Source organism: Pan troglodytes, chromosome 1 (assembly GCF_028858775.2).
Source record: "Pan troglodytes isolate AG18354 chromosome 1, NHGRI_mPanTro3-v2.0_pri, whole genome shotgun sequence".
Taxonomy (NCBI): domain Eukaryota; kingdom Metazoa; phylum Chordata; class Mammalia; order Primates; family Hominidae; genus Pan; species Pan troglodytes.
In genome coordinates, this window is record NC_072398.2 from 40,155,151 (window position 1) to 40,227,239 (window position 72,089).

The window sequence follows — 72,089 nt, forward strand, 5'->3', positions numbered from 1 at the left end:
TAGGAGAGAAAAATGTAAGGTGGATGGAAAGAAAAGAGATTTCCCACACTATGGCAGTTCTATGCTTAGCCTCAGAGAGTGATGTCTGGGTTCAGTACACACTTATGAGTTCATTTCTCTGGGCAACCTGGGAGCTCTTGCTTCAGTCTCATCTCCACTGTGGGCAAGTATTATACAACGTGTCCCTGCAACCTCACTCCCAGACCTCAGACTGCCTTGTCTATGCTTTTTTTCAGTCCAGTGTCTTGTGGGAAAAGGAATGGAGGGACCAAGCAGCCATCGCCAAGGGTCTGAGCTAAGAATGGCTGTTCTATGTGGCTGCTCCAAGCCTGCTTCCCCACCCACAATCCTATTCCAATCCTTGGTCATTTTCTTAGTGAATCTGGGTTGTCTCTGTAGCCTTCACCTCTGCTGATTCTGAAGGAGCCATGAGTGGCAGCTGGTGGGCTCTGTTTTATGGCCCAGTTGTTTACACAGGAGGCTCTCACACAACCCAAGTGTGTTGCTCTCTGGGAGCCAGAGCAGGGATCCTGCAGCAGCTGCTGATGAACTGTGATAAAGCAAAACATCAGAGCAAGGGTAAGTGTTGTATATATGATGCACTGACAAAATAGTCCTTGCTTCCTTTTCCTGCCAATTCTGTGAACTATTATGACCTACATTTTATGATTCAGGAAGAGAAGGTAAATATAGTCTAAATGACTTGTATAAGGTCATAGAGCTAGTACAAGGCAGGGTGGAATTTAACCCCAAATTCCCCTAATTCCAACTATAGGACTTTGCTGCCACAAGATATGGCCTGGGTAAGCCTGCTAAAGTAAAGATCATACCATACAGAACGCTTGTCTAAAGACAAGCTGGACAAATCATCGTACCAACTCCTCTGGACACACAAACACATACACACACACATACACCCTGTTCTGATTTTATTTCTGTCTTTTCTTCCTGAAGAAATGACCTAACCACCCAGGCTCACCTTTACATATTCATTGCCATTCTGTGGCTCTTCTGCCTTTAGGAAGTGTGGGGCACCAGGGACTCCTGTAATGACATGGACCTGACCGAGGGCTTGTGCAGCTGCCAGTTATTTCTTTGGCTATTACACTTTTCCCTGCCTTTGTTGTTTCTTTGTTTGTTTGGGGCAACAAAAACAAGACAGACAATCAGACATGGCCCAGATTCTCAAATGTGCATTCTTGTCACAGCTGGGGTCTTTTCTGCCTCCATTCTAAGTCCATCTTGCATTGAGGCAACATGTTTATGCTTAGCGTAGTGCTTGGCATGTTGTAAGAGCTTATTAAATGCTTCTATCAGAAGAGTCATTTTCAAAATGTCACTTTTACTATATTACTCTCTTGATAAACTTTTAATGGCTCCCTGTGTCCTGCTCCGAGGTCATGCACATGGTTCCCACTCTATTCCTTCACAAACCCATGCCAGATGCGACACCTTCACTGCGACCCCTCATCTTTTTCTATGAGAGTCCTCTGGCTGGAATCCCTCCTGCTCCTCCCTCAAGACTAGAAGTTAAAGTTCCAACTCCCCCTGGCAGCCTTCCCTCACCATTCCAACCCTCTGGGCTTTTCCCCTGAGCTAAACTCCTAGACATTTACTGTCTGAACAACTCCAGGTACTTAACCATATGCTATCTTATTTTGCTACTTAATATTAATAGTTTCATGAATAATGTCTTAAAAGTTGTGAAACCATCAAGAACCAGAACATAGCATAAATGCTTTCTGTAGTACTCAGACTGCTAGCCCAGTGTTAGAACTATAATAAGAATTTTTAAATATTTTAATTAATTTAAATTAAAATTCTATTCTAGTCAGAGCTTACACAGTATATCATTTATCAATCTTGAACGCATGTACCCCATTTAGAGAAAAAATATTTCTCATAAACACTCACTGTTTATTTTTATTATGTCACTTAAGCATATAAACATAAAACTAAGTATAATTTCCTAATAAAAGCTTCAGGTCCTTAAACCACTATAAATCGCAAATGAATTTATAAAATTAAATGTAAAAATAGTATAAACGCTGTAAAATTGGAATTAATCGTTTACCTTTATTGTGATGTATGGTGTTTGCCAAAGCAAACCACATCACAGATATGGAAGTGCTGTGATCCCAGTTCTTTTGAGATTCTAAGCTTGGAACGATTCATTTCTTACACCACTTTCTTCTGTTCAGTATACAACACAGCAAAACCTTCATTCCTTCAATGTGGTATTAGGTCAATGGAATCCTATTTGGCAAAACGACATCATTATAATTAAGACTGTTCTTTTCTTACCCTGAGACAGTCACGATGTGCTGCAATCACTTGGCAGTATTTGTGTGTATGTGTAGCATCCGGAAGATCCAGACATGCTCATGGTAATTTTTTAGAATTAAACCAATCTAAATTAAAATATTATTTAAGAAAACTTTTGGACCATCAAAAATCTATGCGTAGATCCCTGGAAATCTCTTGAGTAACACTGTCAACACACTAATGGGAGAATTATTTAAAGAAGAAAAAAATAGAATTGTTCTCCCACTTTTTATGAGACTGTGGGAGAAGCATCATCTTATTTTTTTCTATTATTAAATCTATGCTTTTAACATTATTACTAAAATCTGGTTTTTTCTTACAAAAGAGCAACAAACTTATTGTAAAAAGTTTATTAACTAAGGAAAGAAACTAAGGTCCCCAGAATTCCACCTTCCAGAGAAAACCATTGATGGCCCATGTAATAGTACTTCATCTCCTTCTATTGCTACTAATAAGAACATCAGCAACTGACAGATCATGATTACCATATGCCAGGAAATGTTCAAAGCATTTAATGTACATTAATTCATTTACTCTACACAACAACCTTATTGTGTAGGTACTACTAGTATTCCTATTTTACACATAATGAATTGAAAGCTAAAAATTTAAGCCTTAAGTAACTTTCAAACACACAGTCAGTAGGTTATAGAGTAGGATTCTAATTGAGGTAAAATATAGCAAAAATACATGAATAAAACAAAGGATATTGAATATGGGATCACATTGAATGCAGAGTTTGGAGTTCTGCTTATTTCTCTTAAAAATATTGTAAACGTATTTTTTGGTTTGGTAACCAATAATGTTTTTAAGTATCAGATGGGTATATTCCATTATAAAAATACATCACATTATTCAACCAATACTCCATTGACTGTCTTTTAAGTAGTTTTCAATCTTTAACTGTTATAAACAGTACAAGGATGATTATTCTTGGACCTAAATCTTTGAGAACATCCTTACTTATGTAAACATTTTTATTTCTTACCTGTTACTAAACAATCTGAGAAGAAAAGTATACAGAAATCGCAGCATGTTTAGTCTAACATTGTTGTAACTGTTGATTTTATTCACTGGATAAGTACTTAGTTTCACACAATGTTCAATTACATGTATTTGTTTAGCATTCAATCAAATTTTGAGCTTTCCTCAATGCTAATAGAGGTTTTTCAACTGTAAGTACACATGAGAATGAGCTAGTATAAAACAGTAACATTTTAAAATCTGTGTCCTAAATTTTGGAAATTAAAAGAGCCTCAATTCAGTTCTAAACCAGAAATTGTTGTTCCCCATGGGTAGATAGCACTTTATTAGGTACTCCTTTAAACCACATTTTAGCTGTTTATTTGGAGTGGGAAGGAATGGGGAATTTTTAGACTAACCACATATCTTCATGCTTATATAAACCTAACTCTAAATCTTAGTCTTTGGACATTTTAATTTATTTTATCAAAACATAGACATAATTTAAAGGTTTTTTGAGGGCTGGTGTCTTCTCACCATCCATCCTGTTCTGCTTTCCAGAGGCAACAACTTCTAACCTGTCTTTTTGGTTTTTTTTTTTTTAGGGTTTTCTTTTTATTTTCTTCTCCTCCGTTTCCTCTTTCTTTTCCCCATCCCCTCTCCTCTTCTCTCTTCTCCCGTTCCTGGTTTTAGGGTAGAGAGAATATAGCATTCTTAGAATGCCTCCTATTCTTCCATCTTACCAGTATAGTCATATCACAGTGACTAATTACCTGATTTTTTCCCTTCATTTGCTTGTTTTTCCTTGAAATTTTGACTATGTCTTTGAATAACCTCCACTAGCCTCTGAATACAATTTTCTGCCACTAAATGTATGTGATGATCTATAAGTTCCTTCACTGTTATTTGTCTCCTGGAAATATCCCTTCTGGCTCTCTCTGGACTCCTGCTGTAATCTGGATTATTTAGTCGCCAAGCCTGTTCTGCACCAGCCATCCTGGAAATTCTGTTCACTTTCTTCCTGGGACTTTCCTTCACCTCTACGCTATGCGAAAGTCTCTATTTCCTAGCTTCCATGTATCCTTCTTTCCCAGTTTCCTTTTCTGCTTTCAAAGAGCCCATCTTCTCGAATGTTCCTGAGAGAAAGGATGCATGAGAAACACATTTTTAAGACCCTGCATGTTTGCAAATGTCTTTATTCTACCTTCACACTTGATCTCTCATTTAGCTACATTGAGCGTTTTGAGTGGAGAGTCATTATCCCTCCGAATTTTGAAAGTGCTGCTCAGTATCTTCTGACTTCCGTTAAAATTCAGAAGTCTGATGTCATTCAGGTCCTGAATCCTTTGAATATAATTTTTTTCTCCATCGCTTCAAGTTTATAGGGTCTTTTTTTCGGTAATGTAAAATGTCATGATGCTACTGTGACTCTGTGATATCCTTTTTCATTCATTGGTCTTAATATATTTTTCAATATAAATAAAAACTGCTTGAATTCTGGAATCAATTATATTATTTATTTATTCCCTCTGATTTCCTTTGTTTTCTAGAGTTCCCTATTTACTTACCTCATTTAAAAAAAATTTATCACTCCCATAGACAATATTTTTATCTTTTTGTCCTACTTTCTTCTTCTTCTTTTTTTTTTTTTTTTTTTGAGATGGGGTTCTTGCTCTGTCATCAGGCTGGAGTGCAGTGGTGCGATCTTGGCTCACTGCAAATTCTGCCCACAAGTTCAAGCGATTCTCCTGCCTCAGCCTCCCAAGTAGCTGGGATTACAGGCATGAGCCACCATGCCCAGCTAATTTTTGTATTTTTAGTAGAGACGGGGTTTCACCATGTTGGCCAGGATGGTCTCGATCTTTTGACCTTGTGATCTACCCACCTCGGCCTCCCAAAGTGCTGGTATTACAGGCGTGAGCCACCGCACCCAGCCTGTCCTACTTTCTTATACGTTGTCTGAACTCTATCCTCCAATCCTTCTATTTAAGTGTTTTTATTTTAAATTAACTATTGTTTTGTTAATATCCAGGAGCCTTTCTTGTTCTAGGATTCTTCTCTGTCCTATTCTTTTTCTTTCTCTTCCTCCTCTTTCTTTTCCTCCCTCCCCACCCTCCTTCCTTCTTTTTCTTTACTATTGCATCTGTTCCAGTGTCATGGAAACAATATCTTCCTTTATCTCTCTGGGAATATTAATCATAACTTATTTTAACATTTTCTTCTGTTTCCTGATTTCTCTCTCTTTCTGCTGAGTTCCTTATTTCCTGCTTATTTGGTCATGCCTTTCATGATAGATGACACTTAGCCATCTTTTCCTACTTATGACTGAAGCATTAAAAAGCTTATTTTAAAATGATAGGTTTAAAAGTAACTGTCAAAAAACTTCATGCACACTAGTGATAGGCTCTACTATAGGGTATCTTATATTAAGGAACCTCAAATATTAGCATCTAGAGGTCTTTATTCCAAGTCTGCAGATTTACTTAAAAGAAAGGTCTTCTGATCTGTCGTGGATGAAGAAGAAATCGTTGATTGGCTGGGTAGGGTCAGGATGGGGACCTAGCATGCAAACAGCATTTCAGTGAATTTCCCTGATTTATATCCCACACCTTATTCTAGTTCATTTTATCTGTTGTTTACCATTCTGCATTTTTCTGGGTTTCTGTTGGGTGAGGTGGCTTGCCTCTCATTGGTACCCCTGTCTCCCCTGTGTAATTGAGTTTCAAATTTATTACTACTTTCATTTACTTTTCTTTTTCACATATTCTGGTTATAAATTGCAGGTGTCCTGCATTTACTGAATGCAGAATTTATGTGTCTGCTTCTTGTTTGTTTTTGTGTGTGTGTGTTGACATCTGACATCTTTATCCATTTAAATCTAAAATGTGCCCCTACTTTTTAACGTTTTTGCAAAGGGAAGAAAGAAATCTATTAAGAAGACATTTCTAAGTCAGGCTTAGTGGTCCATGATACTAGACCTTAGAAAGAATCTAGGCAGAGAATAGAGTGATTAATGACTTCATGTGATAACTTTTTTCTCTCTGTGCCTTTGCTCTGTACCCCATCATTATGTATATGACTTTTACCTGTATTTAAAATCTCTGATAAAATGCCATCTCCTCCATGAAGCCAACCCTGATAATTATAACTTATAATAATCTCTCAATTCTCTTAACTATTAATAGATGGCATTTGATCTATCATTTTCTTATGGTGGTTATTCGTTTTATATCCAGCGTTGTCATTCTGTGTGCATGTCTCCAACAGGGACATTTTCTCACTAAATTATTAGTCCCTCTCTCTTGAGGATTTGATTAACATCTTACTCATCTTTGAATAGCTCCTAACTCCTAGTATATGCTGGAAAAGAGCATGTACTCAAAAATGTTGAACAAATATGTGAACAGATATAGGCTATAACAATTCTTGCTCCTGGAAAAAATAGCCCATTTTAAGGTCCCCTATTTTACAGTATCACAAATATCCTCTGAAGTTCTGATCTGGAGTTGTTACTGCCTTAGGAATAATTACATCAAGGAGCTGGGCAGCTTCTGCAAAGGTGCTGTAGGCGAAATGTGCCTTTATTGTCTTCTTGCTTGACTCTCTTCCTCCACTATTCTCAGTGATCAAGTACCTAGAACCCCACTGGGAGGTCCAGCTGAATAATGAGAATAAGTATAATACGTAAGTTGAGCAGACCTAGGTTTGAATGTTGCCTCCATAACTTTTGGGCTGGACAATGTTGCCGAATTAGCAAATCTTTCTTCACCTAAACATCCTCTTGTGTAAAATGGAGAAAATATTCTCCACAAGGATGTCATGAAGGTAAAATAAAAAGCATATGGAACGTCCTTAGAAAAGAAAAGACACAGAATGTATTGTCTTTGTATTTCCTCTTTCTTAAAACAGTCATTGCATTTTTCCAGGAACATGGGCATTTAAAAAATACATACAGGAAAAGAGCAATGCTTACCTCAAAAGGAAACTACCCTGGTGAGAGGAGTTTAATAATTTTTCATCACGTTTGTGTCAAGGGCTTTTGGAAGCTTTGTAAAACATTCCATGTTAAAGCACCCAAAACTATGGAACCATTTTCCATGACTCCAATCCTCAAGGGAGAAAATATTTAGGGAAATATTGTTCAGAGAGTTGAAGTAAGGCAAAACAATAAAAAACAAAGCATAGAATCCGAAAAAAAAAATTGTCCTTTCTTGCTTGGAATTCTTTCAGGAATGTTTGGCATGAACAGGAAAACTGTTGCTTCCTGCCTTTGTTCCACTTTCAAAGTTTCTCCTATCATATAATATAAAAATATGTGTTTTAGGGGCATCTATTCAAAGGGCAGCTCTTCTCTGTTTGTTTTTTTGAAGTTAGTGAGTCTCCAAATGATGGAGGAGGAAAGGAAAACTTTGTATCAGTCAGAACATGGGAGTGTGGGCGTTGGAGTCCTGGAGACCTGCTATTTCAAACACTTCACAGAGTGCTGGAGTGTTTGGGAATGTAGTGTTTGACAAGATACATCTGGCTTCCAATTATCTCTGCCCGGCGGTTTCCCTCCTGTCCTCCAAAATGTTTTCATACAGTTGCCAGTCATGTGTTCTGGTATATATGTTTTTCCCTGCACAAAGGTAAAATTGATTCTTCTTTATTTATTTATTTATTTTTTTTGAGACGGAGTCTCGCTCTGTCACCCAGGCTGGATTGCAGTGGTGCGATCTTGGCTCACTGCAAGCTCCGCCTCCCGGGTTCACGCCATTCTCCTGCCTCAGCCTCCCGAGTAGCTAGGACTACAGGCATGCGCCACCACGCCTGGCTAATTTTTTGTATTTTTAGTAGAGATGGGGTTTCACTGTGTTAGCCAGGATGGTCTCGATCTCCTGACCTCGTGATCTTCCCACTTTGGCCTCCCAAAGTGCTGGGATTACAGGCGTGAGCCACCGCGCCCGGCCTGATTCTTCTCTTTTCATAAAACTCTTTGTCCGTCTCAGGAAAATCTATCTTACCAGATCTCTACCAGTTAATGCTAATTACTAATAGATTTATCCAACTTTTTGTCTCAAAGTCAAGAAAAGTACACATTTAGATGTGGCAGAAATGAAATGTTACTTCATAGCAAAGTCCATAAAAATTGAGGGAGAAGCCAGAGATTCTTCATTCTAATAATTTGCTAGGATGAAAATGTACAAAGGGAAGGATGAAATGTCTTTTGATTCCAGATGCAGCAGAAGAAAAGCAATGTTTATAAATACCTACTATGTGAAAGGTGCAGAGCGGAAACTATTTGATGTAACCTTCCCGCTAGTCTTCAGAGATAAATGTTCATACTTTCATTTCCAAAAAAAAAAAAAAAAAAAATAGGTCAGCAAGGTGGAAATTTACATAAGATGATAGAACTCATTAGGGATCAATACAGAAACTCAGACTGTTCTTTTCTGACTATACTATGTTTTCTTTTAGAGTGAGTTGGCCCAGAAGATCCACAGAGAATACCCCAAACAAATGTTTCTAGTTAGGTGTGAACCCCAGCTTCCCATTATCCCTGCAGCTGACTGGCTCCTGCTGTCCCTGAGAATGGGCTTCACCTCACCATCCTCTTTCTCCTCTTTCTCGAGAGCTGAGTTGCACCCACAGTTTACTAACACTGTGGGAGGAGTTTTTCCATTTCTTCTTTCTTTCCTCTACCTTCACATGAGAAAAACATATTTTCTCCTGGAGAGAAGAGGTAGCTTTGTCACTCTGGTCCTATTCCAGAGCCACCAGATTGCAGACATGAAAAGCGTGAGCTCCCAAAGATCCCATTTGCTGTGATGCGTCGCTCTTATCCCCGCAGCCTCAGAGTGACTGGGAGAGAAAGCCACTGCTCAGAAAGAATCCAGGCAGCCGGAGCCTGTCACTGACTTAATTTAGCAACATGCTGAGGTCTTCTCTGTCTGGGGTCACCCCCACATGGAGCCACTCCTCTTGTCCTTCTTTATAAGCAGAAATGTCAAGGATGGACAGAAGGCATTCTCCATACTGTTCTGCTGGTGGCAAGGTTAGAATTTTCTTTCTCAACTTTTAGAAAACGTCAAACCCTGATCACATCTGCCAAGCTGGCAGATGTGGTTCTTCCTGGTCCAAGCTGGGCTTCAGTAATGGATGCAGAACATCAACTTATCTTTTCTGGATACCTTGAGCCAGGCGTTGGCACAAGGCAGCATCACCAACAAATAGGCATTTTGGTGCCATTTGTGAAAATTAACTTCCCTAATTAACTTACTCATACAAATGCATTCAGGATGAAGACATTAGGATGATTACCTAGAAAATTACTACCTTAGTAGGGTCCCCTGTGCCCCCTTTTGCCTCTGAAATGTGCCAAGAACAAAATTGCTCTGACGACATTGTCAGATCTCTGAGAGCAAATAACTGATGAATGAAAGAATGATGCCATGTGTTGGCAACTCTAATCCTAATTTTAGCTCATGGACTTTGCTCAGCATGGAGTGGCCAAGAAATGATTTTCTCCATCCAGAAGGGAGCACTGGTGAGCATCAAAATTACTTCTTGGTGCGAATTCAAGCACCTTCTCAAGCACCAGGCTACACAGCAATTATGGCTTAATGAGTTTTACATCAATTAGGACAGCTAGAAGGGTACTCTGGAGGGGACCAGTAGGAGGGCTACATCTCAGAAACAAGAGGTTCTAAAATTCCATTTGTTTACCCAGCCTACAAGTGCAACTTTATTATTTTTTTTATGAGCCTGAATATGTCCATGGAGAGCCTTAGTAATATGAAACATTTTCAGCCCTAGGGAATTTTACTTCCTGTCTTTGAAATTCCCTATGCATAAGTGTTAGTCATTCTTATCAGATCAGAAATTTCTGGAAAATTTTCATTTTTCTGTGGTTTTATTTCATTTTATTATATCATAGGAGTGAGTTACTCTTGAAATAAAACGCATACATTTTCCAAATGTTGTTCTATGTTCTTTGTCTAGTCAGGCATGAAGAGAAGTCAGAAAACTCAGGGTAGGGTTCAAGGTTATGGGTACATGAGGGTAATGGTGTGTGCTTCCTTCAAAAACTGAAGGGAAATTAAAGTATTCCGAGAGTTTAAATGAATGATTTCCAACCCTGCTACATATTAGATTCATCTAGCAAGGTTTTCTTTTTTTGTTTTTTTGTTTTTTTGTTTTTCTTCCAATGCCTGAGTCCCACTTCAGACGAGTTAAGTTGGTATCTCTGGGAGATGGGGTCAACATATCTCCAAAGTTTCCCAGATGATTTTAATGTCAGTCAGAGTTGAGAATAATCCATTGATTTTCATAAATATATACCCATCATTTATTATATGCTAGACATTCTTCTAGAAGCTGGAAATGTAGCAGTGAACAAATCAGACAAAAATCCCTGCCTTCACAGAGCAAATATGCTAGTGGATTTTGACTGACAACACAAGATTAATAAATAAATAGCATTCATGGTATAAAAATTAATGATTAGTGCTAAGGAGAAAAATCAAGGAAGGAGGATATCACTTTTATGATGGGGGAGGTATGGCAATATTACGAGGCATCAGGGGAGGACTCATGAGAAAGTGATGTTTGCATGAAGATCTGAGAGAGGTGGGGAAAATGTCTCCAGGCAGAGGGAACAGCAAATGCTAGGTCTTGAGGTAGGAGCATATTGATCCCAAGAAAAGCTGGGGGGCTAACATAGAGTATACATACACTGTTGGTCTAAACTACCAAAATCCACACTCTAGGTAGAAGATGAACTATTTGTAGAAATAAACTAAAAGACTGTGTGTAAATGTGTGACTAAAGAATTTGAGAATACTTTGAACCAAACCCAGCATAATCTGCTGCAACATTAAGGATGCAGGCATGGACGTGATAGTAATTTGGTAAACATATAGAATAAATTCCAGTTTGGCCCGTTTGATGAAAGGAGGTAGGAAGAGAAGGTAGATCAATCTAGAGCACAAAATAAGTAAGGCAGGGGAAGCAAGAGTGAGAGCAGTCCTCTGTGCGTGGATAGGAGCTGAAGTAGGGTGGAGGGATGTCCATGGGTTGTGGCAGGTCACGACAGGCACACATTAAACCCTGGAATACGTAACTGACAATCATCCTTCTCATTCAGTGTTCTCCAAGCTAACTAAAAAAGAAAAGCCTTCTGATATGTCTAGCTTACAGGGAAAGGCAGTTTTGATCAGCCAAGGTGAATGTGTAGCCCACATGTATCTTATTTCTTATGATAAGACATTACAATTCGGATTCTAGATATTGGTCTAAGGGACCTTTGTATATAAGCCAGTATCCCTGAGTCAGATCATTCCAGAGTTAAATACTGAGAAGGTAAGGCCTCTGAACCTGTGAATTTTGGACAGTAAAGTTTGGGCAATGCAAATGTCCCTTTGTGTGGCCTCTTAAGCTCTTGGCCTATTTCTCTAAGAGCTGACTTTGTATTGCCATGTGACATTCACCTTTTACATCAAACAACACTCCATTCAGTCCCTATCTTGCTTGGCAGCTGTTTTTTCACAGTACAAATGATAACAATACCTAATAGCTTATCTGTCTCTTACAGGTAGTGTAAAAATCAGATTTGATAACATACGTGAAGGTTATTTTAAATGCTAAAATGATGTGTAAAATATAGCATTATTTTTATTAATAATGATAAGACTATAGGTAAATGTAGAGTCAGAAATCTGTTAAAGCCATGTTGTCTTTACCATATACAGCTTGGAGTCAATGTTTCTTGTAGGTAAGCATAATTTTATTTTAAAACTATGTGTATAGATACTAGACACATATTTAAAAAGTCTGGAAAGTTAATATGTCAAAAGAAAGCTATTGGTTATAGTTTGATGATAAGATTTTATTCTTTTATTTACATAAATGCAGTTATTTTTATTGTTCTTTTCATGCAAGATATAGATACTAATATCTGTTTATTCTAAATATTCAGTAGCACATATTATGAACATAAAACAATGAAAGTTACTTTTCAAAGAACCTCATCTGAGGCTTTGTATGTAATAGTTGAATAAATGGAGTGTTTCAGCTGACATTACTGGTAGTGAGCTGGGGGATCAGGGCTGTAAATCAGAGTTTTCACATGTCGGTCAAGAAAAGCCACATCCAAGAATCCTGAAGAGTCAGGCCCATGTGGCCTGGCCTGGCCTGGCCTTCTGAATGCACTCTTGAACTGAGTAAACCATGGGGCCATTTCAGAGGCTAAGCTCCTGTCTGTCAGAACTCAGAGGTTTCAAAGAGATCTTTTGTGTTTTTTTCTTTTCTTTTGCAAATATCAACCCATCTTCCAAATATAAAAAGAAACGATGGAATTAAAAATGAGATAGGTAATATGTCCTCAGACTAGAAAATTAGTCATATGGTAGAGTCTTCTTGAATTTAGCTAAGGAATAATTGACAGAAGAACTTGGCTGAGCCAAATAAAACTGGGCACGGGAACTTCTCTTGATATGACAAAGACCAGATGCAAAGGCAGACTGAGATAATGAGAGAAAAGGAAGAGAATTGATTGAGGCCATTCATCTGTCTCCAAGAACAGCCCCTAAGTCAGTTACTAGAGCCATCTGTGTTAAAGTCCACCAGCCAATGAACACCAGGAACACTCCTGCAGTCAAATTCAATTTGACTGTAGAAAGGTAGAACACACACTGTTGGTAAACTGTGGAGAATCTCAAAAGGAAGAAGTTAGGGAAACATTCCTACAGATTTTCAAGGGACTAGAGTTAATCATATCATGGTCTTGGCAGGGATTAGTTAGAACTCATAAAAGATGGAGTTGCTTGCTGAGTGGTCTAATCTTTAGAACATCTGAGCATATGCAGGGTTACTGTAAGGTCAGCTTTTCTGTAGTCATATACAATGTCTGGGTCACAATAGGCTGATGTTAAAAAACAGAGTTTGAGTTTATATAGTTTTCTTCCATATTTATGATTTGGGGCAGTTGATCTGTTTTATGAATTATAGGATAGTTCTGCAAATTGTGGCTTCTGTTTCAATTCTGTTGGGTGAACATATTTCATGGAAAAAACAGGAGTTAGGTACTGGAACATCCAGTATTTGCTAAGGGATAATACTTGTAAGTATTGTACATATCCTTCTCTTCGTGAATTTTACTCTTCTTCCAATGGTCTTTATTAAACAAACTCTTTTCCGTGAGGAGCAATCAATAAGCTCTAGAAAATGTTTCCAGGTGTTAAAGTAGGGCTCTCTTCTCATTTATTTGTTTTTTATAGAAGTCAGATGCTGAACAAACCTCCCCACTTTTTGTCATCCACACAACCAGCTACATACTAATTGGACGTTGTCCCTGTTTCCCATAGACACTAAGAAGCATAATATAGCCAGCCATCTTGCAGATGACTGGTGGAGACTCTTTACCAAATGGTCCTAAGATTTCCTGGTCCGAGTCCATTTTTACTTCCAGGAGACATGCTCTTTATGAAAAAAATCACTGTATCTTTTATCATCAGCAGCATGCCATTCTTCTATTAAATATTTTACCCCTTAGATGAGAAAGCATGACCCATGAAATTGACCCTGTGTATATTTTTGCTTGCCTTTTCCAGAATTGGCATGGGATGTGTCAGGGTTTGAGCTATGCCATATTCCTCCAGGCTGTCCATTTCATGCAAAACGTGAAGATACAATTGGTGTTTCTGCAGCTGTCTCTTAGATCTTTCTTTAGCCTAAGAAACACCCCAGGGACATAAAGGGTAATGTAAAAACCCATTTTGGTCTGGGTAAATAGATAAAAAAATAAGAACTTGCCCTAAGGCTCAGACTGGAACCAAAATTAGGGGCTAGAACACATACTGACTCTCCGATTCCCATTTTCTTTTTAGGCCTCTCAATTTGGGTGTCATACTCTACCTCTTCCTTTTCTCTCTTCAATACAATCAATGGGAATCATCCTACAGTAAGAAATCATTACAGAGCCACAAGTAGTTACCCTTTTTGCAAATCCTAGTAAGTCACCCACAAATGGGAACTGAGGATGAGATGTAGGAGGAGGGAGAAAGCCTAAACATGGCTATGGCCATTGGCCTTTTGGGTAAGGTGTCTTTCCTGACCTCAGCAGACTTTTCTTGAGTTATATCCCTTGCAACATATTCATTCACTATGGAAAGTTGGCAAGTTGCAAGTGGAAATGCATTCCTCATTAGATTTCTTCTCCTTTTTTTTCATAATTCTTTCTGGGGAAAAATAAATCCTTTGAAGTCCCTTTCATGTTGGTGGTTGCTTAAGTGTAGAAAATAAAATTAGGAGAAATGAAAGGAAACACCCCAGCAGCAACCCATATTCTTGATTTTGAACATGCTCAGAGCAGGCCAAAGTGCCCAGAGAAATCACAGTGCCATCAGATTGCTGGGCTAAGAGCACAAGGATTGGGTGATTTGGAAAATAAGTTTGAACTCAAAACTTACATTTACTTTCTTCAAACAGCAGCTCCCCAGAGTCACATTACATTGGACATGAATGGAAGGAACCTATATCTTGTACAAGCAGAACAGGTTGATGCTAAAACATCATCCTGGCATTTAAGAATTGGCTTTTTTAGAATAGGATTTCTCCCATGGCTCTGATAGGATTTACAAGACTAAACCACGACTTCCTCTGATACTAGCAGCAACCTGGTGTGCAGAGCAATTGAGGGGGGTCTCTGGAGAAAGGAAACCAAACTGCCGGGCAAACAAGTCATGGACTTGGCTCACCAAAGCCAATCACAGATACCAGCTTCATAGGATTGGGTGAAATACTGTTTCTCAGTTCAAGTAAGGGGTGGTGATTTGTGCCTTTTTACCTCCTAGGTGGATTTATTGAAGACAGTTTTGAACATGACATGAATTTAGGGCTCTCTCAGTGCTTAGACATGTTGCTCCTGCCTGGAATGCCCCTTTTCCCATATCTGTTAAACAAATTCCTCCTGCTCAAACATCACTTTCTCTGTCAAGCACATTAAGCCCTCCTCAAAGGTCTGCCTTTCTTTGGCTAAATGGACTGTGTGCTTCTTCAGAGATGTTGTTTTAGGCCTCTTTATAACGTAGTCCTAACACAATGCCTGGCTCATAGGTGCTTTACAAGATTGACTGCATCTCTGTTTCTCTTTGAAATATTTCCAGTTTGCCATCTGAAAAGTAATCCTGCGAAAGAGATTTCATATAAAGCCCATTCTGCCCTAACTCTTAAGCAACAACTGGGAAGTCTTCCTTCATAGAAGTTCAAGTTTGGAAATTTCACCTTGCACTTTACCCTTCTAAAGCTATTTGTTGGAGAAAGGACTACTTCAAGTCATTCTTTAAAGAAAAGACGCGGGGCTGGGCTCGATGATCTCTCATTGACCTCTTCGCCCTCAGCATGCCGAGCTCTTAAAAGGAAACTGTGATGTAGGTAAGAGGATACTTGAGTTGGAAACCTGAGGCCTGAAGTCCTCTGCCCAGATTTGCCATTAATTAACTGAGTTATTTGGATAAGTTGCTCCTTCTCTGGGGCTCGGGTTCATCATCTATGCCTGAGAGGCTTGAGTTCAATGATGTCCAAATACTACTTCCAACTCCAACAATAGTCTTACAATGTTAGGAGTCTCCATGTCTATGAAACACCAGAGTTAACAATCCAATTAATGCCTGTTCTTAACAGACGAATTCCCCACCCCCTATTGTTTAGGAATTTTTCATCATTAAAATAATTGAGTGGGAGTGGGAGGTTGTTTGTATTCTTTTGACCTTTCTGCTCTCCTCTGCTATAATGAAACTCTGCACTGCCATTTGGTGACTAGGCTTCTGAGGAGTTCTCTCACGTGCAGTGGAAACAAAGATGTAGAGTGGAAAGGGCACTGGAATAGAAGTCAGGCAATCTAAGGTCATGCCCAGCTCTTGATACTAACTAGCTCTGTGGCCCTGGGCTTGTCATGTCCCCTCTTGGGGTCTCCATTTCCTCACCTGTTAATTGGGGTGTCTGAACCAGATGATCTTTATAGTTCTTCAACTCTTCTTGCATTCTATGAATTCTAACAATGACATCTCTCCCTAGAGAGTGAGGGCTGAATGGAGACCTTGTGTCACACTACTCCAAATGCCACACAATTAATTATGGAATTCCAGCAATCAACTCCCTCCCCCAACTGTCTACCCCCTGCCTGCCTGCATTAATGGCATTTTCAGAGACTTCTGTCTAGAAGAAAACGTCGGTCCCAGACTAATTGGCATCTTTCCATCAATGTCAAAGGGAGCCCAAAGGGTCTCTTTGCTTAGAACTCTCTTAATTCTCCTGTGTGAGGTGGGGATGGGGTGTGCCTTCAGCTTCTGACCTTCCTCTGATATCTATCAGTCTATCCTGACTGTATTCTCTGTGGTTTCTGTGTCATCAGGATGTGTGCTCATTTGAGAAATCTCATAAAAGAGAATGGCTTTCTATGCGGTGTGATATTTGTGAATGTACTAGGCCAGCTTGAAACCATCTGCTAAGAAAGATTAAAATTCAAGAAGGAAAACAAAAGAAGGTACTCTTTCCTATTTGTCCCCATATTATGTATGGTTTAAGAGCACACATTCTGGAGGACAACTGCCTTGCTTTGAATCTTTATTTGCTACTGAGTCAGCCACATGGCAGATAGAAATCTGCTTCCTCTGGATCTGTTTCCTTATCTGTAAAATGGGGCTCATAAATAAAAGTACCAACCTCATTTAATTTTCATTTAAGATTAAGTGAAATGATGCATGTTAATTGGTGCAGTGTTTAACACACGATGGTCTTTAATATCAAAATTATGATATTTAACATTATTTTCGGCCAACAAACATTTGCAATGTCTCCTTTCAACTGGTCAACTAGTCATTTTTGTTTTTTATTTGAGATGGAGTCTCACTCTGTAGCCTAGGCTAGAGTGCAGTGGTAGGATCTTGGCTCACTGCAACTTCCGCCTCCTGGTCCTGGTTCAAGCAATTCTTCTGCCTCAGCCTCCCAAATAGCTGGGATTACAGGCATGCGCCACCATGTCCAGCTAATTTTTGTATTTTTTGTAGAGACGGGGTTTCACCATGTTGGCCAGGCTGGCCTTGAACTCCTGACCTTGTGATCTGCCTGCCCCAGCTTGCCAAAATGCTGAGATTACAGGCGTGAGCCACTGCTCCCGGCCCAACCCAGTCATTTTTTAGCAGCTCGGCAGCAGCTCATTTCTACCCCACCCACTTTGTCATGACTTCTATAAGATCCTACTGTTCTTGAATGATTATTTAGCAAAGTGCTTTTCTATTAGGGAAATCTTCTCAACACTTCCTCACCACTCTGGGATGCCCTAACTCTTGATCTGAGCAACCGAGGAGCTCAGAGCTACCTTTGCAACAGAAAAGACACTTAACTTCTGAAGAGTACTGCTTTAATCATTACTTCTGATGTGCCCTCGGTAAGCATGAGGTCCATAATCTATCTATCCACAATCAAGGCATCTTTTCCTCTCAAAAGAGGGAGAAACATCCCTCATTTTTACAACTTGCTGAATAGAGGTCTAGTCTTGTAATAATCGCTCAGTTACAAGTTCCGTTTTCTTCACTGCTTATTCCCTTCCTTTAACACCAACAGCTGGGACTGTACAGCATCAGAAAAAAGAATTAAAACTTTCTCATGGGGAGGGGAAAGTAGAAGCAATTCGCTTAATGTGTTTTATCGATTGTACAGCACATGTACTCCATGGGTTCAAGACACTATGTATCCGTTCTCTTGAAGGCAAGTCCAAATCACTTATGGCATCTTTATGGAAATTCAAAATTGAATGGAAATATGACTATGATGCCATCAGCTAAAAAGCATTGGCTCCTCATGAGGGATTCTGCTTTGTTTCCCTCTCTTTCTCTCATCTGTATCATCTTTCATGGCAGTGTCCTTGAAGACATCTCCCTTGGGCTTTCTCTACAACAGCTCTTGGAAGTCCAGCTTTGGTAAGAAGCTGTAAAAATGTCCAGATTGTAGAACTAAATTTAACAAGATACCTGATATTGGGAATGCATAACCATGAATAAGCAAGCAATCATTTATAAAACCAATTGTACTGCGTATAAAAGTTGCCTGTATTTGTAAAAATCAAAACATGTGTTTAACAGTACTCAAATTATGTAAACAGTCTGTGTCTGGTTCCCATTAAAGGTACAGAATAAGCATTAGGGCAGCAACTTGAAAGCCAGGCTGAACAATTTTGCCGGTTATCTGTGAATGGTATCTGGAGGAAAAATGCAAATTATAGTCAAGGTGAGGAGAGCCAAGTTGTATCTAGAAATTTGGAACCGGGCATCATTTATGAGGACACATATGAAGCCAGAAATTAGAAGGATGGGAATGGGATGGGATGTGGTTGGAGCAAGTGGCTCAAACCTGAGGTTGTACACCACGGTGGGATGACAAAGGTGCACTTTCATGCAATTCAGTTACATGCGTGCTGTGGGAGTACCTCTTAACATGAACTCTACACTCTCTTATTCCAGGAAAGAATACTCATGAGTGTATTAATGGTGACTATAGACACTTTTAGGAATTAATTTTTTGGGAGCTAAGAATGGACCTAGAGGGACTAGAATAAGAGGGGGAGGGGCAGATGATGGAGGTCTTGAGAGATTATCACTTTATAAAAACTAATTCTGTTTTCCTGCCTATTCCTAATACTGTGCTGTAAGACTAGCAGCTGGGCCCATGCTGCATGCAGCTGAGAAATTAAGACTTTCTCATAGGAGGAAGAAAACTAAAAGCAATTCATTTAATGCATTTTATTGATTATATGGCTCATATACTTCTTGAGTTCAAGATAGCACATGTCTATTCTCCTGACGGCAAGTTCAGATCATCCTTGGCATCTTTATAGTATCTTTCTATTCTGCAGCAGAGAGTAAAGGAAAGGATGGGGAGATAGAGAATATATGTGCGTGTGTGCATGAGTGTGTGTGCGTGTGTAAGGGGAGAGTGAGAAAGATAGAGAAAGAGAAAGAGAGACAGTGAAGGAAGGCAGAAGACTAGGAGAAAAAATACTTAGGAATGGAAAAGAATTAGTACTTTAAGGGAAATGCTAGATCTTGAAAAGTAGAGATTACTAGTGTAATGCAGTCTTTAGGAAAGACGTTCTGGAGATTTCAGGAATTTCAGGATATAGCATAAGGAATAATAATCCTTTGAAAAGTTTTGGATATCTTGGTGCCTGATAGCAAAAAAAAAAAAAAAAAAAAAAAAAACCAGCTTCTGAAGGGTCTTATTTTAAGCACAAAAAAAGAATGCTGTGAAAAGAGGTTGTGGCTAGCTTATGGGTGACCAGCAGACCAAAGAAGACAAAATAGACTTTTCAGGCTGGGAAGGAACTGAATGCTTTACATGCAGCATAGACTGGAAACCTGCTGAATTTAGCAAAGCTTGGACTCTAGACTCTTCATGCTGTAGAAGAGAAACTCCTTGTCCTACACAGGACGGATTTAGAGGGGGATTTGCATTCCCTTCAGTAGGGGAGGGGAACACTGAAAAGAATTAAAAGGCGAGGGGATGGGCTCCTTGGGGTGTTGGTAGGCTTGGTCTGCACAGAAGGCAAAGATTGTTTTGCTCCTAGGGGACCCTGGATTTGAGACTCTGAGTCTCCCTCAAAGGCAGAAGTTGGTTTCACTGGCCAATGTGGAGAGCTTCATTTTCTATTCTCTGTATTTCAACTATTGGTAATTTACAGGGGCAACAACTTAGATCCTTCTTGCCCGAAGTCTCTGGGTACCTAAAACCAATTACAACTCTTCACTCCCGTTATAGATTTTAAAATGTATCTTGGATAATGTCAAACAGCATCGAGAAAAGCCTTTGGGGCTCAAACAAAGTGGCAGTGACCTCTTTACCCTCAATTTTCCCCGGATGTCAGGACACCCTTCACAGGGTGAAGGAGTGTATAAATTTAATCTGGTTGTTCACAGCAGGGCCAAATGGAGGAACCCATTGCTTGTCACTCTGGGCAGTGACAGGCTCACAGCCCTCTCAGTGATGGGCGATGAAGCATAAACCGCCATTAGATACATCCATGTCACCTGAGGAAGAAGAAAAGGGGATGGAGGAACCCTCACAGAACTACCTTTGTCAGGATGGTTTGCACAGGCCTTGTGAAGGAATGAGCTCTTTCTGAGTCGGTAAAGAAAATCTGCTCCTGAGGCAGTTGATGGATTCCTATCCAATCACCTTTTTAGGAATGTTGGAAACTGGTAGCTCTGATTCTACTGTGTCTCTCTCTCTCTCTGTAGATCTCACAACACATGTTTGCCTATAGAGAAGCTGTCGTGTTTTCTTTTTATCCAAAGCACAGTCTGCAAACCAGCAGCCTCCATATCACCTGGGGACTTGTTAGAAATGCAGAATATCAGGCCCCACCTTGGACCTCGAGAATCACAGTCCGTATTTTCACAAGATTTTCAGATGATTTGTATGCCCGTTAGTCACCGTTGTATATAATTCTCTAAATATGCAGTTTTAAAGGAGAAAAAAATCCGTAGATGTTGCTGATATCACTTACAAAAACAGCAGCAACTTTGCTTTATATATTTTCAAATGTAAACTTTTTCAGTCAGTTCAGCTGAACGGTATTACCTAAGAGAAGAACATCAAGTCCCTCCGCCTCCCAGTTGTAGTTTCCCAGGGAAACCAAACATAAATCGAATAGAAAGGAGATGCAAGGAACATTCAATTTCTTTTACACTTGACACCTGATTCCTTCCAGATTCAGGGTCAGTGTTATTTCCATGGCTCAATTGACTTGTTTGAGCATAAGAATGTGTATGCATGTGTGTGTGTGCTGCCCACATAAACCTAAGCATTCTACCCAGTATTAGGTGATTTTTTGATATGGTAACATGCTTCATCTCTCTGTAGCATCCCCTTCTTTCAGTTCTTGAAAAAATCATGGTGCTCTTTGCCACAGGCACATGCTCTGTGAAAAGACAGAGGAAATTCTAATGAGTTAGAAGAAGAGAGCCAAACTGTCTAGTTAAAGTTGCCTTAATCCCTCTGTGCTCATTACCACCTGTTTCTGCCTATTGTCACCAACCCTTCTGCAGCCATCCCTGCCCTACTCCCTGTCTGACCACCTACGCCAAGGGAGGATTTTGAAATGCCAAGAGGCAGAGACAAGCACATTGCCCTATCCTCTTTCTTTGTCCACAAGAAGCTGGTGCAGCAGGGAGCAGGGCCCATGGGCAGATCTGGTAAAAAGGCATTGCAGAATCTAGAGTTTCACAAGCACTGGAGAAAAACACAAAGCTGAGGAGCTCATCTGGAGTTAAACGTGTGTGCTCCTTTCCCTTTTTTCTGCCTTGCTGATCTCCTACCTGCTTAGCAATCAAGATCCCACGTGTGGAATAGTCGCTTCATTTCTTCCTCTAGTCACATTCTACCCATGATCAAAGCCCTGTCTGAGATTCATTGCGTGTATTCATTCAAATATTAACTGAGCTCCAGTGGGGTGCTAGCTGCTGTCTTAGTTCTTCCAAATACAGAGACAAATAAGACAGAATCCTGACCATTTTCATCTCATTGTAGAATAATGAAATGAGTGTGGGCTTTATGACCAAAGTGGGCTGGATGTGAATTTCAACTTTGACGTTTTCTGGTGGTTTTGAAGATACACAGGCAAGTTTCTTGAACTCTACAAGCCTCATTGTTTGTGGGCAATAACTCTTCTCTTAAAACTGAGATTATAAACACCTTTAATGTAATGACCAGGACACAGGCTTCTTATGTCTTACATCTAATCAGGAGTTAAATGTAAATATTGCTACTTTATAAATACTGACTAAACTTAATTGAATTTTGAATATAATTTAAAAATCAATATCATATAGAAAAATGTGAGCCCTAGTTGTCTTACCAAGTACCTGCAAGTCCTTGGAGAAATCACTTAACTTAGGAATTTTTTTTACACATAAGAAGGAGAAATTGGGAAATTTAAAAGATGCATTCTGGAAGTCTAACATGATTTTCCTGTAGGATTCCAAACTTCCCCAAAATGCTATGCTACTGTTCTACAACAAGTGCTGTATTCATAACTTACAAAGATGTGCTTAGACATGTGTATGTGTATATACATATATGTATACATGTGTCAATAATAGATGTATTATTTTCAGTCATTTTCTGTATGAAGTTGTAAGTTCCTAAAATATTTCAGTAAATTAAAGACACAATATGTCTTAGAGTGAAGAAGCCTTTCAATCTGTTTACTGCAGAATTTTCCAAGCTATTTTATCCCCTCCCTTTTTATAGATAATGTCTATTAACATCTCCAACTGATATCTCCTTGACTAGTGCCTATTCCTTGTTTGACTCTGGGGATGGCTCCTAATTGATGATTATGGAGATTCACAGAAAGAAAACACTGTTTTCTCAGCATATTGAAATTATAGTTGCAGTAAACCATTGGCTTTCTATATTTTTAAATCTCAGTTTTGACTGCTTGTAAATGATCTCCAAATTCCATGTTGTGTAATAATTTTTAATTTTGGCTCAACCCCCATTGTGTATCATGTAAAATGATTAATGAGCAGGATGGAGTCACTACAGCTAATGGCCAAGCCCAGCTGACTCATGTGGATCATTTAGATGTGCTGTTTTGCACTCACTGTCATGACCAACAACTCCCAATATTGGCATATTTGCTACACTGTGGATTCACGATGATCTTCTACCACAGTCCTCAAGAACATCAGGAGTTAAATTACATATTGCTGGCTTTGGATGAAGGCTCCTATTTTAGGCCACTGTTTCCCCCACTAAAGGTAGATCATCACTCTTCTCCTCAAGTCATTGGTACTTTGTTAAGAGAAATCTGACAGGTAATCGACAGACCCTTGCAATCTCATTGATAAGTTTCCAGCTCTCCTAAAATGTGAGACTTACCAGTGAAATATGCAGTGGTTTTTGAAATCCTGATATTGGTCAGCAAAGTCTAACACTTTTCCTTTTAGAAATGACCTAGCCATAGGAAGCTGTGCCACCTGTATTTCTAATGCCAAAACTCATACTGGCATCTCTCTCAAGGTAAGTATCTTACAGTGCAATGGAATTGTTTCTGAAGGGCTACTGATCTCAGGCCTGAATTTTCAGGAAAAAAAAATTAAAGGAGTTTTTGGAAGCAAAGCCTATTTCAGAGACTATCGGTTTACAACTCCAACTGGTATCTCCTCGACTAATCCCTGTTCTCCGTTTGACCCTGGGGATGGTTCCTAGTTGATGATTGTGGAGATTCACCAAAAGAACACACTGTTTCTCAATTTAAATGATATGAGCCTGGTTGGGGGCAAAGACTGTTTATTGGCCTCCACTGTTCAGCAACTAATGAAATTAATTTTTTAAGAATAGTTACAAATGAAATACTGCATTTAGTCCTCAGTGTCCTGGCTCACTAGGATATTCAATGAGCCAGACTTAGAGCTATGGAATTTCCCCAAGAGATTGTTCTTGGGGCAGCCAGAGAAGATGATACAAAGCTTAAGGACTTCTCAGCAGAAACACTGCAATATCATGTCTAGAGTGGTTTCATTGTCTATGTATTATAGACAGGAAATGTGGCTGGCAGTCTGCGACAAGTCCTCTTATTTTCAGCACGGGAAATTATAATTTTTGAACTTGAATGCCATGTAAAATTAAGACTGAAAGACAGAATTCATGGCAAGTCAATTATTGATATTTAACTGAAGAAAGAACGTCATGGCCATCAGGGCTCAATAAGTCTTACAAGCTATCGTCCAGCCCTTGCAGCTTCTTTGGTCACCAGAAAAATGACAGAGGGCTGACTAATAGTGACTTCAGTTTGCAGAGATTGTTTCATCCATCATAGTGGTGATTCTAGTTTCTCTTTATAATATTATGGATGATCAGTTGGTGGTATTACTCATGATGGATGAAGCCCAAAAGGGCTAGCAGAGAATTCTGTGAGCCCAGGTAACATAGAAATGAGAAGTTAGGTAGATAGAAAAGTTCCAAAATCATTAGATTTTCAACTCTTTTGGATAAAAACAGAACTGAGATAGAACTTGTCCAGTTGAAGCTGGACACAGATATGGCTGCTTTATTGGTAATAATTTTTTTCCTTAGTGGCAATGAGACTGTAGGCAACAACAACTACAACAAAAGAAAAATCTGAAAAAAAAGACACGAGGACGGACGTGGTGGCTCACACCTGTAATCCTAGAATTTTGGGTGGCCGAGGCGAGTGGATCACAAGGTCAAGAGTTCAAGACCAGCCTGGCCAAGATAGTGAAAGCCCATCTCTACTAAAAATACAAAAAAATTAGCCAGGCATGGTGGCGGGTGCCTGTAATCCCGGCTACTCAGGAGGCTGAGACGGAGAATTGCTTGAACCTGGGAGGCAGAAGTTGCAGTGAGCCAAGATGGTGCCACTGCACTCCAGCCTGGGCGGCAGAGTGAGATCCGTCTCAAAAAAAAAAAAAAAAAAAACCCAGAAGTCTTGCTTCATGAGAGGAGGACCATGGCACTTGGCCTTGCATTCTGTTGGTCATAGTCAAAGAACCATCCAGATTCAGTGAGAGAGGGGACTACATATGGGTTTGGATGTCAGGGGTGTGGTTCATTGGGCATCTTTAGAGAAGAGCTATCACAATGATCTTGATCACCTATTCAGAGATATGCCTATTACTACTTTAAAAAGAGTGGGAAAGAGAAAAACTTTCTTTTTCTATATAGATTTGAGACTGTCCTGGACTATAAATTTCAAGATACTATTGAGGCTAATTGTTCAATTTTGAAAAGTGAAAAGGATCAGAGCCTGTCTTATAATTATACTACTTTTTTTTTTTTTTTTTTGAGATGGAGTCTCGCTCTGTCACCCAGGCTGGAGTACAGTGGTGTGATCTCGGCTCACTGCAAGCCCCACCTCCTGGGTTCACGCCATTCTGCTGCCTCAGCCTCCCAAGTAGCTGGGAATACAGGCACCCGCCACCATGCCCAGCTAATTTTTGTATTTTTAGTAGAGATGGGGTTTCACCATGTTAGCCAGGCTGGTCTCGATCTCCTGACTTCGTGATCCGCCCGCCTCAGCCTCCCAAAGTGCTGATTACAGGAGTGAGCCACTGCACCCGGCTGAGAAATGCACTTCTATTGAAACACTGTGTTCTTCAGCAAGCAGAAGGAGTCTCATTACTGCGGATGGAAATTAGAATTTCTGCTAAAGGGAGAATAGACTGTTATTTTAGGAAAACGGCAATCCTATTAGTTGAGGAAGAAGTAAGCTCTCTGCTAGTTGGAGGCATCCAGGAAATTGGGCAACCTGTAACGATATTATGGGGCGGGCTCTGACAGCCTTCAAGTCTGGTAGCCAGTAGTCAAGAAGGAAGTAAGTCACTCTTTAGAGTGCAGTAATTTCCATCCATCACCTCTCAAATCTTTGGGAATCTCATTAGAAGTGTAGTTGGACCTCTGTTTTGTTGTGGGAAATAAGGGAACTATCTATGCTCTTGTAAGGGAGCACAGCACTTCCACCCTTGTCCGCAAGGACAGCGTGATCATATACGTCACATCTCAAGCTAGAGTAGTGTCTTGATATTGAAAGACTCAACTGACCAACGCAGAGGCAGTAACAGACACTGATGCAGCGGTGAGATGAGCCACCTCTGCCTGGTCAATTTTCTCAGAAATACCAGAGGAAAACGAGTCACCAAAGATGACAGGTTTGGCTAAGTCATCATAATTTGGTTAGTAGCAAATGTAACTTAACTTTATACTCAAATATGGTAAGGCTTGTACATGCCACTTATGCACGGCTGCAATTATCATGGAAAAACACTGAGGGGGTGAAGTCAGGTTGGAGATCGTGCCAGAGAACATTAGACAATAGACAGAGTAAATCAGGAATAGTTTTCTCAAGAGTGGACCAGAGGCTCCATAGTATTTATGTACATGATTATGATTTCAAAATGCCACCGTGTGTGTGTGTGTACCTGTGTGTGTGTGTACCTGTGTGTGTGTGTGTGTATTGTGTGCACAATTTATGGACAACTTTAACGAAATCTCTTGCCTTACTGAGCAAAGAAGGAAGAAAACAATTTAAACTTTTTTGATGAGAGAGGGTTATGAACACACACACCAGTTAAACGTGTTGCGCCTTAGTGTAGAGATTTCTTAGAATTATTTCAGTGGTAGAGGGCATAGCTTATCTTCTTCCTTAATTTCCCCCAAACTCATTTGTATATCCAGTAACTCTTGGTTATTCTTTCAGTGTTTCCCTTACTCTTTTCAGATGTCGTTTCATAATGCATTGGCTTCTAGGAGCCTACCACTCTCCAAACTTAACTACTTTACATCTGTTGTAGATGATAGCTTAGAAGAAATCAAATATTGTTGGAGCAAATCAGATTTCAAATCCTTATTATATGATTTTTAAGTCAATCCTCCTGAAGGTAGCCCAATGTCTCTCCCATAAAGTTCATGAATTTTATAACTCTTTTTGTGTATGTTTTCTGCTATGTCTAGGTTAACAGCTATATTCTGGCTAATTTTGGTTGCTAGAAGGCTGACCACTGGGGAGGGCGTTCGCAGTGGCTCACACCTCTAATCCCAGTACTTTGGCAGGCTGAGGCAGGCAGATCACCTGAGGTCAGGAGTTCAAGACCACCTTGGCCAACATGGTGAAACCCTGTGTCTACTAAAAGTACAAAAATTAGCCGGGTGTGGTGGTGGGTGCCTGTAATCCCAGCTATTCGGGAGGCTGAGGTAGGAAAATTGCTTGAATCCAGGAGGCAGAGTTTGCAGTGAGCCATGATTGCGCCAATGCACACCAGCCTAGGCAACAAGAGTGAAACTCCGTCTCAAAAAACAGAAAGGAAGAAAGAAAGCTGACCATTGGGTAAATAGGGCATGATTATACTTCATGAATAAGGCTTGGTTATAAAACAATCACATGGCAAACAGAACAACTAAGCGTAATGTTAGGGGCTGCCATAGCAGGTTGTCTATTTCATACATTGATATATTCAATTTATTCCCAGAACCCCTTTGAGAGACATACTGAACTTTAGTGCAAACCAGTGTTTCCTGAATCATGGGTATGAACTCATGTGTTGAACTACCCTTGCTCCTGACCTCCTGCACATGTCAGCAGAGAAACAGAAATATGAGCCGACACGGCAATCAGGAAAACACACACCCTGACAAAACTTCTGCCAGTGGAGCCTGACCCCCCTTTTCACACCTCTTCTGGCACATGCTGCCGGGACCTGTTAATAGCTTGTATAACAAGAATCCCCAGAGCTGCATCCAAGTTTAGACTCTTCAGAAGGAGAAACACGATTTAAAAACACAGAGGATGGTGCTGGACAGCCTGGTGCATTGCTACAACCTGGAGGTTGGTGAGTTAGGAGAGAGGTGGATAAATGGGGGAAGACTTCAATAAACTGTGGATCCAGGGTTGGCATTCCAGGCAGACTGTGTGAGAAGATTTCCTTTGATTTGCTTCCATTTTTTACGTCATTCCCCTTCTACCCATTTCAGTTATCTCTGGCCAACACACTTCTCTCCAGGGTTCCCAGACTGTTGCTCTAAGACTCTGTCCTCACCACTCCAGTGACAGTGCCCTGTAGTATAACCCCCTAAGGTAGGCTGCCTCCAATGGCAGTGCCATTTTTACAGGAGCTCCTTAAACATGAAAAAGATTTCTGTATTTAAATCACTTACTTTAATGGTTAATTTTCTGGCCAGAACCCACATAGAAGTCCCCCTCCCATCCCACTGTATATAATTACCTACTTCTCACTCCGAGAGCCAAGTGCAGCCTGTTATATCCTGCTGGTTGAGTAACGGAGTTGAGTTTCTCTAACCTCAAATGACAACATGACTAAGGTGAATTATAGTTTGGGGCAAAGGTGGCAGGAGTGGTAGGTGGGCATTTGGATTTAATTGGAGTTGAGGCCACCGTCTCTGTAGATAAATGTTTTTTATTCTGAAGCGATTCAATGATTACAGCCAATATTTACATGAAGAAAAGTGCACCTGAGTTCAGGAAGGGGAGTGCTAGGATTATTTTTCAACTCAGTTGGTCTAAATTCTTTCCTCACTCTTCTTGGTTTCTGCAAGCAGATGCTGAGCATGCTTTGAACAAAGGGCTAGGGGTTTCCTGCCAAGCAGCTCCGGAGAGGCATCTACAAACCACAGCATTGAAGACATTTCCCAGAAGGCTTTAGAAGTACAAATCTCTTTAATTAAAATGGGAAAAGCCATAGTGAGCGAGGTGTGAAGGGATTGGCTGAGAGTGGAAGGGGGATGAGAATGAAGGGAAGAAAAGGAAGGAGAAAAAGCAATAAATATTTTACAAGTGTTTCCAAACACTGGCCGTCTAACACCCAGAGGAAAATGCCACTTGATGGATTATATTTTGGGTTAGAAAGTGAGGCTAATTCAATGTAATGAGAGGTGAATGGGACTTCAGGCCCTTATCCAACCACAAGAGACCCCTTACAAAAGAGTCTGCTCTTTCAGTCATTAATTTTTTATGAAGTTTAATAGGCCTGAGCCTAGAGACCTTCTGTGGTGTTGATTAGCTTCATATTTCTCTCATTAATGTAGAATCTGATTAGCTCTTATAAAAAGCATTTCATCTCAGGCGTATGGCAACCACATTGTTCTGATATTAGGAATTGCAAGTTGAATTCACCTGAGAAAAGAAACATCCCCAGGGACAAAGGCTCTGACCTCTTGCTGCCACAAAATGAGAGGCCTGGGAAGACCAGCTGGCTCTCACATCTCATTGGCCACAATAAGAAACTCTCAGCGTTTGAACTGGGACTATCTTATTGGAGGCCAGCAGAGCTGGTTCACTGCAAAGAGAGCTGACTCCACAGAGTAGGCAGCAGCCACCATATGAATCAGGCTTTGATCACAGAAGCAAAAATGCTGTGAGTGATACAGAAAAGGGAGTCATTACAGGAACTAGATTCTATGCTATCATAGGAGTTGGCTGAGCAGCCTGTGACTGTGTCTGGTGTGGGGCCTGAAGTTGCTCCAGGTCAGCCAGACCAGCAGTCAAAAAGGAAAATGGGATGTGGACACACTGGAATCCCTCTCCGTTTTTCACTACCTCCAACCTTGATGTCATGGCTGACCAGTGGAGATGCCCATGCCCTTCACCATGGAAACATGCACACAGTTGGCCCAAGACTCCGTGAAACTGAAGAAGGAGATCCAGGTGCTTTTCCAGGAGCTGCCCCATGCTAAGCAGGTGAACCAACTGACCAGCAGCAACATGGAAGCCGCCACAGTGCCTGACACCCTGCACTATACTTCAGAGGGTAAAAATGGTCACTCCATCTCTGTATTCCAAATCTCATGATTCTCTAGGGCCAACAGTAAACAAGAACCATACCGGGAAGGGAACTCTGGGAACTGTTCTGATGTAGCTGATTTGACACAGCACAGAGCCGCCACAGCCAGTCCTAAGCAATATACACCAAAGAGAATGACTTGATACCAGTGGTAATCTCTGATATACAGAGAACAGATAAGTGTCACTCAATGAAGACCCAATTCTTAAGAGATGGTGGGAAAATTTAGGCTGAAAGACTTATGCTCTCAGTAAATATTGTAAGATGCCCATGACTACCCATGCCCAGTGAACTTTACTAAAATAGAAAAAAAAATTATTTTAGAAACCATACAGCATTTCCCTAGCCCATGAACTCTTTCACTTTACCATACAGTGTTTCCCTAGCCCACGAACTCTTTCACTTTCTTTGATGCCTATTTCATTTATTCTTCCCTATGTCTCCTCCCCACCCTCAGCTAAGGACTGATTCTTGCTTCACTGAGGAAACTGAAGTATTCTGAACATCCCAGACTCCCATTACCATGACTGGTTTCCTAAGCACATCTGCACCCATCTACTGACTTTCATTTGTATATTCATCCTTATTGTGAAACCAGCATCACCTCCTGATTCTCTCTCTTGCATACATAAGGCTCCAGCAATTTCTCCCATCTCACTTGCGTCATTAGCTCTTTTCCCTCTCTACTTGATCATTGTCATCAGCTTATAAATAGGCTATTACTACCTCTTCTTGATAAAATAAGACTTTCTTTGCCACACAATATATCCATCGAATCATTCAGGCATTTGACTTACAGTTTTCCACAGTCTGGATTTTATTACAGTATATATATGGTGAAGTTCAACATTTTCTTTGTTCTCTTTTCCTGCAAATTGGCAGCTAGATCTATTGGCTTGATTAGACTTATGTCTGATCCCTTCAACAAGGCTCTAGAAGGTGGTGTATTCTTTCATCAGGAGGTACATAATGTCTACTTTGTATCTTTTTGGTGAAGTAAGCACCTACTGATGTTTAAAATCCACATGTATGAATTCATAGATACAGAGAGGGAGGGAAAACCTATAAATTAGAAGATAGTTAAAAGACATAGTTTTTTTTTTTTTTTTTTTTTTGACATGGAGTCTCTGTCACTCAGGCTGGAGTACAGTAGCAGTACAGTAGCATGATTTTGGCTCACCGCACACTCTGACTCCTGGGTTCAAATGATTCTCCTGCCTCACCTTCCTGAGTAGCTGGGATTACAGGTGTGCACCACCATGCCCAGCTAATTTTTGTATTTTTAGTAGATATGGGGTTTCCTCATGTTGGCCAGGCTGGTCTCGAACTCCTGACCTCAGGTGATCCACCCATCTCGGCCTCCCAAAGTGCTGTGATTACAGGCATGAGCCACCGTGCCCAGCCAAAAGGGGTTTTAAGTGAGCAAGACTGAACTATGGTGTCTGGGAATGTGCATTTGACTGATACAACCATAAAGAAACACAAGGAGGTGATTACTACAAGATCAGGAAATTGGGTGGGGTTGGGGGTTGAAATAGGGATGTGACACATGGAGAGCCTTGTGGACTGGCTGGCTTAGTTCTATTTCTTGTTCTGGATTGTGACTAAAAGAATGTTCACCTTATAAGAACTCATTAAGTCATATATTTATTTTGTGGGATTTCTTTATCCCTCTTTTATTTTACAGTAAAATTTACTGTTCTTTCTGTCTCTAGTTCCACAATGCCCATTCTCTATTAAACTAAATCAAATCAGCTTTTGCCCCCACTACTTCCATGAAATTGCTCTTGTATAAGTCATCGATTGCTTCTAATTGCTAAATTCACGGCCAAGTCTCAAGCCTTATTTTACCTGCCCAGCTTGTGACACAGGTGCTCAATCCCTCTTGCTTAAAATACTTTCTTCACTGGGCTCCTGTAGCACCATACTCGCTAGTATTTTTAGTCTCCTTTTCTGATTCATTTTCTTCTCCATCACTTTACAAAGTTAAAATACCTAAAGCTTCAGTGTTTGGCTCCTTCTCTTCTCTACTGACATGCAATCCCTTGGAAATCTTATCCAAGATTATCAAAATTACCATCCCAATGACTTTAAATAATATCTACGTACTGACAGTTCCCAAGTGTGTGTATCTTCATCCTAGAACTTCAGACTAGAATACCCAATACCCTACCCAACATCTTTACATGGGTGCCTAATAGAGTTTTGGGTTTACCAGGTACCCAAGCAAACTTCTTATTTTCCTCTCCAAGACAGTTGCATCTCCAGTCTTTTTCGTGGCTCAGTTAATGACATCCCCATTCTTCTAGTTGCTTAAGAAAAAACAATTAGGCCAGGTGCGGTGGCTCACGCCTGTAATCCCAGCACTTTGGGAGGCCGAGGCGGGTGGATCATGAGGTCAGGAGATCGAGACCATCCTGGCTAACACGGTGAAACCCCGTCTCTACTAAAAATACAAAAAAATTGGCCGGGAGTGGTGGCGGGCGCCTGTGGTCCCAGCTACTCGGGAGGCTGAGGCAGGAGAATGGCGTGAAGCAGGGAGGCAGAGCTTGCAGTAAGCCGAGATCGCGCCACTGCATTCCAGCCTGGGCGACAAAGCAAGACTCCATCTCAAAAAAAAAAAAGAAAAAAAATTAGAGTCATCATCGACTTCTCTCTTTTTCTATTATTGGTCATTCAATCTCTAAGCAAGTCCTGTTAGTACTTCAGAAAGCGTCTATCATCCAACTACTTCTTTCCTCTCTTACAGCTACTGCCTGGATTCAAACCACAGTAATCTCTCTCCTGCCATGCTCTCCAGAGCAGTCGCTTTACTTTTCTTCTTGCCTCCTCATATTCTCCATACAGGTTACACTCAGGACAGCTGCCAGAGTAAGTCTTTAAAAATGAAAATATCAGTGCATTTTACTCCTTTGCTCAATGTTTATCAAAGTCTTCCCATTTCACTCAGAGTAAAAGGCAAGTTCTTACAATGGTGTAAATGGATCCATGTGATCTGACTCTCCTAGTTACCTCTCGACTTCAGGTCCTACTGCAAATCTTTCCCTCCTTCCCTTATCTTAGCCTGCTTGGCAGTTCGTGAATAGGCCAGACACACTCCTACCTCAGGATGTTTCTTACTGGCTGTGTCCTCTGCCAGAAATACCCTTCATCCAGACATCCACATAGCCCACCTCCTGCCTTCATTCAAGTTTTTTAATCAAATGCCATCATATGAATGATTTTCTTCTCCATAACTATTTATTTATACCTCCCAGTACTTCCAGGCCCCCTTACCCAGCTCTCTTCCTTCCATGAGATTTGCCACCTTCTAATACACGTTTTTTTTCTTAATTTATTATGTTTAAGGTTTGATGTCTGTCTCTTCACAATAGAAAAATTCCACAAGTGCAGGGATTGTTGTTTGTTTTGTACACAATATATCCCTAGCATGTTGTTCACTGCCTGACTCATAATAGGGATTCATGACATATTTGTTAAATGAATAATTGCAAGGAAGCATCCTGCTCACTCCAAATTTCTACCTTCTTTTTTTTTTCTTCTGACTGAAAACTTTTCTAAGCAATAAACAAAACAGACTTTATAATCAGATTTCTAAAAAACTGAAGAAAAAATAGATTTTAGTAACTTATATAGATATTTTCACTAACCAATGCTTTGGTTTCTCTAATGATTTGGTCTATGATCTCTGAGCTCACGCTTTCTGCAAGGCAAGCACACATTTAATGAGTATAGTGCCCATGTGCATTACCCATGAAAATGTGTCTAAAAAAGATAAATTGGACACTATGATTGGATAGTGAGTTTTTTCCAAGAAGTCATACTATCATACTATTAGTGAACAATATTATTAGCTAACTTTAATTGCTAGTTATCTTTATTTTTGTATGAATTTTTTTTCCAATTTGAACACCAACTGCTTACATTTTAGTGTATCATTTAATATCCTTTTACCAAGCCCATAGTAGTTGTTGTATATAATGGACTCCGAATCAATATAAAAATATATTCACTGACTTGTGACAAGGATGCTGAATTTTGTGTCAGAACAGGACAGATAAAACCATATCCCCAGAAAATGAAAGACATATACAGAAGGAATTGAGTATACTGCCTGGCCTCGCTACTACTCATCCTAATAACTACCATGCCAATGTTTGGAATCTTCCAGATATGTTTTCATCATCCCCCCACTTGTTGTTAATGTCTGAGTTTAATCTTTAATCCACCTCTTTGGGTTCTGCTTTCAGTTTAGATGAAGTAATTTCAACTGAAAGGCTACCTATACCCCACACTCCGCTGCCCCAATAGTGACTCAAGTCCCTACCTATAATCCATGGTTAATGAGGGAAAGCTGAGAATGGGGCGATTTAATTTCAAGTCTAAGGACTTTTTTTTTCTTCATGGATTTGTTAAACCAGATATTTAAAAGGCTGAATAAAATTGGGGAAAGGATAATCACCTCCAATTTCTTGAAGCAAAAGCTCACATACTCACTGATGTAAGAAGAGGAAACCACAAGGTTTTTCTGTTCATTTTTCATCCTTTAGCTCTAAGGAAAAGAAAGGGCTGAGGTTCTGAACTAGGCTTCTGATGCATGGCTATTTAATCTATTCCTGATTCTGCATTTACTTTGCTCTGTCTAGAAAGGATGCAGAATTCGCCATAATGAATGACCCAAGCAATTTCAGCTAATGGCCAGAATTGAAACCTTTGATAATCCCAGGTGAATAATGTTGTCTCAACAGACTGAAGGAGTCTTTTACCTGTCTGACACAATGATAGATGTAATTAGTTAACAGGGATAGTCAGAGGTTTTAGTGGAGGCATTAGCAGAGATTGCTCAGGTCATTCTTAATTATGCAAATTCCATCTTCTTCAGACAGAATACAAAAAAATAAAACGAGTAAACACAGCTGGAAGAAAAGATTCCATGGAAACAGCTGAAGCTAGGAAACTCCTCAGAGAAGTGATTATGTACCCCTCAGGCTAGGTAGGTGAAGAGGAAATAGCCACAGACAAAGGTCTTAACTGCGGGCAGTCCCCAGCTTTAGTCAAGCCAAAAAAGCTTGGATGCCTACTAAGTATGCTTATCCAACGTCTTACGTCACCTTGAGCAGACATGACTAAAGGGAAAAATATTGCAGGTGGTTTCAAGCTCTTTTTAAGCAGCAGGCTTTCTCTCTGGGGAAGATAGACAAATAAGTGACTTAAAGCATTCAGAAGCAGGAGACAGAGAATGATGAGATGAGTTCCACAGGGTTGAATGAGAAAAGGAAGATGAAGGGCACTGAAAGAGCCTTCTCCCTCAGCTCTAAATTTGCAGTCCCCTTTGAATTCACCATGCTTTGACCTTCTTTGCCATTACAATTTGAGACCCTACATGCCTCCACTCTGCCTTCTAGCAAATAGTCACAGCCACTGTCAGATCTGTGTGAAGGTGCATAATTCAACATGGCATCAAAAACAAAGGACTCTTTGCATCAGACATGTTTATTTTTCTTGTAAGGCTTTGACACGTCAATGGTTGTCACCCGTGGTTGAGTGAAATCTTGGCATGAAATCAATTTGATGTCCAATGTCAAGCAGCTTTCTTTAATGTCTCTGGATAAGGCAAGAAGGGCCTTGCATCCTTGAGGAGAGGCAAATGAATGACTGGGGGTCAATCACTGGGGCTTGATGAGGATCCAGCTGGTCCTCAAAGGCAGTCAAGAGAAGTGAGTATTTAGGCAGTGGCTCTTGCTGGTTGGTTTGCAAAAGCTTCAGAGGACAACACTGGGAATCACTGATTATCCACGCTTTTTGCCTGGCACATGGGGTGGCTAATTTTAGGACCCAACTTTTTAGCCTCTCTCCTATGGTTTTCTTTTCTTTCTGTAGCTTGAAGGAGGCAAACCAATAAAACATTTTATTATTTTAGAGAACTCACAACCAAAAATTATTACAGCATGAAAATATAAATAAGTTTAAAAGGGAAAAATGTATGCTTGATAGATTACTGTAGGTGCAGTGAGGAGTGTGGGAAAGTGGAAAGAGCATTTCTATTGAAGTTATATTGCCTTGGGTTTAAGTCCTGTCTCTATCCCTCTTTGCTAGCTGTGTGGCCTCACAGAAGTCGCTTAAATCCTCCGAGACTAGGCGCCCTCATCTGTAAAATGGAGATTATAATGCCTATATGATGGTTAAATGAGTTAGAGTTTTGTACACATAGATCTTAAAGAGGCATATTTTTATGGTGAGAAAAATTTTTGAGTTTACATCGGAGAAAAGACAAATCTTTCATATCCTTTGTTGGCTTTTTAAGAGCTAGAACACAATGCACAATATATTTTATATTGAAACCAACATATCAATGATTAATTTGTATGTATCCAAATCACATTCTTAAGTTCCACTTTTAAGTCTTAAATTGAGATTAGTCTAATTGAGAATTTGTTTATGTAGTTAACAAAACAGAAATATCCAAGAAAAGAGGGTAATTTGGAAGGTCGCCCCATTCTCATAAGTATCTACTTCCCAAATAGGCATCTTTATGGGAAAATTATCCAAACTGGACCCAGTAGATATACTTAACAAACCCTTATATGGTTTACTGTATGTCAGACATCTGTTCAAAGTGCTTTACAAATATTAAGCCATTTAATTCTCATAATAAAACTAAACTGTACGTAGGTAGATAATTACCTATTATTCCCATTTTGCAGATAAGAGAACTGAAGAGCTAAGAGGTTATATAAATTGAACAAGATCACACAGCAAATAAGTGGCAGAGCCGGGTTTTATACCCAGGGAGTCTGGCTCCAGAGGCCATAACTTCAACCCGTGGGCTGTGCTATATCTTTTGCATTAACACTACTGCTCTGTGGTAAAGGATTTGTATCACAGTCTGCCAGAGTTTAAGTCTACAAGAGTCTAAATGTGCCATGTTTCTATAACACCTTTCTAGGTATTGATCTGTACATGAGCCACCGAAGTAGACCTGTTATATTAGGAGTTCAATTCAGCAGGGTCCACATAAAGAACATTAGTTATATTTTTATCCTGTACAAAGTAGTTGGGTCATTAATTGCCTGAAAGCAACATTAAGAAGACAATACCCAAACAATTCATGAGATAAATACATGGTATGTGTCAATTGTCTTACAATTCTGTAGCATAAGTATGACCTTAAAATCACAATCTCTTTATCGATTATTCACTAGAGAATCTGAGGATCAGGAAGGACTTTAGAAGGTAAAGTTTTTCATTATATTTCCTTACTTCAACATCTATTTCAAGGAATCTCCAATTAGGGTTAGGCCACTCCAGTAACTGCAAGTTTACTGGAAATGCCTGTCCATCATTAGTCCCAAGGTGGCTCATGCCTTCCTTTATAAAAAAAAAAATTAGTAATGGCTTTATCAAGACATAATTCACATATTCTTTTAAATTATACAATTCAGTGATCTCTAGTATATTCACAGAGTTATGCAACTGAGGTTCAGTAGATGCTACCCCAAAATATGGCACCTTGGCATATTGAATATTTTAAGCTGAAAGAAATTGAGCTACAGAAACAGGAAAGAACTCTGGCTTTCTTCTGAACCCCCTTCCCCTAAAGTAGGTCATAGAAACTAGAATTTTCCTTGCCCTTCTTCTCTGAAGCAGATCATAAAACCTAGGAAGGTCACTCTGAACTCCCTTCCTTCTTCCCTGCAGACCTTCATGGAACAGGTGTCCTGCCCTATACCAGAGGGAAAGAATGTCACGCAGGGACACTAGAAAGAATCTGAACCAACAGGCCTCAGTAAGATCCCCCCTGTTTATTGCTGTTAGACCACACCCTTTCATTCTTTAATCATACGTCTCCATGACTGTCCACTCTTCATGAAACCCATGCATAAAAATACGCAGCTGCTGGGCGTGGTGGCTCATGCCTGTAATCTCAGCACTCTGGGAGGCCGAGGCGGGTGGATCACTTGAGATCAGGAGTTTGAGACCAGCCTGGCCAACATGTTGAAACCCTGTCTCTACTAAAAATACAAAAAAATTAGCTGTGCATGGTGGCACATGCCTGTAATCCCAGCTACTTGGGAGGCCGAGGCAGGAGAATTGCTTGAACCCAGGAGGTGGAGGTTGCAGTGAGTCGAGATCGCACCACTGCACTCCAACCTGGGTGAGAGTGAGACTCTGTCTCAAAAAACAAAAAAACCCCATAGCTTTCCCCATCTCTTTAGGTCTTCTTTCTGAAGTCTCCATGTCATCTAAAACTTAGTAAATAAATTTATATGCTTTTCTCTTGCTGATCTTTCTTTTTTTATTGGGGTCTCTGCCATGAACCTAACAATAGGTGAGAAAATAAATCTTTTCTCTCCTATATAACCTTCACTTTATCTAATTTCAGGACATTTTTATAACTCCAAAAGAAACCCATTAACAATTACTCCCTGTCCTTCACTCCCTCCAGCCCCTGACAAACACCAGTCTACTTTCTGTTTCTGTAAATTTGCCTATTCTGGACATTTCATATAAATGGAATCACACAATATTTGGCCTTTTGTAACTGTCTTCTTTTACTGAGTATACTGTTTTCATGGTTCATTGGTTTTGCAATATATGTCGAAATTTCATTTTTTAATTTCAAATTTCATTTTATTTTCATTTATTATTATTATTATTTTTGAGACAAGGTCTTGCTCTGTCACCCAGGTCGAAGTGCAATGGTGTGGTCTTGGCTCACTGTAACCTCTGTCTCCTGGGTTCAAGAAATTCTTGTGCCTCAGCCTTCCAAGTATCTGGGATTACAGGTGTGTGCCATCACATCTGGCTAATTTTTGTATTTTTAGTAGAGACGGGGTTTCACTGTGTTGGCTAGGCTAGTCTCAAACTCCTTACCTCAAGTAATCTGCCTGCTTCGGCCTTCCAAAGTGCTGGGATTACAGGTGTGAGCCACTATGCCTGACCCCAAATTTCATTTTAGATTTGGGGGCATTATATAATATAAAAAAATATAATATAAAAAATGCAAGTTTGGGCCAGGTGCAGTGGCTTACGCCTGTAATCCCAGCAGTTTGGGAGGCCAAGGCAGGTGGATCATGAGGTCAGGAGATAGAGACCATCCTGGCTAACACAGTGAAACCCCATATCTATCAAAAATACAAAAAATTAGCCAGGTGTGGTGGCAGGTGCCTGTAGTCCTGGCTACTTGGGAGGCTGAGGCAGGAGAATGGCATGAACCCGGGAGGTGGGAGTTACAGTGAGCTGAGATCACACCACTGCACTCCAGCCTGGGCGACAGAGCGAGACTCTGTCTCAGAAAAAACAAAAAAAAGAAGAAGTTCAAGTTTGTTACATGGTATATTGCATGATGCTGAGATTTGGTGTATGGATCACATAACACATTTTTTAAAATAATTTCAAATTTCATTTTAGATTCAGGGGCATTATATAATATAAAAATAAATATTAAAAAAATGCAAGCTTGTTACATGGGTATGTTGCATATTGCTGACCTTTGGGGTATGGATCTGTGGTGGTGAGCATAGCACCCAATAGGTAGTTCTTCAACCCACACCCCTCTTTTACCTACCCACTCTAGTTCTCTGCAGTATCTATTGTTCCCATCTTTATGTCCATGTGTACCCAATGTTTAGCTCCCACTTATAAGTGAAAACATGCAGTATTTGGTTTTCTGTTCCTGTGTAATTTGTTTAGGATTATGGCTTCCAGATGCATCCGTGTTGCTGTAATCCATGTTGATTTCATTTTTTTTATGCTGGATAGTATTCCATGTTGTATATGTAACATGTTTTATTTATCCAATCCACCACTGATGGGCACCTAGGTTGATTTTACATCTTAGCTATTGCAAATAGCACTGCAATGAACATATGAATGCAGATATCTCTTTGGTAGAATGATTTATTTGGTAATGATTTATTTTGGTAGAATAATTTATATTCCTTTGGGTATATACACAGTAAAAATGCTTATCATCACTAATTGTCAGAGAAATGCAAATCAAAACCACAATGAGATCTCATACTAGTCAGCATGACTAATATTAAAAAGTCAAAATATAACAAGTGCTGGAGAGGCTGCAGAGAAAAGGGAATGCTTATACACTGTTGGTGGGAAGGTAAATTACTTCAGCCAGTGTGGAAAGCAGTTTGGAGATTTTTTCAAAGAACTTAAAACAAAGATACATTTGCCCCATTACTCAGTATATACTCAAAGTATCTCATTTCTTTTTAAGTCTGAATAATATTTCATTATATAGTTATACCACCTTTTGTTTATCCATTCATCAGTTGACAGACATTTGGGTGTTTGTTCCTCTTCTGCTTTTGGAAGCATTTGTGAAGGGTTGGTGTTCATTCTTTAAACACATGGAAGAACTGACGGTGAAATCAGGCTCCTTCATGCTGTAGACCACTAATAACTTGAAGAGTGATGTGTGGAGCAGCAGCATTTGCCCTCCCTGGGAGATAGTTAGAAATGCAAATCCTCAAGCCACACCCCAAATATATTAAGTGAGACTCTTAGGGAGTGGGTGAGGCTATGTTTTAACAACCCCTTTAGGTGATTGTAATGCATACTAAACTTTGAGACACACACTTTAGAAAACTTTCAATGTTCTACTTCCTACCAGACTATAGTAGCTTTGGTAGTTTCTCCTTCCCTAATTCTTTTGGGTCAAGTCCCTTTGTGATTTGTTTAACCTTCACATGTTTGAAAACAACTATGCTAATATACCTAACACTGTCTTCTTGTTAAACATCACCAGTTCCTTAGGCAAAGCATAGGGAGGAGTAGTATGGCATAGAACAGGGCAGAAATCTTGTCTGTTTTTTCCATGATGCCTTTCAAACTCCAAGAATGGTACCTGGCTTATTGTATGTGTCCAGTAAATATTTATTCAATGACTGAAAATATTATTGGCAAATTAGATTACTATGGCCCATTGTATTAGTAACAATTTTGGTTGGGAATGGCAGAAACCCACTGAACCACCTTAAGAAAAAGACATTTAGTATGGATACACAGATGTCTTACAGAACCAAGGAACTTCATTCAAGAAATAAAGTGTGAGGGGAAACTGTTAAGTCTCTCTGTGCCTCTCATTTCCTTCTTCTTCTTGCATTTGTGAATCTTTCTTCTCTAGTTGCCACAGAAGTGACCAGTTTCCATATCTCCAGAGCATAAAAATGCTCTCAATAACATCAAGAACGCCTGTTATTAAAACTCACCATTGGAGAGTTAAGTCAGGTTAACTATACTAGCTTAGTCTCGACTCCAAATGCCCAAAGGTAAGCCAAGATTCTGGTTTGTGCAGCTTGAATTAGTCCCTTCCCCCAAATCATCTTTGGATTTGGTCAAGGGTCTGGGCTCTCAGTGTTTGAACATGGCTGCCCCAACTCATTGTAACCATGTGGATAAGGGAAGGTAGCACTGAGCTAGAAGTTATTGAGAGGTATTAAACACACAAAATAATAGATGTCTTATATCTTTATTAATTAAACATTTTTGAGAAACCTACTTTGTGCAATGGTCTGAGGTACAAGCTTCAGGTAATACAAAGAAATGGGATTAACCTTTGCTCTAAGGAGAAACAGTTTAGTTAGAGTCAGGACCTGAGCACGGGAAACTGAATCTACAATCCAAGTAGTCCATGGCCAGTGTCAGTAAGTAGAATGAATGCTAGGTATTATGTAACTCATATCATCAACCCTAAAAGCAGCAGCCATAAGACATTCATTATAATATCCTCTCTGCCTCCACAATGGAGATGTCAGGAGTAAAGACCTTATCTACCGTTTTACAAGAGGGACTCACTCCCTTTAGTAGAAACTTTGGCATACTATCATTATAGGTCTTTTTGTTAGGAACCACTATGCAACTCCTGGCCTATGATTGTTTGTATTTTACGAATATTGTGTTCTCAATTCAACTAAACAACCAAATTTTGAGAACACCTTTAACAACTGTGCAGGACCTTCTGGTTTGTAGTACACATGCCAACTGTATTCCTCATTTCATTTTATTTTCCTATACTTGTTTGCTACTTCACTGAATTTCCACAGTTATTCAGGTTTTTATATTGTAGTACTGGTATGTATATTTCCATATATTGTAAAATATTTTTCTATAAGTTTTCTCAAGTCTGTTTTTGAACCAGGATATAATCAAGTGACAAACAACAACAACAACAACAACAAACTTTGTATTGTAGAGTTCATAAGAGGCAGGGCCAGAAGAGGTCTTATAGCCACATTTTGCCTGGGTCCCCTCTGGATTTTCACCATCTGTATTTGGACAGTGTGGGGGATGAAAAATTAATTGGGATTAAGTTACTAGAAACTACTTTGTGAATATAATTTAATTTTTCCAACTGATAAATATTCCTTATTCAAAATAACTTTTTGTGGTATGCTATCCAATGTAAATGTTATTTAGGTAGTTACCGAAATATTTGGGTTCTTTTGTTGACATAGTCATGACTGTAGTTTTTGAGGGCAGCCGTTTAGTAAAAAGTGTTTAAGAAGGTTGCTGGTAAATAATAGATTATGAAAGCTGTGGGGAATGCTTTTCTGTTTTGGCCTTTTCTATAGAGAGTTAGCTCAGCTGTCCAGAGCACCTGTGTCTGGTTAGCTCAGTTAATTAGAGCATGATACTGATGACACCAAGGTCACAGGCTTAATCCCCTAGTGGACTCCTTGAATTTGTTTCTGTGTCTTGGCTGAGGACTGTACTCTTTGACATCTGCCTCAAACATGTTGGTTGTGCCATGTATGGGAGCCATTGGAGAGACTCTGTAAGAGCTAGTGCTGAATAGCATCTCTGGGCCAGTCTTCCAAAGAACAATCTTTGAAGGGCAGAAGATGCCAGTGGTTCACTTGTGCCAGTTCACTTCTCTCTCTCCTTCTCTCTCTTTCTCTTTGAAAAATGCAGTACCTTGTTTCTCAAGATACACAACATTGGCCTCAGGAAGAGCTAGGTGAGACTGCGAATAAATCTGTGTAGTCCAATCTCCCTGCTGAACAAGTAACTCAAAGCACAGACCATCTTTGTGATGGGTCAGTTAAACCAACTTGCTTTCTTTGCATGCAGAGAGGGCAGTGCTTTCATTAAAGCAAAGCACCCACAATGTGGCTGGTTCCTGAGTTGGATACATGCACTCTGGGATCATCAATCAATTCTCATTTGATTCCACAAAGCCCCTCTACTGAAAAACATCCAGGCCTCTCACACCAATATGACTCATGGGACACTTCTGATTAATACCAATCAGGTTAATGGCTTAGCTATAGTTAGTGGTTCCTGCTCTGTAGCTGCAACAACAGGAATTAATAACAAATCCCCCACTCATTTTTGCAAATCAGAGGAAAGATGCTAAGGGCCTGACAAGCTCTAATCTTTATGATTTAATGGAATCGTGTTAGAGCACAGAGACTGTAAAGATTGGGAAACTGAAAAAATTCTCTGTCACATCCCTGGTTTTAAAGATCTGAGCTCTTTCTAATACTCTGTCAACAGCTCACTGTCACTGGGGCTTTACAGGACAGGACAGCCCTGGTGACAAACCATCTAGAAAAAAGATACAAAAGCAAGTGGTTCATTAGCGCTGCTAACACACACGAGGCTTAATCTTTTGGCAGGGGGACACAAAATTTAAAGGCATCTTATAATAATGAGCTGGAAAGCGTGTCGTAAAGGCAAGGGAGATGATTCATTTTATTTCTGATAGTGACGTTTACTGATTCAATGTCACAGACACTCCAAATGCTGAAGTATTTGACATTGGTCAGTCTCTGGGATAAGGAATTGGGGCTTTTTTCTGGCTAACTATAACGTGTGCCAAACCACCAAACATCAGGCATTAGCACAACTTGAAATTGGCTCCCAAGAATCCCTGAAATACTTAGCACCAGGGGTTTGTCATCAGTCAAGCAGATTTTATGCAGGGAAGGTTAGGATCAGGGTGGTCACTGTTGGTGGGAGGAGGAGGAAGCCCTACATGAAGAAGGAGCCAATTCCAAGCTAGAGCATGTTGTTTGTGGGCAATAATGGGGTGAAGGGAACTAGAGGAGGGAGCTGGTAAATCCAGGCTTGATTTTAGCTGGTGCCACAATCTACATTCTAGGAAGTCCATATCGGACTCACAGCTTGTGGGCCACGGTGAGAGTGGCCAGGATGTGGGAAAACTTTAAGTCAAATGCATGGGAACAGGATGGCTGGAGTTGGAGAAAATTCTCAGCTTTCAGCTGGGAGAAAAAGAAACAGTTCAGTCTATCAGGGCAGGAGATGAATGCAAACTAAGCAGATGTACAGGCTCACCAAAAAATTTGGGATTCTTCTAGGAAACTAGAATACTGAAATTTGTTTAACAAAAAAGTTTAATACAAGTGGAGTTGGGAGAACAGTGGCATAGAGAACTGTTTGTAGAGCAGGCACCAAACACATTAACTGCAGGATCTATGGCAATAAGACTCATTATAGACCCAACCTGTAGGTGGAATAGAGCTTGCCCTGCTCAGTGGTGGTTTGGGCAGAAAGAGTGAAGACAGAATATAAGGATGAAGAATTTCAACGTGGTTCTAAAGAAGGCAGCAGTCGATAGCGTTTGCAAAAGCTGCCTTGCACGCTGTCTGTGTTTATTTTATTTTTATTTTCCTTAAAGTAGATGTCTAGTTCTTTAATGTAGAATATAACCTTAACTTATTTTAGCATATCCCACAGGATAATTAACATCACTCTGAGAACAAAGTGCATATTCAATTAAATCTCTTTGTCTTTACAAACTTACTTTAACTCTCAACCACTTTGTTCTTGAAAATTTTTCTGGAAATAATAGGCTCAGTCTCAAATGGTTGTTGGTGTGTTTCAAAAGCACATAAAAAGAAGATTTTGAAGGATTAGCTCTGTGCGAGGAATCCTCTTAGAAAGGATGCAGAAGGTTAAGGATCAGCAGCAGGTTTATGGATCATTTTTACTGCCACTTCAGCAGGAATTTCTTCTATGTCTACTTCTCAAATGACAACTGGCAGACACAATCTGAACAGCTGTCCTAAAAACAGAAGCTGATATACCATGTCCGAATGAAACCTGGTCAGCATCCTTGACAGGCAGTTATAAATGGAGGTTTGCTTGGTGTATTATTCATTTGGCTGGATTTGGATACATTGAATGTCTTCCTACTCTCCCCACAATCCAGTAGCATAACATCAACAGCTTTGGTAACTCTGCTAATGCCAGAAAAGAGAGTATACAGATTAAAGTCATCTTCTGGTAGCTATTCCAGCACTCACAAATCTATATTTCCAATAACAACAAATTAGAAGTGGGCTGTCTGATACTATTGTCGCTAGCTAGCTACATGTGGTTATGTAAATTTAAACTAAGTTAAATTAAGTGACATTAAGAATTCAGTTCATCAGTCACACTGGCCACATTTCAAATGCTCAATAGCCACATGGCTAGTAATTACCATACTGGAAGGTGCAGGAGAGCACATTTCCATTATCATAGAACATACTATTGGATAGCACTGAATTAGACTGAATGTCATTCATGTTTGTACTCCAGTACCTAGCACCTAAGGACAATTTGTTGACTGTATACTACTATACATCTGCTCAGCTGGAACAAGAATTCTGAGCTCAAATGTTTTCTACCTGCCTTTCTCTCCATCCCTAGGTGACCTGTAACTCAGGCTTCCTTCCCAGCTGTTTCTACACAAACTAAAGGAATGCCTCCAAGTGCAGAGTCAAAAATGACTTTTCCTTCTGAAACCATATTTGCAAAACTTATAAGAGTGAAGGAATTCTGACCTAACCGACTCTATCCTGCCTTTAACCTCCAAACTGCCCTAGTCTTTCCTGGGTGTGGGCCAGGCTAAATTGGAAAGAAATTTAGGTTACAGTTTAAATGATAATAGCCCTTCCCAAAACTAAATTGCCTTGGTAAAATTAATGAAAGTCCACCCACTTAGGAGGATAAGAGGAGCCTGAATTCTGCTAAGATGTAGATGTAGTTAAGCAATAACCAGCCTTTGTTCTGGAAGTCACAAGATTTGTAAATTTCCCCAGTTACTCCTGTAAATAACATCACTATTTTATTAATATAACCTAACATTGGACTTTTGAGATCTTTCTTCAGGCGTTTGCATTTCTAATGACTGGATGGCTCCATCCAAACCAGTGACTGCTCTGTGCCCCCATCCAGAGGTGGACTCAGCAACGAAGGACAGTTTTCCCCACACCTATGATGGCAACCCCAACTGATCAGCCGTACCCATTCCCTAGACCCCTGCCCACCAAACTCCTTGAAAAGTCCTAACCTCTGAATTTTCAGAGATACTGATTTGAGTAATAATAAAATTCCGGTCTCCCATTTAATGGGCTGTATGTGTATTAAATTCTTTCCCAACATTACAATTCCTCTGTCTCAGTAAATCAGCTCTATTTGGGCAGCAGGCACGATGACCTCATTGGGTGGTTACTTTCTTTCCACCTCCCTCTCACTGTCTCCCTTCCTTCCCTCTCTCTGTCTCTTTCTCTTTCATTCTTTCTCTTTCTCTCTTTCTAGGCTTGCTTAGCCTAGGACAGGGTGCTTTGCACTGTTACTGAGCTCTAAGAGAGGGCTAGAGAATGTGATTGTTCTACATGGTGACAATAAAATCAGAGGGCTGTGGTGGTGGAATAGCTGTGAATATTTACTTTGGATGTCTGATTCTGTCATCTAGGAGGAAAAGAGAGGAAAATGGAGAGACATTGGAATAATTGAACAAAGATTCACTCATTTGGCTCTCCTTAAACAGGGAAGAGAACTATAAAGAAAACCAACATGGTTGAAGCCCCTCAATGGTCCAGGTATCTCACAGCAATCAGATGAAGTAGATTTTATTTGATTTATTTATTTATTATTTTTTTTTAAGACAGAGTTTCATTCTTGTTGCCCAGGCTGGAGTGCAATGGCACTGTCTCAGCTCACTGAAACCTCTGCCTCCTGGGTTCAAGTAATTCTCTGGCCTCAGCCTCCCAAGTATCTGGGATTACAGGCATGTGCCAACTTGCCCAGCTAATTTTTGTATTTTTGTAGAGACAGGGTTTCATCATGTTGGCCAGGCTGCTCTCAAACTCCTGACCTCAGGTGATCCACCTGTCTCAGCCTCCCCAAGTGCTAGGATTACAGGGGTGAGCCACTGCGTCTGGCCCTATTTTCCACATTTTAGATAAAATTAGGAATTAAGATTCAGAAAGGTAAGGTGATTTGTGCAAGCCGACAAATCTGCTAGTAAGAAGCAGAGCTGATATTTTATAAGTAGTCCTGTTCCCCTTCAAACACATAAACTCTGTTACTGCAGAGGACTTTGCAAAAATTGGGTAGGCTGGAGATTTAAGCTCTATATAGAAAGGACGATCCTCAGCAGGGAGTCATCCTGAGTCTAGCAGTCCATTTCTATGCCCTGTGACAAAGAAACTGAGTACTTGCACAAGCTTGAAGGGCATTCTCAGGCATAGGGCTACTTCTTCTGCTAGCCCCTTGGCTACTCAGGCAAGTGTCATTTAGTAAAAAAGAGGGAGGAGATTATCTTTACCTGTTGTAAAATACAGTTTGTTGATTTCGTAAAATGCTTTTTGTGTTACTTTGTTGTTAACTACACTGCAGACTAATCCAGGACACAGTCTTAGGTGCCTGTCTGGTACAGAATTCTTTCCAGCACAGGATGCAACCTTCTTTCCTATTAGTTTATCTTTAAGTTAGGGCATGGACATTGATATAATAAGTTATTTGATGGAATTAGTTTTCTAGGTTTCTGATTGTAGGATATACCCACAATATGAAAACCAAGGTTTCTTCATATCACAGACATTTCTGACACTACCCTTATATTTGTAGGCAGTTCAGTAGTTTTCAGTTTTCTACATGCATTTCATATGGTTCTCACTAATGTCTTGTGAGTGGATATAATCATTCCCTTTTTTTTTTTGTTTTGTTTTGTTTTGTTTTTCAGAGATGGAGTTTCACTCTTGTTGCCCAGGCTGGAGTGCAATGGCGCAATCTCGGCTCATTGCAACCTCTGTCTCCCGGGTTCTCCTGCCTCAGCCTCCCGAGTAGCTGGGACTACAGGCATGTGCCACCACGCCTAGCTAATTTTGTATTTTTAGTAGAGACGGGGTTTCTCCATGTTGGTCAGGCTGGTCTTGAACTCCCGACCGCTGGTGATCCTCCCGCCTCGGCCTCCCAAAGTGCTGGGATTACAGGCATGAGTCACCACGCCCAGCCAATCATTCCCTTTAAACAGATGAACAAAGCAAGACACAGGGTAGTTAAGAGGACTATGTAAAATTACAAAGAAAGTCAAGCAAGGCTTCTGGTTTCTGAAACTTTTAATATTTTTTTCCCAAGAACAATAGGAAATAAAGAAAAAGATAAACTCAAAATCAAGATCTGTGTCCATCAAATTTGTCCTCTTTTTCTTCTTTCCTATTTCTTATTCTTGGTTTGGATGTCTCTAGCTTTCAAGCTGTGAAAGTTATTGGTCGAGGATTGAAAGTCTTGTGACGAGAAATACACTTCAGAGTCACAAATGTCACAGAAGACATAGAACATGGAAACCAGTGTTCTGCCCCCAAGCATTAACATTCCTTCAGGAAATTTTTAGATAAGTGAAACAAGCTGATCAGTCAACTCAATAATTCATCTATAGAGAGGCAAACCAATGGTTTCGCCAATTGATTTTTCTCCCCAAATTCAAAGGCCGTTGTGGTATCAGGTTTCTACTGTTCAAGTTAAGAAAAGAGAAAAGGTGCAACATTGTCTGGTAAATAAAAAAAAAATATTTTACAATAAACCATCCAGTAAAATCCAGATTCTCTTCCACAGCTAAGTGAACTAAGGCATATTTGGGGAATGAAATTGATCTTCTTATTCCTGTATCTTAACTTGCCAAGCCAAGAGATGAGAGCACGTATAAAACCTAAATGCAAGCCAGAGCTATTAAGAACTACTGATAATAATTAGTATTTTGAATAAAAGATTCATCCATCCAGCAAATATTTAATGAATTTCTATTATGCGCTTTCTATCCTCTGCATGGTTACCTTATTGACTGATTCACAAAGACAAAGCCACGTAGAATAATCTAAACGAAGACGTGAACATTTCCTTTCTCTTCAATGTGGATTACCCAGATAATTACTTCACTTCACTCCATGGCGCCTTGCTGATAAAGCTTTAATTATAATCCAGACCACAGGTGGAAGAAAATGCAAACTAAAGCTATACTCTCCCTAGATGTTCCCCAAGAGGGAAACCCCCCACAAACTAGAAAGAAATGAAGAATTATCTCTTACATTAAGAAATTTGCCTTCAGAGTAGCAGGACTAGTGAGAAACCCTTCTACAAAATTTCCCAGGATGGCACTAGATCCGTTAATTACCTAATCCTCACATGCCTTATTAGCCCTCTTACAACCCTTCATGTGCCTCTATTTCCCATATCCTAAAGGCCTTAGAATTGGGGCTAAAATCTTTTGGTCCCAATGAGATCCACATGTGGCATATTGTGCTGCAAATCTCTGCAGCGTATTTACACTCATTATGAACATTAATTACAGGGGACCCCTGGGAGCTTAATGCCCATTCCAAAGTCATGAGTGAAGCTAAGCAGAGTTTACAATCTAGGAAGCACAGCAAGGCAAATCCAGATTCCATGGAGTCAAGAAGGAGAGAGACAGACATAGAAACAAGTAGAGGGGCAAGGATGACTAAGAAAGGAGGAGGCCTGAGTGCAAGAAAAGAGGCAGATGCCCACGTCAGTTTGCACATGTAGGGCACAAGGTTAGAGCTACACATTAGCCAGCAGCCCCTGAAATCTTCTCTAAGGTCAGAATTGGTCTCAAGAGACTGGCATGAGGCTGTCTGCAGGTGGGGTTTGAACAACCTTAGCTGAAGGGACAATAGAGTTTAAGGCTGGAATCAAGAAAGAGCTACACTAGGAAATAATTAACCTATAAAGATATTTTAAAATAATATTCATTCATTCATTCATGAATGTACATAGTATGCCAAGTTCTATACTCAGTAACTGTTGCTAGCAATTATTGTGTATTTGTAACATGTCAGATAACTGTTCTAAACACTTTACATGTATTTATACTTTGATTTTCATAACACATAAGAAATATTATCCCCATTTTATGGATGAGGAAAGTGCAGCATAGAAAAGCTAATATATAGTTTGGTCAGGAATGCAGCTAGCAAGTGTCCAAGTACCCAAGTGTCTTTGGAACTCAGGTTCCAAATCCAGATGGCCTACACTAATTAGTACACACTAATGAACACCATTTTATTCTGCCTCAACTCAATATTAAAAAGTAAATGGAGGCTGGGTGCAGTGGCTCACCCCTGTAGTCCCAACACTTTGGGAGGCTGAGGTGGGCAGATTGCCTGAGTTCAGGAGTTTGAGACCAGCCTGGGCAACATGGTGAAACCCCACTTCTACAAAAAATAGAAAAATTAGCTCGGCAAGGTGGCACGTGCTTGTAGTCCCAGCTACTTGGGGGGCTAAGGTAGGAGGATCGCTTGAGCCTGGGAGGTTGAGTCTGTAGTGAGCCAAGATTGCACCACTGCATTCTAGCCTGAGTGACAGAGCAACACCCTGTCTCAAAAAAAAAAAAAAAAAGAGAGAGAGAGAAATAAAAAAATAAGTAAATGGAGAATAATCTGAGCCATAAAGGATTCTTGATCTAGAAGATTTAGTTATCAATAATTATACAACATGAACCTAGCACAGAGGCCTGAATGATGCTATATCCTATTGTTTATGTCTAAGGGGTGTTGCTCTTTCTTTACCTTCATGATCAGGTTTTCTTTCTCTACCAGTATTCTTACTGGCATAAAACTATACTATAAAATCTCCCAATTTAAAATAAAATCTTTTAATCCTATGTTTGCTTATAGTTGCTGACCATGTTTTTCTGCTTCCTTTTATAAAAACAAAACAAGGCCAGGCATGGTGGCTCATGCCTGTAATCCCAGCACTTTGGGAGGCCGAGGCGGGTGGATCACCTGAGGTCAGGAGTTCAAAACCAGCCTGGCCAAAATGGTGAAACCCTGTCTCTACTAAAAATACAAAAAGTAGCCAGGTGTGGTGGCACACACCTGTAGTCCCAGTTACTTGGGAGGCTGAGGCACGAGAATCACTTGAACTCGGGAGGCTGAGGTTGCAGTGAGCCAAGATTGTGCCCCTGCACTCCAGCCTGGGTGACAGAGTGAGACTCTGTCTCAAACAAACAAACAAACAAAACAAAACAAAACAAAACAAAATATAACAAACAAAAAAGTAAAAACAAACAACAGCCTGGGAAAGGTTGCCTTTATTCTCTCATTTCCTATTCCCTTTTAAATCCATTTTAATCAAGTTACTCACTCTACCATGCTTAAGAAACAGCACTTGTTGAGGTCACCAAAGATTACCATGTTTCCAATTCCAGTGGTCAATTTTTAGTCCTCCTCTGTATTTCCTCTATAGCATTTGACATAGCAGATCATTCCTTCCTTCTCAAAATACTTTATTTCTTGTCTTGGTAGAAACTACATTCCACTAATTTCCCTCCTACCTCATTGGATACTCTGTTTTAGTCTTCTCTGCTAAAACGTCCCAGAATTCAGACCTTAGACCTCTTCTCTACTCTTTTGACACTTTTACTATGTCTTCTTAATGTTTCTCATGGTGGAAGTACTTGCCACATTTCATCAATCTCAGACACAAATGGTTTCACCTTTTTACATCTCTGAATCAGGATGCGTCCAAAAATAGTTGTCATCCAGGCAGTGGTCTTGATTTAGTTTTCTCTGAATGCATTGCAAGAACTTGGTCGTTGTTGTTAATATTATCTTAACTTCAATAGAAATTTATGGATAAATGGTACTACACATGTTGGTTTTAATGGTGTTTAAAATGAATTTAAAAACTAATACTGTGATTTGATATTTAAAGATTATTATTGTGTGGCCAGGCACGGTGGCTCATACCTATAATCCCAGCACTTTGGGAGGCTGAGAAAGGCGGATCTCGAGGTCAGTTGTTCGAGACCAGCCTGGCCAATATGGTGAAACCCCATCTCTACTAAAATACAAAAATTAGCTGGGCATGGTGGTGCATGCCTGTAGTCCCAGATACTCGGGAGGCTGAGACAGGAGAATTGCTTGAACCCGTGAAGCGGAGGTTGCAATGAGCGAAGATCATGCCACTGTACTCCAGCCTGGGTGACAGAGTGAGACTCCATTTCCCCCCCACCAAAAAAATTATTATTATGTATGTAGAAAACATGGAAACAGGAAATATGAAGGAATATGGAATGATGAAATTAAATTTTTTTCTTCGAAAACAACAATCAAGTGCTTTAAGCATCCAAAGAAAAAAAGATATCATCAAAAGAGGCTTTTTTATATTTTGTTACTAAGATATATGCAAAACAATTACCTACCACATGCTTATTGATATAAAAAGAGGCAGGAGAATTTGTCGAATATGGTAGAAAAAATAACCAAATCAATGTATAGATATGACCTATTAATGTACCATGAAAAACCATTAAGGCACAATTAAACCATACTTTAATTGGTAGTTTTTTTTTTCCTTAAGGCTATATCTTAGAATCAGTGGTGACCTTGATTCGATGAAACATGACATATACTGATGAGTCCTGTATTTAAAATCTCAAAAATTAACCTTCTCCTGTGCTTTAGTTGTATACATTTAGCTCTCTTCTCAGTATATTCAGTTGGATGTCTGCTAAACATCTTTTTATTGTATTTATTTATTTATTTATTTATGTATTTATTTATTTATTTTTTGAGTCAGAGTCTCACTCTGTCGCCCAGGCTGGAGTACAATGGCGTGATCTTGGCTCACTGCAACCTCTGCCTCCCGGGTTCAAGCAGTTCTCCTGCCTTAGCCTCCTGAGTAGCTGGGATTACAGGTCCACGCCACCATGCTCAGCTAATTTTTGTATTTTTAGTAGAGATGGGGTTTCACCATATCAGACTGGTCTCAAACTCCTGACCTCGTGATCTGCCCACCTCGGCCTCCCAAAGTGCTGGGATTACAGGCTTGAGCCACTGTGCCCAGCCTGGTAAACATCTTAAAATTAAGCTGTCCATAGAGTATACTGGATTCCTAGTTTTCAATCCCACCCACTTCCTCTCAATATTAAAAAAATTACATCACCACTCATGAGTTGCTCAGGCCAAGCATCTAGATGTTATCATCCTTGATTCCTCCCTTCCTGCTATACTACATTTTCAATCCATCAAAAATGCTGTCATTTATCTTAAACTCTACCACTTAATACCATCTCTACTGCTACCACCCAGGTCTGAACTGTCACCATTTCTTGTTTCTATTTTTGTTTCACATTGTAGTACCCAGAGTGATCTTCTGAATACATAATTAAGGTCATGGTGCTGTCTTGCTCAGCACCCTGAGAAATAAAATAGCCAAAATAATAGCAATAAAAACAACTCAGTAGATGGACTCAATAGCAGAATTGAAAGGACAGAGGAAAAAAATGAACTTGAAGATAAAATAGTAGAAATTATCATTATCCTATCTGAATATCAGAGAAAATACACTGAAAGAAAATAGTGAATAAATTTTCAGGGAACTGTGGGACTGTAACAAATGCTCTAACTTTGGTATCAGAATCCTGTAAAGAGAAGAGAAACTTAGCAGAGCTGAAAAATTAGTAGGAGACTAGAAGAAATAATGACTGAAAGTTTCACAAATTTGGCAAAACAACAGTGACAGATTCAAGAAGCAGGCTGAACTCCAAACAAGATAAACTGAAAAGTAGTCTAACCCAGATATATGATAGTCAAACTTCTGAAAATCAAAGAAATAAAATATTGGAAGCAGCAAGAGAGAAGTGACACTTTACCTCTAAGGGAAAACAATTTGGATAATAGTGGATCTCTCATCAGAAACCATGGAGGTCAGAAAGAATTTGCACAATTTTCAAGTGCTAAAGGAAAAAAAAAAAACCTGTAAAGTCAGAATTCTATATTCAGCAAAGATATCTTTCCAGAAGAAAGGGAAAATCAAAATATTCTCAGATGAAGGAAAACTAAGATAAATTTTCACCAGTAGGCCTACCCTAAGAGAATGATAAAGGAAGTTTTCTAAATAGAAATAAAATGATAAAAGAAGGAAACTTAAAACGTTAGGGAGAAAAAAAGAATAACAGAAAGAGTAAAAACATGGGCAAATACATTTTTCTTCCATTTAGTTTTCTAAATATTATTTAACAATTCAAGCAACAATTTAACAGTCTGAGGTAATTTTAAATATGTATAGAGGAACTATTTAAGACAATTATAATTGGGAGAAGATAAAAAAACATGAAGAGAAAGAAGATTTCTACACCTTATTTGCTTTGGTAAAATGTCAACACCAGTAAATTGGGATAAGTTATTTGTATATAATACAATACCTGGAGCAGCCACTAAAAAAGCTAAAAATTAGACAAACTAAAAGACACTATAGAGAAATCCAAATTTAATTCTAAAAAATGTTCATGTAACACAGAGAAAGGCAGAAAAAGAAAAAGTGGCAAAAGGCATACATATTAGAAAGGAAGAAATAAAACTGTCCCTATTTGCAGATAACATGATATCTATATCCCAATGAATCTATTTTTAAAATCCTAGAACTAATAATGAGGTCATAGAATACAAGGTAAACATAATAAAAATACAAATGTATAAACAAAACATATACAGGACTCATATGCTGTAAATTATTACTACTGATGAAAGACATCAAAATTTAAATACATGGCAAGACATACCATGTTCATGGGTTGGAAGATACAACATAGTAAAGATGTCAATTTTCCCCAAACTTATATACAGGTTTAACATAATTCCTATCAAAATTCTGGAAGAATGCTTTATAGATATAGACAAGATTATTCTAAAATGTAAATGGAAGGATAAAAACAGACACAAAGAAAAAAAACAAAAAAAAAACTAAAAAATTTTGTAAATGAAAACTAAGGCAAGATGAAACTGACTTCAGGTTAAAGTAAGCAAGAGAGTATGACAGAGGTATAGGTGCATAAATCAATGGAACAGAATAGAAAACTCCAAAATAGACAAATGTAACCAACAAACTTTTGACAAAGTGCAAAAGCAATTTAATGGTAGAAGATAGTCCTTTCAACAAATAGTGCTGGGAAATTGGATATACACAAAAAATGACCTTGACCTGAACCTCACACCTTTTACAAAAATTAGCTCAATATATCACAGACTTAAAAGTGGTTATAAGACTATAAAACTTTTAGAAATAAATATAGGAGAAAATATTTGAGATCTAGAGCTAGGCAAAAAGATTTTAGACTTAACACCAAACCACAGTTTACAAAAGAAAAAAAAAAACTATACTTCTTCAAAATTACAAACTTTTACTCTGCAGAAGATACTGTTAAGAGGATGAAAAGAGGAAGTATAGATGGGAAGAAAATATTTCCAAAGCATATAGCCATCAAAAGGCTAATACCTAGTATGTAGAAAATACTCTCAAAACTCAACAGTAAAAAAAAAAAAAAACCAAATAATCCAGTTAGAAAATGGGTAGAAGACATGAAGACATTTCACTGAAAAGAATGTATGGATGGCAAATAAGCACATAAAAAGATGTTCATTATCACTATGCATTAGGGAAATGCAAATTAAAACCACAATGAGAAATGGCAACACAAAAATCAAAATGGCAAGATTAAAAAATAGTGACAGTGAGGAGATAGAGAGACTGGATCACTCACACATTGCTGGTGGGAGTGTAAAATGGCACAGCCACTCTGAAAAAAAGTTTGTCAGTTTCTTTAAAAATTAAACATGTAATTTCCATATATCCCAGCAATTAGTCGACTTGTTTCATAGAAATAAAAACATATATTCACATAAAAACCTGTACAGGGATGTTTACAGTAGCTTCATTCATAAGATCACAAGACTGGAAACAATCCAGATGTCTCTTGACAAATGAATAATTAAACAAACTGTGGTACATCCATTCATACCATAGACTACTACTCAGCAATAAAAAGGAACAAATTACAAAATATTGTATATAGAGCAAATTGAATAAGTCTCCAAAGATTTATACTTAGTGGAGAAAACCAATTTCAGAAGATTGTCTATTTTATGATTTCACTTACATAACAACCTTGAAATAACACATTATGGAAATGGAGAACACATTAGTGGTTGCCAGAATAAAAGACGAGGAATTAAGGAGGAGGGAAGACAAGGGAGGTGAGAGAAAAGCAGGAGTAGGTATAAAAGGGCAACGTGAGGGATCACTGTGATGATGAAAATGTTTTGTCTCTTGATCCTATCGATATCATCACTGTGATATTGTACTATAGTTTCACAAGATGTTACCATTGAAGGAAGCTGAGTAAAGGATACATAGGATGTCTCTTTATTATTTCTTAAAAATGCAAGTGAGTCTTCAATTATCTAAAAAAATTAAAAAGATAATTGTCTTTTTCGAAAAGGCACGTTAGTGGAAATTTTAATAATTTGAATAAGATCTATATTTAGTTAAGAGTAGTGTATCAATGTTAGTTGTTAGTTTTGACAAATGTACTATAATTGTGTGAGATGTTAACATTAGGAGAAATTGGGTAAAGTGTATGTGAGAAATCTGTTTCATTGCAACTTTCTTGCAAATCTAAAGTTATTCCAAAATAAAAAGTTTATTTTTTAAAAAAGATAATTTACTATTTAAAGCAAAAACACCAATAATGTATTGTAGCGTTTATAGCATATATAAAAGTAAAATATATGACAACTGTACAGCAAAGTATAGAAGGAAGAAATGATGCATTCATTTGTAAGGTTCATACATTATGCAAGAAGCAGTATAATATTTTTTGAAGGTCAACTATAGTATATAAAAAGTAAACACTGTAAACCCTACAGCAACCACTGAAACAAAAGGTTTTAGCTAATAAGCCAATAATAAAGATGAAGATGAAAAAAAAAACAGAAAAAGAAACTAACAAACAATTTTGAAGATGAAGATCTAAAAGCAGATAGAAAACAACAAAAAATGGATACGGCTCAACTAGAAAACAAATCATAAGATAGTAGATTTAATGGTTAACCATATGAATAATTACATTAAATGTAAATCGTCTAAGGTCAAATTGAAAGGCGGAAATTGTTAACACATAATGAAGTGCTATGTGTAAGACCCTCATTTTAAACAGAAAAATATAAAAAAATTTAAAGTAAAATAATAGAAAAAAAACTATACATTGAAGACATTCAACATTCAAAAATTAAAAGATAAGTATTTGTCACATACATAAAAATTAGTGACCAGAATATATAAAACACTCCTTTAAAGAGTAAGATAAAGACAATTGAAGAAAAAGATAGAACATATATTTAAACAGACACATAAGAGCAGAAACATGAATGTCTCGTAAACACATGAAAAGTTTAAGTTCAATTTCATTTGGAATAAAGGAAATATAAATTAGAACCAGAAGGTGTAAATTAAAACCAGAATATGAAGAATGCAAATTATCATTCAGTGATGGTGACTATAAAATTGGCACTGTGGAAGGCAGTCTGGCATTATCAGCATAATCAAGGATAGGAATGCTTTATAACCCAGTGACTCCACTTCTACACAATTTCCTGCATTATGTACTCATGTAGATATGTACATAAATGCTTATTCCAGCATTGTTTTCAACAGAAAAATTGAAAACAGCTTGAATATTATCAAGAAAAAAGGGATAACTATAGTTTAGTCATACAATGGAATACCAGGCGGATAATAAATTTGATGTGTCTATAGCAATAGGAATTAACTTAAAAATATGTTAAATGAAAAAAAGCAAGTTGTTTACAAATACATTTTATATGTAAACTGTATTTACAAATGCAATTTATATGCATTTAAATTACACAAAGCAATATCTATCGATTAGAGATATATCAATATGTAGTAAAAATATGAAAGCATGCTAATGAGATGTCACCAAATCCAGAATAGCAATCACTCATGATGAGAGGGAAGATAAGTGAGAATGAAGAGGAAGAGAAGGAGGGTGGGAAGACTTTAGTTACACTGTAGCTTTAAATTTTTTTGAAAATAAGAAATGTGAAATGACTAGGCTAGCGTTTGACAAATTTTGATATTGTGTTTATTGGGTTTATTTTATTATTTTTGTATTTTTTGTTCATTCCAAATGTTTTCTTTCTTTCTTCTCTTTTCTTTTCTTTTTTTTTTTTTTGAGATGGAGTCTCACTCTGTTGCCAGGCTGGAGTGCAATGGCACGATCTTGGCTCACTGCAACCTCCACCTCCCGGGTTCAAGCAATTCCCCCACCTCAGCCTCCCAAGTAGCTGGGACTACAGGTGCGTGCCACCACGCCTGGCTAATTTTTTGCATTTTAGTAGGGACGGGGTTTCACCATGTTGACCAAGATGGTCTCAATCTCCTGATCTCGTGATCCGCCCACCTCGGCCTTGCAAAATGCTGGGATTACAGGCGTGAGCCACCATGCCTGGCCCCAAATTTTTTCTTAATTAAATAAACAAAATTCCAAACTGAGGAGGTCCTTTAAATATCTACCCAGCCTGGTTTGGCTGAAGTTTTGGTTAAAGGTTATGGAAGTGCTCTATGGTTTCCAGTGAGTTGAGGGTTGGACCTTTGTCCTAGAATTCGGTGTTGGAGGTAACGGCTGCTGTTGCTTGTTTCTGGGTTCCTTAAGTCCGCACTAGGCTGCCTTAGCCATACCCATACCTCTGTAAACAATCTCTACATTAAATTCCCTTTGGCTGAACCATCTGAGTGAAATCTGATTTCTTGCCATGACTCCACCTGCTTTCTCTGTGAGGGTGTTTAGAAAGAGGCCTTAATATTTTCATATACTTTACAGAACATAGGGTAGAATCACTAGAAAATTCTGCCCCTAGGAAAGCCAGGCTCAGAAGAGAGCTTCTCTTCCCACATTGTACACCTGACTTTGGAGAGAGTCATTTTTTCACACCTCAAAAAGCCAGAAAAGAGTAGCAAATCAGAGCTGACTTCTCAGCCAGCTTCCAGGGATAGAATCCCAACACTGCCATTTATGAATTGAAATGTTGGGGGAAATTACCTAACTTCCCTTTTCCTCAGTTTCCTCATCTAGAAAATGGGGCTGTAACACTGACCTTAGTGTGAAGATTAAAGCACACATTCCATGTGCAAAGTGCTCTCTGAATAGCCTGACTTCCAAGCAGTTGCTAGCCCCAGATCAATCCTGTGGCTCGTAGTCTGTCTTCTCTTTCTTCTCTTACTGGCTGCTTTGTCTCTGATCAGCCTGATTGTCTGCTTCCTAAAGGAGCCAGTGTTGTAATAATAACAACAAACAAGTTAGGAAGAATTGCCCTCCCATCTCTCTTGTAAATGTCGACAGGTTCCATCGTTATATTACAATCCCAATTAAAGGGAAATTCCCCACCAAGCCATAAACCTAAAATGAAAAAAACCCTATAGGGATGAATAAGCCTCTTCTGTGAACAAACCTGCTATTTATCCTTTTTTTTGTCACTGCTTATGTGTGCTCAAATCCCTGCTGAACAAATCCTGCAAGCTGATGAAGAAGCAAAGCTAAGGGCATCCATCGGTGAGTCTGTCAAGACTTTACTTGTAATGAGTCTCCCATGGATTTGATTATTATTGGGTATTAATTATTAATGGTATTTCCTGCAGGAGGCCTGTGTGGGCTTCTTTTCCCCCAACCTCTATTTTGAACTGGAATTAAAAAATAACCAGAAATCTCCCCCAGTGGAGCAGGGAGAGGAAAAAGAGAAAGGAATCGAGGGAAACCCTCTGCTAGTCTTTCACCACTGGCACCACTTGAAATTCTGGGGCTGTTCTCATAATTAAGAGTAGGAAGCAGCTCTGTGCTTAGCCTCCTCCCGTCCTCCAGCTGTAACCCCTCTTTCAAAACCACAAAGGAGAAACAAAGCGCCCTTCTGCCTGCCTCCTCTCCCCAGTCCTCACTCTCCAGTTCTAACCTTGTCTTCTTTGGCAATTAATTTCCTCTGATGGTTATGTTAATTTTTATGGCTTCCTAATGATTAGAAATATTTGGCAGATTAACATCATTTAACTTTCCTCTCCCTGGGGGTGGGGAAGAGACAGGGATGTAGCTAAATGGTGAGAAACAGCTGGAAAAGCCAAGGGTGAAAATCACAATTCTGTGCCAAACATTTTGATGGGATGGTGAAAGATGGACACCCAGGAAAGCCTGGAGAAATTAAAGCCAGATTAAGAAATAATAATAAGGCTGAAAGATCAGAAACATAGCCCTGCCCCCATCCTGTGTGTGTTTATCCTTTATACACTGTTGACAGTCCATATGTTGCTTCCTAGCAATGTTTTAAAGACAGCTACACCTGTCAGGGTGTCTGGGAGGTAAAGACAGAGCAGATGTTGAGATTTGTGCCATGGAAGAGAAAAATTCATTTTGTCTAGCAAAAAGTGGCATGCTCCTGTGCGTCCTGAAGAGGTCCCTCCACCATTGCCACTCTCCCCTTTTCCAGAAAGCAATGGGCCGCGCATGGTGCCACAGATGGAAAGATGGAATTTAATTTTACTGGCGTTCAATCAAAACAGAATAATGTGTTTAATATCCCTGCAGTGTAAGTGAAAGGGAGAGATTTATGAACACCTGGGAAGCAAGAGATTCCAAGCAGTGCTTTGATATCTCCTCGTATGTATAAACATAGAATTGCAGTGGAAAATATGGATAAATCCAGGTTAAGATCTCCGCCCCCTCCCCCATGTTGCTACTTTTAAGTTCAAGCCTTTCTGATAAAGGGGTGGCACTCTCACCAGGAGAAAAGCTGAATTAATACAAAGGTAGTCAGGCACCCTGAGCTTAATCTCAGATTTAATCCAAAGGGTGATTTGGCCACAAGTGTCAAGAGAAGAGATAGATGCTTCTGACTGGCAGATGTATTCAACAGGGAAGAGCCTTACAAAGGAAGTTACTAGAAACTCCACCTCAAGTTTCATTTGAAATCTAGTAGATGGTGGCCAGGCGCAGTGGCTCAGGCCTGTAATCCTAGCACTTTGAGAGGCCAAGGTGGGTGGATTGCCTGAGCTCAGGAGTTTGAGACCAGCCTGGGCAACATGGGTGAAACCCCATCTCTACTAAAATACAAAAAATTAGCTGGGAGTGGTGGCATGTGCCTGTAGTCCCAGGTACTCAGGAGGGTGAAGCAGGAGAATTGCTAGAACCTGGGAGGCAGAGGTGGCAGTGAGCCAAGATTGCACTACTGCACTCCAGCCTGGTGACAGAGCAAGACTACATCTCAAAAAAAAAAAAAAAAAATCTAGTAGATGGTAATCATATGGCTATATGTTTGTTTATAAAATAGCAACAAATCACATACATATGGAAAACAAAAATCTGGAATTAGTATCTCAAAATGCTCTAAGAGGTTGCGTTAGGATAGTCAAATTATAGGTAATTTTATGACTTTTCTCTAAATTTTTTTCTAATGCAATGATATTATTTTTATACTGGTGAATATATGTGCATTGTGTGTGTATTTGTGTGCAAGATTTTCTATTTTTTGGTGTGCTTTAGAATCACCTAGGGAGCTCTTTAAAAATGTGGATGCATGAGCCCCACTTTAGACCTCCCGAAATAAGTAAACTAATCAACACAATACAATACGATATAAAACCCAGTCCTCCCCTAACCTACCCTAGTTCTCCCAGATCTGCTTACCTGGTGTGGAGTTGTCAGGCAAGCCATCTCATCTGGTCTGCACTATATTCATATTGGTCACTCAAAGCTTATTCCAAAAGTATACTCTGCTTTCTGTATAATTTTCCCAGAAAACATTTTACGGTCATGTCTATATCTGATTCTTTCTCATCAAAATATCTTTAAACTCTGTACTTTTCTCTTTGGGTTATGATTTTCAATATCCAAATAACAAAGCCCAGCATCTGCCAGAATACCAACTTAATCCTGTCCCTTTCTCACAGATACATACACATGTCTACACTCACACCAGCAAGGAGGAGTCTACATATACATGGTTCCACTACTGTTAGGTAAATTCAGTTAATTTAGTGAAAAATCAAAAGTTAATCAAATTTGGGATTGATTGAATGAACAATTTGGGAAGATTTAAAAAACACTTTATGTGGTATGTATCATTAATATTAGTCAAGAGAGTTGAATCAGGTAATACTGAGGATGCCAGTGTGAAGCTGCAGAGGCATCCTTCTTATTTGAGCTCTCTAGTGACAGAGCAAAGTCAAATAATATGGTTTTCTCATGTTAATTTTTTAGGTCCAGTTAACAGTAATTGTATCAAATTAAAGCAAAATCATTTTGGTTACAGTGTTACCTCAGGTATGGTTGATTGTACACACACACACACTGACACACACATAGAATACACATCAATTAGAGCTTTGGAGAGACTGTCACCACATTTGCATAAAGACGTGGTCATCCATAATAGTGTGTTTTTTAAAGATGTTGTCAATGGGATTGAATATGACCTCCCAGCTAACTGCACAGCACTACAAGAAAAATGCAAAGGTACTTTATTTTCTTTCTGTTTAACCAGGAGCTATTGATGCAAAGGAGCATTTCATTTCCTCCACTTTCTGTCTGTGCCACTAAATGACTGATGTTACCTTGAGTCAGCTGGCTCTTCTGCCAGGACTGGCAACTGTCCACTCTAGACCTGGACCGGCTCCCAGAGCTAGGGAACAGGGTTCCACAACTAATGAGATGCCAGCTTCTTCAAGGAGGGACCACCATTTGTTTGGTTGTGTGTAAAACAAACTCTTCGAACTTACATGTTGACCATTTTTCCCAGCCCAAGACTTTTCAGATAGACAGCTCTTGTTAATAATAATAACACCTTACTTGACTAGCCCTTTTTGCTTCCTGAGCACTTTGCACATCCACTATCTCACTTCATCTATTATTATTTTTTATTTTTTTATTTTTTTTGAGACTTAGTCTCGCTCCGTCACCCAGGCTGGAGTGCAGTGGTGCAATCTGAGCTCACTGCAACCTCCGCCTCCTGGGTTCAAGTGATTATCTTGCCTCAGCCTCCTGAGTAGCTGGGATTACAGGTGTATGCCACCACGCCCAGCTAATTTTTTGTATTTTTAGTAGAGACGGGGTTTCACCATGTTGTCAGGCTGGTCTCAAACCCCTGACTTCATAATCCACCTGCCTTGGCTTCCCAAAGTGCTGGGATTATAGGTGTGAGCCACCATGCCTGGCCACTTCATCTATTATTGTGGGTTGTAATGAACAATAGTCTTTGCAACTTACATGTAATTCTGTGACATGCTGGTGATCTGGCCTTGGGGACTAGTAACTTCTCATAGATCTTGCAGGGTAGGAAAAGATTTCCTTGATTTTCTTAGGGTTTTTGGCTGGGTCTGAAAGGAAAGCTACAAAGACAAATTAACAGGGGAAAAACATACATATTTAATATAAGTTTTACACCGCACAGGAGGCTTCATAATGAAATGAAGCATTGAAGAAATGGTTAAAATTGTGTATTTTTATGCTAGATTTGATGGAGAGTAGACAGTCATGGGAAAATATAATTGACAGAGTATGATCTAATGGTAATAAACTGGGGAAACTTTGCCAGGCCAGGCCTGTTGGTTCAGATGCTTCTCTGTGACACTTTACCTTCAAGGATAAGGTTGTCCCCTTCCTCCTGGTATAGGGAGGGCACCTCTCACAATGGGGTCTATGATCTGCTCGAGGAGAGAAGAGTGAGAAAAGGTTAAAGAGAACTTCCTGCTTCTGCAGTTTTCTTAATTTCCTGTAGCTTAAAATACTCAGTGTATTGGGCTGGGTGCAGTAGCTCATACTTGTAATCCTGGCACTTTGGGAGACCCAGGCGGGTGCATCACTTGAGGTCAGGAGTTTGAGACCAGCCTGGCCAACATGGTGAAACCCCGTCTCTACTAAAAATACAAAAATTAGCCGGGTGTGGTGGTGCATGCCTATAATCCCAGCTACCTGGGAGGCTGAGGTAGGAGAATCTCTTGAAACTGGGAGACAGAGGTTGCAGTGAGCTGAGATTGCACCACTGCACTCCAGCCTGGGCAACACAGCGAGACTCCATGTCAAAAACAAAACCAAACAAAAAAACCTCAATGTATCAAGGTGCCACATTTGGGGGTAGTATGTATTGAGCTCTGTCACCATCAACTCAAGGCCCTCAGTGACAGAAAATAATCTTTTTTTAATTTCTCTGACATTCAGCTGAAATAACTTTCCCGTGAGTCTATCCTAAAAGTATGTCAGCCCATTGTTTCTTCAGTGGTTTGTGTAACACCCTGACCCTGTGATTCTTCAATCTTCAGAGCAGGACACACTTAGCCCTACTTGTAGTTTCAGCCTTATAGAAAATTCAGAAAAATCTTGCCCCAAGTAATGTTGAATGTCAAGTTTATGCACTCATTTACCTTTACTGAGTGCTTACAATGTGCGTGGTGCTTAACTTATATTATTTCATTTAATGTGTACAGCATCCCTTGAGTGGACGTAGCCATCTTCACTTTAGAGGAATGGGAACTGAGGTCCAAGGCTACATAACTATAAGCAAAGAAACCAGGATTCAAACCCAGTTTTCTGTGAATCTGAAACCATTGTTCTTTTTCTTAATTTGCTTGCTGACTTTTCCTAGTAGGAGCTGCCTATGAGAGCAGCATTACCTATCCTTCTAAGATCAAGCAGAGAGTTCCTTTAGTCCTTTGGCTAATGGTAACCATATCTTACTTGTCATTCTGCCAAGCCCATAAATCATGTGTTGTCATACAGGGTGTGTGTCTGTGCCCCCTACTACATTGTGTACTTTTTGTGGGCAGCTGCAATATCTCACTTATCCTTGGAGCTCCAGAACCCAGCAATGTCCCTGGAACATAGTAACTACTCAATAAGTGCTAACTGAATAGATGAACGAATGAGTAATTACACCCACCGTAGGCCTGTGAAGGATGAAGTTTTGAAATGTTTCCTTGAAAAGTAGATGTTCACTTGTATAAAGCCATCTGGATCCTAAATTCTCTTAGTTTGATACCCCTCAACCTCATTAACCATACCTTTCCAGCTTCCCTAGTCCAGCGATAAACTTAGCACTCCATACAGAGACCCATACCTGGGACTCTCTGAAAATGATGGAAAGTTGTTCCCTATTTTCTCCTTCGTGTGGCCTCAGAAGCGTGCTTCCTCTGGGAGCACATTTAGCAAACCTCTGACAGCTGCTTCCAAGATCCCTAAGTTTCTAAAGCATGTGACAGCTTCCTCTGACCCACTGAAGCTGTCTTGTGATAAATCCTCAATATTCCTTAAACTATCTCTGGTGAAAAAGAAAAGAGTTTTTCTCCCAATTTGTCATAAACTGATACTTATGGAAAATAAAACATCACACACTTGGATGTCATGACAATGTCAAACTGATTTAACAAGTTTCTAGATCCTTTCTCTCAATTTCTTTACTTAACTCCTTTTTGATTAATAACGGTATGTGGATTGATACTGGTCCATAGGCCACACTTGAAGGAACACCAGCATAAATCACCAAATTCTGATTTTTCTCTCTAGAGTAGTGTCTAATAGAAATGGAATGCAAGTCACATATAAGATTTTAAATGTTCTAGTAGCTGCATTAATAAAGGTAAGAAGAAACAGGAGATATTAATTGAAATACTATGTTTAGCCCAATATGTCCAAAATATTATTTCAATATGCAATCATATAAAAATAATAAGGTATTTTACAATTATTTTATTTTGTAGTAAGTCTTTGAAATCTGGTGTGTATTGCTACCTAAAGCACAGCTCCATTTGGATAAGTCACAACAGCACATATTGCTAGTGACTACCATATTGAGCAATGTAGCTCTAGAGTCGTCACTGCTACCATATTTACTGGCTCAAATCCCTTTGAGGTTTCACCATTGCTCTATAGAAAGTTCCTTAGTTACTTCTAAGCTTCAGAAACATTCTGACTTACCAAGACTCCTGCATTCAGTTTCAAGCAATCTTCTATAATTAAACACTTTAGTTCTAGTAAAGAAAAGATAGAAACATTAAAGGCAACAATTGGTAAAAGGAAACATACTCTTACCCACAAGAACTCAGATATATAATTCAGCAAACCATTTTGAACCTCTACAAGGTGTCAGGCATGGGTGCTAGGTGGATGATCAGCCAGTATCTATATATTGTCTTTATTTTGTACAGTTGGAACCATCCCATTCTTAAATTCTAAAGACCCTAGGGATTCCTTCTAGAAGAAGAAGAAAAAAAAATCCATTGCTGTATAGGCTACCCTTAGTTCAGCCCTGAGCCAGTATCGCTCCTGGCCTTACTTTGAATTCCCAGGTCTGCATTGACTGGATTTCATTCTTCTTATGCAATGATATAATCTCTGCCTGGAGAATGGATTGTTGCTCTAGGAGCTGTCTTCTCTTGGTGCTTACTACCAAACCATCTAGATGTTGGTCTTTTTTCTTTATGGGACCTCTATGTTTTACTGTAATTGTTCCTCTTTAAGAATCATCCTGAATATTGAACTTAGTTGTGAACTTGGCTCAGGACATTCGTTACCTATCCACTTCCTTACCTGAAGAATAGCTCCCAAGTTTCATTCAAACTATTTGGACTTAAAATGGCATCTACTCCTTGGTAAAATCTTCATATTCCCTTGTGACTTTGCCTTATATATGCTATATGTACGTAGGTTGACCCACCTTCCTATTGCTCAGTCCCCAGTTCTAACTGTTATTATCATTAAGAAATATCTAAAGTCATAGAAAGCTAATATAGGTAGAATGACTTATGGTTTAGTACTGACATTTAGATTCAGAAACCATGTTAAAGAAATCAATTAGCTATAGAAAGATAACTTTGCTCCAAGTTTGTTTCCCATTTGCAGCACAGAAGCAGTGGCTGGTTAGCATCTGGGTGTCCTCGAGACATACTGAAATTTCATTCATCATACATGACATTTGCATATTGCAAATATCATACTTTATGCACATGCCTTCCAGGCTAGTCTAGGGACTATGATTGCTGCCTAATCCTCACATAAATCAATGCATCGGGGAATGCCACTTCTAAACATGAGGAAAATCAAGGATAGCTCTGCCTTTAGACTCTTCCTGGGACCATCTCATTCTCTTCACATCCCAAGTAGATTCAGTGCCTTCATTTTCTCTTCTTTCTTGTAGCTATTAAAATTCTATTAGCCATTTGTGAATATTATTTTATGCCATCTGCATTTTCTCTAAGTTGTGATAGTGACAGCTGCAATCATTTGTATGCATTTTCTGTGCAGGATTTTGTGTGTGTGAGGGAAAAAAACCTTTCCTTTGTATGACCATGTATACAAATAGAAAGACGGTTTGTTTGTAAATCTATTTCTCTTCCAAACATTAGTTTATTTGCTGAGAAGACAGAAAGAGAAGATGTTAAAAGAGGAAAGGCAAAAACATTTGATCTCAAATAACAAAGTGTATGTTTGCTTTTTCTCAGCTCTTGGTTTGCTGCCTCTCAATCAAAGTTGACCTTATAAGTACTGTTAGACTGTGTTTCCTGTTTTTAATCTGAAGGCCTTCAGGGTATTTTCCTCATTCCACTACCACTCTAAAATCTTTCTCCTTCCCCCATGTCTCAGTTAGCAGAAAAATTCATGTAGCCAGGCTCCTCCCTTCTTTCCTGCACAAGAATGAATCTGGTTCTTCTTTAAGGAAAGTGTAAGCTCGTGGGGAAGGCCAGTGAAACAAGTCTACAGTTTATCACACTGGAAAGTCACCTGCTTGTTAAAGCCACCTTCTAGGGTGGACATGACGACAAGGAAGCAGAACATGCCCCTTTTTTGAGTACCACCTTACACAGCATACAAGAATTAAATACATGAAGACTCCAATCAGGATTAATCTGAGCTACTCATGAAAGCTTTAAGTGTTCCAAGGAAGTTGAGTCAGAGGATTTTTAGCTGCAACTTGATTCAGCTAACCAGTTCCCTCATGCCACACAAGGAACCAGGACCCTCCAGGCCATGCCTTTGGGAGGTGCCCCACATGGATGAACCCTTTTCTCTAACTGCCAACCCTTCCCAGTCCTACTTGTTTTCTTCTAATAAACCCTTCTAGAAGCTTTTGCTAATATCCACTGACTGTAGTCTTCACCCTGATGTTAATGGTAGGAGGTGGGATTGTTTTCTTCCTGGGGTTTTTCTGGTCTCAAAACGGAAGGATGTGAGTGAGTTTTTTTTTCTCATGGGACATATGAGAAAGATAGTGTTTCTTTCAACCTAAGCTTGGTCCTCCACCAGAAATTGCTCTTGCTAGATTTCTTCAGAATAAGGCAACACTCTCACCACATGAATATAAATTTTCTTCTAAAGACTCACAGTCTAGTCTCACATAAATACATCCATTCCTTCTATTGAAATAATATTGCTCTATGTAAAATTATAATCCCATCTTTATTTTTCTAAAGTAGCATATTGCTTCTTTCTTAGATTTATTATCCTTATATGGTTTCTATTATAGCTCAGAATGCCTCTGTCTAAGCCATCTTTGATGGTTGGTACTATCCCAAATAGTTGCTCTCTGCCTCAAATTTCTTCTCTGACTTGGGATGCAGGTGGATGATATGCTATCAGTTAATCCTGCTGCCTCTTTATTGGTAGTAATTGTGAAAGACAGAAGTGGAGGTTGGGAAAAGAGAAGGGAAATACAACGAAGATTTTTTTTTAAATAAAAGAAGTAATAATTTTACAGTGCCTTGAGGCAGATAAAGAAAATTGAGTCAAATCATATCAGAAACTGGAGCCTGTACCCTTGTCTGGTAAAAAGCAAGAGGCTGTCTATAATTGAAGGGATGTTGCAGCCAGGTTATAGTGCTTTGATGGGTACTAATACATTCTGACATAGAGTTATCTTCTGAGGAGTTAAAGCCATATATATTCCTGTGCACTGGAAAGAGAATGGGAGTAAAGAATACATCCAGCATGCATGGAGGTTCTCTTAGCTTCACTAAGCTAAATTAGATCACATAAGTCATCTGAAGTTTTTCCTACAGAAATAGCCCAAACAGTCAATCACTCCTTGTCTGTGACTACATTTGGGAGTTAGAAACTAACAACCATTAGTGTGCCATCCTTTGGCTTACCCAAAAAGATAGCAAACTTCCATGTGAAACCAACCCCAAAATCTCATAGACTGGTTCTTTTTGATAAACATAGAAATTGACCTGTCTGGTCTTAAAGCTTGAAACTCATATTTGTTTTATCTGAGTTCCTTCCTCAGGAAAGGACTTTTGGGCCTCTCAAAGAAAGAATCAAAGAACTAAAACTCACCAGATCACCATATCCTGATAATGAGATGGGGACCCCTCATTCATCATGATTGCTTCCTTGCCCTCCCTAGTTCCTGTTTTCTTACATGTCGTTACATTTCTTCCCTGCTAATTAAAGCCCTAGTTTTAGTCAGTCGGGGAGATGGATTTGAGACTGAACTCCCATCTCCTTGTCTGCAGCACCTGAGAAAAGCCTTCTTCCTTGGCGATAACTTGTCATCACTGATTGGCTTCCGGTGCTGCAAGCAGCAGGACCTAGACTGAACCCCTAGTGTTTCAGTAACACATGCAAGGCTGGGGCTACGGTGAGACAAGGGAGATGCTTAGGGTGCATAACTGAAGGAGATCCTGTAAGAGTGAGTGAGTGAAATGGAATATCTTCCTACTTTTTGCTTCCTAGGTATCTCACTTGCCTCACTTTAGTCTCAACTCTGCTTTTAAATATGGAAAAGAAATTTGCTCCATGGGCCAGGGACGCCTGTTAGCATCGATATAACCAAATGGATATAACCTGTAAGTTTTATTTAGTTAACCCCTGGATTTGCCAATTAAGCTTCAGTTCCCTTTTTTAAAATATGAAATTGCTAATTTTATATGTTGGCATTAATTATGTAACACTTTAAGGTAGTAAGGCTTATATGTACTTGCCTCTGTGTAAAGGGACAATCAAACCTTGAGAAGAGGGACAGTGGAGGAAATGAATATTGAGCATCTACTAAGCAAGGCACCATTATTAGTTGACTGGTCTAGCTGTTATTGCCTATCCCTTTGTCCTTTGACAACTAAAAAGGCTAAAAAAAATCAAATAGTTTTCCAACCTCCTTTGCAGACAAAGGTTACAGTGTAAGAAGCAATCTGCTAGGATCTCCTGGTACATGGCTACCAGATTTAGCAGAAAAAACAGAACACCCTATTAAATTTGAATTTCAGATAAGCCATGAATATTTAGTATAAGTATTTCCCAAATATTGCTTACAAAATATGTATTCTAAAAATGCCTTCATTGTTTATCTAAAATTCAAATTTGACTGAATGCCCTGTCTTTTATCTGGTAATCCTATTCGTGAATATATGTTTGCATAACATGTAGCTCACAGCATCCCCTCTTCTTTCTGTCTTTTTTTTTTTTTTTTTGGAGACAGAGTCTCCCTCTGTCACCAGGCTGGAGTGCAGTGGCACAATCTCGGATCACTGCAACCTCCGCCTCCTGGGTTCAAGTGATTCTCCTGCCTCAGCCTCCCAAGAAGCTGGGACTACAGGTGCGCACCACCACACCCACCTAATTTTTGTATTTTTAGTAGAGATGGGGTTTCACCATGTTGGCCAGCATGGTCTCGATCTCTTGGCCTTGTGATCCACCCACCTCAGCCTCCCAAAGTGCTGGGTTTACAGGTGTGAGCCACTGTGCCCAGCCTCTGTCTTATACAAGGATTGTGATAGTCAAAGTGATCTCAGAGTTGCTGACTGTGCACTCACACATCATGAAGCCTCTGACTAAATATAAACATCATCCAAACTCTGGAGTACTTGCTTTGTGACAAAAATAAACCCTTTATAAGTTTAAGTTATTGTTAATAGTGTTTTTTACTACTGGGATACAAAGGCATTCTTAACTGACACCTTTATTCTGTGCCAAACATGTACTTTCTTTTTTTTTTGTCTCACTCTGTCACCCAGGCTGGAGTGCAGTGGCATGATCTCGGCTCACTGCAAGCTCCACCTCCTGGGTTCATGCCATTCTCCTGCCTCAGCCTCCTGAGTAGCTCGGACTACAGGTGCCTGCCACCACACCCGGCTAAGTTTTTTCGTTTTTTTTTCAGTGGAGATGGGGTTTCACCGTGTTAGCCAGGATGGTCTTGATCTCCTGACCTTGTGATCCGCTCACCTTGGCCTCCCAAAGTGCTGGGATTACAGGTGTGAGCCACCGCGCCCGGCCCAAACATGTACTTTCCTATACCTTACCTCATTTAAATATTTTAACCACTTTATGACATGGATGTTATTGTGCCTGTTTTCAGATAAGAAGAATGAAAATTCAAAGAAACTAAGTACCTTTCTCAATGCCTCATAAAACTAATGGTTAATGTTTATTGTGTACTTAGTAGGTTCTGACACAGGTGGATGTGTTTACATGTATGCAATCACCTAATCCTCCTAACAGCTGTTAGAAAAGTACTACTATATTTGACAATTCTATAGATGAAGAAAGAAGAGATTATGAAATTTACTCAGTACAATGGAGCTGGGCTTCAACTCACATACTGGGGTTTAGCACCCTGCATTTCTGACTACAGTGCATACCGGCCAGAGAAAGAGGTGACATTCACACTAAGGCATAGGATGCTAATGCCAGGGCTCCTGCCACTGTGTCTGCCTGGTTCCTGACCTGGATAAATGAGGAAGTACTGTATTTCCCTTCTAGATTTCCAAAAACCTTATCTCTTTAACCCTGATTGCTAAGTCTCCCTTTACTAATTTTTCCCTGTAGGTTCTAGGTTGCCCTACAATCTGACACAAATTCTGGCTTTAGGAAGGTGGCGTGAGGCACCTTTCCTCAGTTGCTCGTAGGGTTGGCAGCAGGTGGCTTCTGATGTGCCAAGAACCTAGTCATTGGGTTCTCCTTGTTCTCAAAAAAATAGATTCATGTGCCAAACCACCAAATCATCTGGGGAGCTTGGTTCCCCAGAGGCAGTTTCTTGCCCTTCCCTCTATCTTCTTATTTTACCCAGTGCAGATTTCCAGCCTACTGGGAACATTGTGATTTGCTTCCCTCATTCTTGCTAAGAGAAATACTCTGGTGTTTCCTCCCTACTTATGTTTTCTTTCTGTGGCTCAAATTAATTACCTCCTTGGGGAACCTACTTTCTAGACTCCCATCTCTGCCTAACTTGCCAAAGATAACAGATTAATGGCTGCACTCCCATGTGTTGCCTCTGGCTTAAGCCTGACCTCTGGGTCTACTTGTATTCCCACATTACTTCTGTCGGCCTGTCCTGCCTGTAGTCAAATTCCTTT